The sequence below is a fragment of the Apium graveolens genome, chromosome 4 (genome assembly GCF_009905375.1).
Source record: "Apium graveolens cultivar Ventura chromosome 4, ASM990537v1, whole genome shotgun sequence".
In the NCBI taxonomy this organism is placed as follows: Eukaryota; Viridiplantae; Streptophyta; class Magnoliopsida; order Apiales; family Apiaceae; genus Apium; species Apium graveolens.
Window position 1 is genome coordinate 270,513,588 of NC_133650.1, and position 72,089 is coordinate 270,585,676.

Sequence of the window (72,089 nt, forward strand, 5' to 3'; positions counted from 1 at the left end):
GGGAATTCAAGTTCAAAGCGTACTCGATCATGAACCCATCGGGGATTTGTAAGACTAGACTTGCACCACTAGATTTTATTTTGGACGATCCGTCAAAACGAAAAACCCAACACTCCTTTAGAGTTAAGTCTTCCTTCCTAGAACGCCTCCTCCTTGAAGCAGTCTCCTCCTCCGACAAATCTGAATCTCTCTCAAAGTAAGGCCGAGGGAAGCCTCGTCCTTCGAGAATTGGGACCGAGCCACGGATATATTGGGGTGTCCGTCCTTATCCTTCTTTTTGACATGAGATCCCACTTTTTTCAATCTTAGGGTACAAGGGAATCCCGTAAGGAGGATTAGTAATCCCTAGGATCACGACAGTAGAAAACTCATACCCAGCGGGTTGAGAATTCAGCGGTGCTTGGCAATAGTTGGAATTGTGGATTCGACGCTTATAAAACTACAATAGGGGGATTCGTCCATACTAGAGGATCTTGGATTAGGGGATTCGCCTATTGAGTCTGAGTCTCAGTTGCACCCACATGAGCTCCTCCTCTGACGGTGGCATATGTCGAGTGTAAAGGGATCTCCACCATGGATGAGAGTGTCTGTGATGGAATTGAATCATCAGTTCCATTATTATTTATACTTCGTGTGCTCGTCATGGTTAATGTTGCTTTCCCATGTATGGCGTCAAATCTTGTCAAATAAAAATTAGGGTTTCGTTTCTATTTAATGCTAAAACTGTTGAGTTTCTAGCTTTAATGGTTACACTTGTGTTCAAGACTAAAGATACTCACAAAATGCCTACGTATCTCTGTGTTGTAAATAATCAAGCCACGTACTTTTATGTTGAGGGGTAGAGCCTTTTATATAGATATTGAGTATAGGGTGAGACTTCAGTTGGGAGGTTTGGTGGACAAGCCTCCAATTTAGATCAATTTCCATGTTGGACAATACTTTTGTTGAAGTAGACCTCGTCATCAAGTCAGATCGGCGGGCCTATCACGTACCTGATTTAGGGATATTGACGTCAAGCGTCTCGACCTACTCGGGTCATCAGGACCTAGGACCTATATTGAGCTGTGATCGTCACGACCTACTTTCGGTCGTGGTCTTCATGACCTAACTTAGATCGTGATCGCCACGACCTGGGTCGTAACGTTCACGGTCTTTGACCATTGACTTTCCGGTCAACTTCGGATATAATAAATTTATTATTAATTATATATTTACCGATTACCTTTCATCCATATCAAGTATAGTATAAATAAGAATTCTTAACTAAAAAGTAATATATTTGAAAATTAAACAATATCGTGGAATAATTGGTTTGATAATAATTTTTAAATTGCAATTTCATGTTTAGCTATAAACCAAAACATTGAAAATAAATATATTTTTTGCTAAATGCAAATAAATATTGTTAACACTTAAGAAATATAAATGGATTTATTTTATTTTTTTACATTTATGTTTTATTTTAATCTTTATAAAATTATATTTTGGAAAGAAAACAAAGTTGTTGCAGGTGTGTATGTATTTTTGTAAATTTATACTCCATTTTTTAATTGATTAATAATATGTTTATAGTAAATATTTGGATTTAAAATTGAGTTTTAGTTCGAAATTCTTCTTTACATTTGAAATAAACTTTTTATTTGCAAGTCATATGTGTGACTAGTCACTGGTGTTGGTGTAATATGTAGCACCAAGAAAAAAAAATAAAATTATGCAAAGTGAGAGAGCGCTCGTGTCCAATTCCACTAAATAAAATTTTCCTTTATTTAGGGTTGTGTTATTTACATAGCAGAAATTTAACTTTCAGGGTAAAAAGTTACTAAAGAGTAGTGTTGTAAAAATCGAAAATCGGAGAAGAACGGTCGAGTTACCGATTTAGGATTAATTGAAAATCGGGAATTAATCGAAAGGATTAATCGGAATAAAAATCGGATGTATTATAATATTAAATTATATTATTATCATAATTTAAGTTATTTATTAACAAATTTGTATTTATTATATCATAATTTATATACATATTCATATTTAAATTAATAGAGTATTTTAAATTTAATAAATAATTATATATCCAATAAAGAAAAATTCATAAAAAGTAATCGAATTTCAGAGATCGAATGAGTTAAATATTTTGTAGGAAATTAATCGGTTGAATGGGAGATTTATAGAGAATTTTTAGAAGAGCTAAAGAGACATAAATGCTCTCATTGTTTTCATTTGCTTTATATTATTGTGCTGACATGGGGGTAGTTTTATCTTTTCAATAATTTTTATTCCGTAACTAAAAGTTTTCCTTTTATTTTTAGTTAGACACAAAATTATGTGCATCTAGTCACTAGTGTATGTTATGATGATAGCAAGGCACTGTGTGTTCCAAACATTGAAGTACTCGGGTTTCACTTCTCTGCTGATGAGTAGTCATGTAACATGTTTAAGCTGCTGGAAACTCTCAATCCGTTCAATTTTAACAAAGAAAGATATTTCCACAGGCCTATTACTATTTCGTCATTCATCAACTGTATTCTTACCAAGCAGTAAACACTGACAAACCTGAAACCAAACAAGAGAAAGAACTACAAAGAAGAAACCTAAAGACTTCCATTCAATAAAATATTACGGTTCCTCAATACTAGTCACATGCTTGATAAACTCAAATTCTTTCCATGGCTTAATCAAAAGACTAAAACTTTGATTGGAGAACCACATTCACACTACTGGAAGAAAGAGTTGGAGGAAAGATGAGACATGGTTCTCATCTCCAAGACTTTCTTGTGTGAATTGGAGTGCTTATAGCTAACAAAAGTTGGACTTTTAGCTGGCCTGTATTCAGGCAGCAGTCTGCCTGACTTGTACCTCACCCCACATGCATTGCACAGTGTCTTTGGACCTAATGGCCCTGCTCTCCATTGTGGGGTCTTCTGTGATAAACAATGGGTGCATCTTCTTGCCTGCTGCTGCCCATTGTTGTCTCCTAAGATGCCCCAGATTTCCTCTTCTTTCTCCATCATCAAAGTATTCACATTATTGACCCCCTTTTCTTCCTCATTTTTCGGCTTCTGCAGCTGTTTTATTTTTCCGTTATCAAGTTCTTTCGTTTCCTCCTTTTTGGGCAAGATAAGTTCACTGTCAGCTAACCAATATGCTTGTTCAAGCAAAGGAGGGTCTGAGTTTGTCATTTGGAGATGATGGGACCAGCTTGTGAATTGGCTAGTGATTCTTCTGGATTTGTTACCAATTGGGCCTCTGGTCCTTTTGCTTCTTGCCTTGCTTGGTATCACAAACTTATGTAGGATCCTTGACTTGCTGCTTCCTTGGGGTTTCACCAATTGCAAAGGCTTTATATCTGCTGCTTCTGCTGTCTTAGGAATGATTGTACTGCCACTGTTGCTGCTGCTAGTTTTTTCAACAATTTGGGGTGTCACTGCTGCAAAGGGTAAGCAATTCCCAGCGCTGGAGAAACAATCTTCGACGTATATCGACAGCCACTCTAAATTTATGTCGCCTTCCTGCATTTTTAAGCAAAACAAGAAAATAAAAAAAAGGAATATCGTCTTAATCTTAATGACCCTTTATGTAATGTTTGGCTTGTTACGGCAACTGACTGCATAGTCTGCAATTCTGCATCGCAGAAACTTGCACTATAGAAACATAACATTCTTGAGTTTCTGCAGAAAAGCATAGCTTGATTTTTGAAGAGGTAAAAATTTAAAGAAATAAGAACCACAACAGAAGCAAAATACATATGAAGAGTGACACTGGGAAGTGGCAGCCCTATGCAATCAAGAAGAGATAGAGAAGTACTATTTATAAGCATACCATACTGTTGCTGGAAAGCATATCATCCAGGCTGCCAAGCTTAGAGCAAGGAGAAAACAGTTGCTTCGGTTCATATTCAGGCGATCGATCACCGGGAACTGAAATATTCTGACAAAGGTCCATATCCGCAATCAAAGGATACAACCTTCACTAACCTCTAAATTGAATATAGAGAGAGAGAGAGAGAGAGATTAGACTGATTTGTAGTTCTTATAATGACTTGTTCTGTCGGTAGATAAAAGCTATAAAACAAAATACCATCGATATTTATCAATGAAAGAAAAATCCCACATTCCCATACCCCTGTTTTTTTTTTATTTGTCACCTATCTTAATTCATCACAAGAACAAAACTGTTGATAATTTTATGCACACATACACAGCATAATCTGTGTTGATGATTCATTATTTCTTATTAAGGTAATTGAGCTCTCAATCATTCCACTAGAACAGTATATCATATGTTTTCAACTTTAAATTAAATACATATATACTTATATTCTTTTGCTCGGAGTAAAAGCAGTTGTTAAATTTTTGAATGCAGAAAGTAATTGATAGGCCCACTAGTCTAGTGGCCACTCTATTTCTGTATTACAGGCTTGCACTAAGTGCTATTCCTCACAAGTGAGGGAGAGAATAATGCCATGACCTTGTAAGAAGCACACAAACCAAGACATATTTTGTGTAGAAAAACATACAGTATAATTGCATTCCAAAAAATATCTAACGATATGGTGCCAGATTCTCGAATTTCCAGAACCATGATATTCTGAAATTGGTAATTACTTCTGCTATTCTGCATCAGGACAGTAAAGATTGAGCTCAACAGGAATCCATTTTTTTCAAAAGCAAATTAAAAAAACTATTCAAAAGGAGAGGAATCAATCAATATCTCTACTTAATGTACTGAAATAAATCAAATGAGAACCGGTTTTTAAATGACAGTAGAATTTAAGCTCAGTCTAAACCACCTTCATTTTTATATCAGCGGCAGAATCAAATTTACAATCTCATTTGTAAGAGTCTGCGTTTCTTTTATACACATTGACAGAATCTGAATATGTCTCTTCATAGACATCAAAACCATACTACTATTAATATAAAACCTTCTAAGTAGTTTGTACTACATACAAAGGATTTGCACTTGGGAACATATTATACGCACAACAGTAAAACTTTATTTCTGTAAGGGTCTTTCGGATTCAAAGTAAAAGAATTTCACTATGAAAGATATCCTTATGGAAATATCATTCTTCCTTCTAGCAAGTAGCAAGTGTGCATTTTTGTCAGTGCAAGATACAAATTTCCAATAATGTTAAACTTCATGTATGATTCCTATCACAAAAAGAATGATAGTCCCAGGCAGCTGGCAATACATAATTGGGAGTTGGGACCTCTACTATATGGATTTAAGGACAGGAAACCAAGAATTGTTCAAGCACATAACATGGTTTAGTCAATAATGTATCTAACAACAAAGAAAGAAAACAATGTAACTAAATTTTGTGCATAACATATTGAAGAGCAATAATACTCTCAGATTTATGGTAACAGATAGATGAGCCCCAACTACCAAATATAGCATTTATTGTATGAATAAGTTGTTGATACCTCATAGAAGGTGAGCAAAACATATGGAGTAAATCTCAGTACCTTGGATTTGTTCTTATATATCTGCATATCTACTATCAGGTTTCCAGGTCCCAAAACAGATCGATTTAACAATCAATATTTAGAATGATCAAGAAAGCAAGAAATTGAACAGAGCATATGAACTGACGAATTTAATATATAGATATGTATATAATTACCAACTAATGGATCTCAGGGTGACGCAGTTAGCTACAAAACCTGAAAGGCTAGCAATAGTATCAAGATCGACTCCATAAGATTAAAGTTGTGATACATAATTTTACCACCACCATTCAAAGAGCACATTAGCATTATGGAAAACCCAATAGATGAAGAAATATGCAAAATCGTGATTAGTATTAACACAAATTCATCATTTATTTCATCATCTCTTCATTATAATTAGAGTTCTAGGGTCGAAGAATATAATCTTATATGGACACTTTCAATCTTCGGATATATTACACCATTATGAAATCCATAAAATTATATACTCCAATAAGACTACAGGGCTAATACATAATTTTCCATGGTTAAATTATCCAGCAATATCGGTAATTTAAGCTTGATGCTCTGTACTGAAATAAGTACACATAATGTCCATAAAAGGCCACAGACTAGACAATAACTGTCAACTGCCTAGAAATAATTTTAGCAAATCAGTGGTGAAACTAAGGAAGAACTACTGATCTCCTTTAATAGCGTGCAGTCACTAGTACATGAGAGAATATCATTCGATTGAATCATTGGGGTTAGAACCGTGACTAACGGTTCACCTGAAAACAAACTAAATTATATTTATTAACATAACAAGACAACTAAAACCAACATAGTACTAATAAGTGAGATTGTACTCAAAAAAATATAAATGATTCTAGCTATTTCAATCACAGGTTCAAGTTCTTCAATTGGTTGGAGCATTTTCCGTCAAACAAGTTGTGTCCCTATGAAATTTAAGACATAAAAATAAGAATATATCAAGATTAAAAGATTAGAAAACATCCTTAAACAACTTAGCAGAATAACAATCTAGATCGAGCATAATTCAATCACCAACTACTCTATCTAATCACAAGAAATTCTAAGTAAATATCAAGCTAATTTCACTCTGGAAGACTCCCTAGAACAGACACTTGTAAGCTATTGACACTAGGTTACAAACCCGCTTTATATTATTCACTTCAGGGATCAAACTGCCATGCTTCTCAATCATCCATATTCCAAACGTACTCCAATATCATTGTTTTACATCTTTTCGTTCCTAGTTAAAGATCACTAGATAATAAAGAAAAAATATGAGGAAAGGAAACTAGTATTTAAAGACTTTCGAAAAGTGCTTTAAGTATAGAAACATATGACGTTGTGCATATAATGTACGTCAATGGTTCCCATTAGTTTGTAGACAATAAAACACCACTAAACCACCCTAAGCTTCTAATCTATAGATGATAAGGGCCTAATGTCTATAAAATGGAGTCAATTGGAACATCTCAATTTTAGACACATTCAACTATGAGAAAACTATATCGCTTGATAAACAATAAAGCCAAATATATCCCTTACACACACAATGCTTTGGTGCTATATGTCATGTAAAGAGTGGCTTGAATTTATGATTTTAAATTTTAAAATAAGTTTAAACCACTGATGGCAAAAGTTTAGTTTTCAGGCGGACAGTTATTTGGTTTAATAGTTTTGGTCTTTGTAATAAAGTAACTTATCTCGATAGCAACTGCCTAATTATTTCAGGTGCTCCTGTGATTGCAAGCAGTCATTTGATAAAGAACCAGACAGCAGACAGGTCTAGAATAAAAGAAGTCATTGACATCACATGTAATTTATATGTAGTACAACTCGAGCCAGCATACTTATCAAAGTCATTACATGTCTACACAAACCTACAAAGTATATCCCACTTCAAAGTTGGAAGAATATAATTATATGTTAAAAAAATATATATGCAAAAGAACTGGAGTATTATATCGAGGTAAATATATCTATGGTTAAATAAGTTTGTGGGAAACCTAATAGCCAGCAACACATATTTCCTGCGACCGAAAATAATCAAAACCTTACAGTTCAATATAATAATTAAGTATATATAAACTGAACAACTTTTTATGCCAGACCATTTCCATACATTTCATAAAAGCGATTTCTCTATTTACTATTTAAAATGAAAATCACAGAGCAGCTAAAACAATGGAGCCTCTATCTTTATTGCTGCCTGATACGAAAATTCTCAAGGGATTATCCTTCACGAGGGTCTTACTTAGATGCTGTTTCTATATTAAAAAAACTTCGATAAACAAAGTAATAAAAGGAATAATATGGCAACCTTACCGGGAGGCTCACAAGTCACAAGTGTAAGTTAATGTCAAACAGAACTGTTTCTATGATCCGCGATGCAATTATAATGGTAAAAAAATCGTCTATTAAATATCTAAAAACAACAGCTGTAATTTTTTAGGATCAATTACAAGATCATCAAAGATTAAAAGCCGGTAAATTTAACAAATAGAGAACGTGTTGTACATGTATTACTTGATAACAGAGTGAAAGCCTGATATGAAAATGGAAATTTAGCCACACACATAAAATTGGAGATATCTAGTAAATAAATATTATCATGCACAAAGATGGATTAATGAACACACAGCTCGTACAGTGAACACGTACCAGAAGATTCAGAACATTCTGGAAAGTTACTTGAAGATGTTCCAAAAAAGAGGGAAGGCGATAGAGCCTGAAATTAAATATCACCATAATTGGGAAAGTGAAAAGCTCATTAGAATCATTTAATTTACTTATGCTTAAGAATTCCAGGGAACTAAAAAGATCAGTCTTCGAACAAACATAATATCTAAAAGAATTACCGAGTTCTTTAAATAAGTGTAAAAGGTAAAGCCACTTGAATATATACAAAAAAAAGAAGTTAATATTAGTACAACTTTATATACATGTCAAACCATTAGAAATTAGACATCAAATCCTTAAACCAAATTATACAATTAGCTCTTTTAAAACATGGAACAGCATGTAATAAAAGTAAGATGCTCAGATGATACTAAGTCTTAAAGTTACTCTATATGTAATACGAAAATGTACACATGACCCTGTGTTGATTTGTTAACATGATGATGGCTATGCTAGGTATTCTTGCCACTCTTCTGGCGTTTCCTTTCTTATTTTCAGCATCTGTATCGCACTGTATGTCAAGGGAATGGCAATTATGTCGTAGTCTTTCGGCGCCTGAAAAAACAAAAGAAGGCAGGATGATTATACTTATTGCTAATCAACTCATTACATTATTATACTTTATATATATATATGACGGCTTAAACCCCAAATCTTCTGCTTGCAACTTACAGTATAAAAACTGGAAAACCTAGATGTCCATGTTTATAAATGACAGCAGTGACTTTATTTTCTAGACATGGAATCTATACCACACCTAGTTCTTCAATATATCTATAAATGTCAAGCAGATGAATGTCCCAAAAGATGGTTGAAATATATTTATTTACTACTGTAGAAAAACAAAAAAAACCACGACAATTTGTTCTCGGGTACCAAATTTATGTTTTATCTTGACTTCACTTTAATCTTATTTATAAGAATATAACTTATTTCATACTATAGTTGAACATGTCATATCGCTATTCGCTGGGCTAGTCCCTCAAGATATTTCTCTTCACCTGTAGAATTTAACGTTCGTTTTTAATTTGAAGAAGAAAAGGGAGTTTCTTATATCATATTTCGAATAGATTTATGCAGTCTCGAAAGCAAAACAGACTGCATGATACCAGCCCATAATAATCAGTAATCTGTGTAAAGTTGCTATCAGAATTTTCTATAGTACCCACTAGTTTTTGTACTGATATAAAAAATTTAGTATGATCGTTGATAAAAATAAATTAGTATTAAGTAGATAACATAGGTCTCCCATATGAGTAACATGTGTACATCTGCAAGGTGAAAAAGAGACTACAATTTGACCAAAATTGCTAAATTTATTGTCAGTTTGTCACCCTTAATTATAAACATGGAAAGGGTTCAACTAGTGTCCTACATCTATAACCTTCTTATGTACTGCCACACTGTGGCATCACTCAAATCTAAATTCATCGCAGCAAATACTCTCTGTTGGTCAACCTGGATGTCCTACTTCTTTAAGGTTTCAAAAATTTAATACAGGCAGATAAATAAAGTTTTGATGATTTTACTGTTAAGGAAAACTAATTATCACCTTGGGAATCTTATTCAGTTTCATGTTTGCTTCCTCTAAAATCTTTTGACCTTTTCTATTGTTGCAACGGGAACATGCAGTAACCTGTCAGCCAAAAGACATGGGTGATAAGACTTTATAAAAATGATAATGATGAAATGGTAATGAAGAATTCAGTATCATATGTCACATTAATGACTAATTTTTTTAGAATCTACAAACACAATATTGTGCAAAAATATTGCAAGTGCCTTTTTCTGTTAAAAGATCAGTTTTGTCCATCCACAAAAACTTAAAAGTGGGCAGTTTCCTATTATTTTAGAAGGTTGATGGAAGGATAAACTAGATGACCAGCATTATAGACATATTAATTTATTCATCAAGATAGCTATTAAAAGCTTAAAAATATGGAACAAAACACGTTTTATGGATAGATACTACATTGACATACCAGGTTTTCCCAAGTCCATTCCCCACCTCTCGCAGTTGGAACTACATGGTCGATTGTCAGGTTTTCACTCGAAGAACAGTACCTGTTTCAAAGAGGTGTCACATGAAATAAGAGAGTATAATGATCTATAATGCTATATAATATAATAGAACCTGCACGAGCAAAGAATTTGTCAGACCAAGCTACATTACTACAGCTGACCAGCTCTTATAGAAGGAATAGTGTCCCTATCTGATAGAAAGAATTGCAGTTTATAATTACTTTATATTAGCCAGTTCATAGTAATCTCAAATAATGAGGTTTCGTTATATCTCTCTCCAAAAATTTCCACTATCATCTGCCTCTTAATCACTCTATAAGTTGCCTGATTCCCCTTAAAATCTATCTATTTGTAATCTCTATATACTATACTTCTTTTTGTTTTCACCTAATTCGGGATACCAAAATCTTTCATATAAAAGTAACCAAAAAATTAAAACAAGACACTTAAATATGTTAAAAGAACAGGCAGTAGAGGAAAATTTTAAAAAACTAATTTATAGTGGCTCCTGAAAAGAGATATTAGTATATGATCCTAGAGCAACAGATCTTTGCAAAATTTATTATCAACTTATTTGAACACAGGAAACTATACCTTTCTATCAAGGAAATAGAAAGAAAGAAGAGATAAATATATCAAGGAAATAATACGGTCATAGTCCGCCTTACAAACAGGAAGAGTATGTGATGATAAGCACGCGTCGCTGCAAGATTTATCCTCTCAACTAAATGGAAAACAGGAAAACGTACAAGTTTGTTCAACAAGTAAAATATGAGAAGCGGAGTTTCTTGAAGAGAAACTAGTGCAAAATATGGCAATCGGTTGGGTACAGGAAATTCTTCTGCACATCCAAGAAGGTTTGTAAGTAATTTGGTAATTCGAGAAGCTTCTTACAGATTCTAGACAACTGAGAATTTCTATAGTGTCATATGTAATGATTGTCGAATTAACCACATAAGTTCTGAAATTTTCTATAAGTTGAATAGAAAAGAGACAAACAAAGACAGCACATGATAAAGTTGCCATGTTCACAATAATTAAAAATGATAGTATGTGAAGACTACTTACTGACAAGTAAAACTGTCCCGAGCAAGGATATTTTTACGACTGAGGGTACTTCTTATTCTTCTTCTCTTGACAGCTTGCAACAGATGTGGTACCTGGAAGAAGAAACCAACCAGTATCATTTAAAATATTATTCTTCATTACAGATGCCATGAGGATTAGAAAAAATCAGAAAATTTGACATATAGAAATCGAGTGAACAAAAGCAGTTAAAGTAGTGGTGGTTGTGTAGTGTTATAGCAGTGAATACCCTTAAAACTGCAGGTATAAAGAAGGATCCGCTAGGAGAATTGACGGTCCGGTCATAATATTCCAGAACATCAGCCTGTAAAACACAAAACCTTTACTTCAACTAAAAATATTAGCGTATTCTCCCAAGTATATGCAACAGAACAGGAAAGAAAAGCAGTCCAGATTTAAATATTGAATATCACAAAGATTATAACCGAGGACAAATCCCTATCAAGCAATCAATATTACTACGAGTTCTCTATTGTACAAGATTATTAATGATCAATTCAGTGTAAAGTGTAAATTAGGACAATAATTTGCTCAAAATAAAACATATAGACAGTAATCGTAGAAATCAAGTAATATCATAAAAACCAACAAGTGGAGTATCTGTAACTTGACACATTTACTAATAGCAAAGGTAATTGAAGTTAATACACAGATAACAAATTGAACCTTGTCCATAAACTCCAAACAGATGGCACGTTTCCAGCAGACAACATTTATAGGCCTGAAACAACAAACATTATAAACATAGCAAATATAAATCAAAAAATGAGAGGATAAGAAATACACAATCACTACAAACCTGTAAGAGACATCCAAGACCAAACCTCGAAAACAAGACAATTCGTCTCGAACATAATCCCGATCATCGAAAAACAGATCATAACCAACATTACAGTAGCTGTCATCACCACTATTAACATCTTCTTCCTTGAGCTTAAAATCATCATTTGATGAGGATATAGACGATGAAAACGAAGAAAGTAACCTAGAAGTAGTTGCATTAAACTTAAATTTACACAAATGAAATTGATATCTGGGTTCGAATCCGATCAACAATCCGTGGCCATCGAAGAGTGGCTTTACTCCACATTGTGCTTTAATCAACAGTGCCATTGATCAGTAAATTAGCAGTTAAAAATCTGGTATAATGTTATACTATATAATTATATGTATGTATGTTAATTACGTTTTTGTAAGTATAAGTCATGTGTGTAATGTCATGGTTGTTCGGCAGAAATGTTGAATTCAATTTGTATTATCCAAAAATCTGTTGCCACATATTTTTGTTGCATATATCCTCTACTTCATATGCCACTGGTTTAGTGCCAATATGTTGTCATTGTTTCATCTTTCTTTAGTTTTAGTCCTTGAAGTTTAGCATGTTATTTGACATCTCCATATAAATTAAAAAACTCTCTTAACGAAAACAACATCAACCAATAAATTAATCAATAAACCGTTGAATACATGTTCTCAACAAATATGTTATCAAGTAAATTAATCAATACACATCAAAAATAATAAACTATTCACCAAAGTAATACAAACACCTAATTAACAAAAAATAAAAATAACAAGAAACAAAAAATGAACAAAATATTATTCATTGAAAATTGAATGTTCAGACTAATAGTAGGTAACCCAAAATCAATACCCCCTCCTTACCACAATACGTTTCCCATTTTGACTTTTGTCACTGTTCACGTTAAATGATTGACTATTTATTTACGGTTAATCTATAAGATCAAACATAGTCATGAGTAATCTTGTTATATTCATGCTTACGAGTATTTTAATACAGTGAAATTTTATATTCAATACTAATACGAAATTGAAGATATTAACAATTAAAAACATGCATTGGCAAACGTGTCCGATACAAATGGGAAAAGTATTTAAGGACAGAGGGAGTATAAAATAATTACTCCCTCAGTCCCGGTCAATTGTTATCGTTTCTGAGATAGTGTCCGACACGCATTTTAAGATAAATAAAAAGTATAGTTCTATAACCTTTTAAAAAAAAAATCTGAATAAAAGTTTAAACATGTACTCCCTCCGTCCCTCCCGGTTGTTATCGTTTCTGATAGAGTGTCTGACACGTATTTTAAGATAAATATAAAGTATAGTTTTATAATTTATTTTAAAAATTTTCTTTTTCTGAATAAAAATAGAATGTTTAAACTTTTATTCAGAAAAAGAATTTTTTTTAAAAAAATTATAGAGTTATATTTTTTATTTATCTTAAAATGCGTGTCGGATACCCTATCAGAAACGATAACAGCTGGGAGGGCCGGACCGAGTACGAAATATCGTGACAACATAAATATCAAAATATTAATTCAAGGACTCCTGACACGATCATGGGAATCAATTTTGTACTTCCCAAAATGGAAATGCTTTATTATGCTTTATTTATTGGGACTGGCTTGGGCCTACTGACCTAGATGAGAGGATAGAAAAATAGAAATTTCGTTATCTTCACTTTGTAGATCCATGGCAGAAGCAAGCGCCACACAACCTCCTCCACCATCTCCCCTCAAGCTCCAAGACCGAGTCGCAATCGTTACCGGCGGCTCCCGAGGAATCGGGCGAGCCATCTCACTCCACCTCGCCTCACTCGGTGCCAAACTCATCATCAATTACACTTCCAACTCAACTCAAGCAAATCTCCTCACGACTCAAATCAACTCATCCTCCTCATCTCCACGCGCCGTCGCAGTCCAAGCCGACATCTCCGACCCGCTCCAAGTCATCCACCTCTTCGACACGGCCGAGTCATCCTTCAACTCGCCTATCCACATCCTAGTCAACTCAGCTGGCGTCCTCGACTCCACTTACTCTTCTGTACTCAACACTAGCTTAGATGACTTCGACCACACGTTTCGTGTCAATACACGTGGCGCGTTCCTCTGTTGCAAAGAGGCCGCCAAACGGTTGAGTTTTGGCGGGAGAATTGTGTGTATGACGTCATCGATGGTTGGTGGATTGAAGCCGGGGTTCGGGGCGTATGCGGCGTCGAAAGCGGCGGTGGAGGCGATGGTGAAAATCATGGCGAAGGAGATGAAAGGGAAGGGGATCACGGTGAATTGTGTGGCTCCGGGGCCGATTGCGACGGAGATGTTTTATGCAGGGAAGACGAAGGAAATGGTGGAGAGAACTATCGCGGAGTGTCCGTTGGGACGGTTAGGGGAAGTGGAGGATGTGGCTCCGGTGGTCGGGTTTTTGGTTAGTGAGGAAGGAGGGTGGGTTAATGGTCAAGTTGTTAGAGTTAATGGTGGTTATGTTTGAGCTTCTTTGTATGTTTTGTGCTAATGGTGGTTTTGTTTGAGCTTATTGGCATGTTTTGTGCTAATGGTGGTTATATTTGAGCTTCTTTGTATGTTTGTGCAATTGAATAAATAATTGAAATGATGAATCTGCTATTTTGCGCAGATTCCAGTTACTTAAATAAAAATTAAGCATATTAAGAAAAGTTTAGCACGTCTGAGTAGGGGTGTTCATGGGTTTGTCAACCCGATTAAACCGACCCAACTCAACCCTCTTTTAGGCCGATTAAACCGTTTTAAAAAAACCCGATCCATGGTTGGGTTAAAAAAATTTCAAACTGCATTAAATGGGTTGGGTACGGGTTCAAGTTTTTTTCGGCCAACCCAACCCAACCCGATTTAACTTAAGTCTCGTTCGATAATTTAAATATAATTTATATATTATATGCAATTGTACATTATACAATATAATTATTTTCATTTATAGTTATATTTTGTGTATGTGTATATGATTTACGACATGATATACATTACTAAAATTTCAATTTAATCAGATTTAAAGAATAATGCTATAATCGTAAGTTCTACTATTCGAAATTATCAATTATATATGGCATTGAAACTTTTTTTTTTATATAATCATTCAATCCGTTCAAACCAACCCAACCCGACCCAAACCGATGTACGACGGGTAGGGTTGGTTTACGATTTTATATTTTACGGGTTGGGTCGAAAATTTTCAAACCGATTTAATTGGATTGGATCGTAAAAACGCCTCCAACCCGGCCAACCCGACCCATGAACACCCCTACGTCTGAGAGCTATTTCATCGTTAAGCTATATATATCTTATTGTCTATTTGTGTTACAATCTGTGATCAAGAAGCTTAGAGAATTGTATTGAAATGATCTGATGAAGATTATTTACAAATGCTCAAGGTTAAGCTATATATACATGTATGTATAGATTAGCACACTATCTATCTACAAGACAAGAGTTAGTTATAACAGAATATGACAACTAAGGTGGTTCACGTTGCACACATATATGTACCAATAATTTGAGATTGGAGAGGCAGGCTAAGCCATAGTTCCTGGCTATCTAAAGTTTGATCTTTTACTAAAGATCATCTTCAAATAGAGAAGGTAAATTTTGAATTGAAATTTACACTATACAATATTCTATCGAACATAAGGAGTAAAGATAATCGAGACAATTATGAGGAGTAAGAATAGCCCTATTACTTGTAGATCAACTCTTCAACTTTTTACAATCCGCATAAGCCATTTGGGTAAAATGGGGTTTAAATTTTTAAGTAATAGATTGATGAGAAGAGGTCAAATCTACATTGTAAAACTACAAATTTTATCATCAACAAACTCTTATTTATCTTCGCGTGAAGACAGCCCCGTCTGATCTGGTTGACATTGTACGTTGAGCTGGTAATGGAGTTCCTTTTGGCAATTTTTCTGTTTGGTGACTTGGGCAAGGAGATACTTTTGAATGTTGAGACCTTGCATCACGTTGAGACCTTGCATGAGAATGTTTATATAATGTGGCCTCAGACAGCGAGAGGGGGTCAGATGCTTCATCGCTGCTGTCAATCGAAGATGACCGTGAAAGAGAGCGTTTCATATGTGGGATCTTATCTAAAATATACACCACTTCTGACATTTGTGGGCGATATTTGGGTTCAATATGAGCACATTGTAATGCAAGATTTGCAGCCACATAAGCTCCTCTCCGGGAATACTGACCCTCTAACTTCGAGTCCATGATTCGAAATAGCTTGCGCTTGTCGGGTAGCTGTGGCCTTACCCAGTCTACCAGTTTCTGCTCTGGACCAGCTCTACTTCTATCGACAGCAAAACGTCCTGTTAGGAGTTCCAGCAACACTATTCCGAAACTATAGACGTCACACCTTGTAGTGAGCCGACCTGTTTAACAAAATAAATAAAAGCATTGGAAAAGATTAAGAAATACTGACATGAGGATCAATTCCTAACTAGAGAAAGCAATGGAGTTGGGCAAGCTTGGGCTTATAACAAAATGAGATTACCAGGATGTAATATAAGAAAATGATATTTACATGAACATTTCTATGCTTAATGAAAAGGGTAAGAAAAGTCCCAATCATAACACCAAGAAGATAAATGCATTAGTGTGTGGTAATATAGTATACTGTATATTGCAAAAGTTCTACGAGGTCTCAATTTTACATTAAACTATCTTTCATTATATTTTATGTTATGACAAGCGACGATGAACGTTTAAAATAGTACAATTGAGCATAGACAATGACTCTAGGCAAATTTTCAAAATTTTGAACTATTGAATTAGAAAAGTTTTTAATTGCAATATTAATACATTTAGCCCCCAAAGTAGGGACTTTGATGAAATCTTAGGGATGGATTCTAATGAATTAAGATAATACACCTATAACTAAATTTGTGGACTCTGATCCCAAAGAACTTAAGATTCTGTAGCTGAAGTCTAAGCGTGAACTTCATAGAATTTGATGAGATCACGATCTATCCCTTCACAAAGGATACTAACCAAAGATGGATGTTATCTTCTGCAAGTATAACTATTACGGGGTTGTCCAGTGATGTGCTATATCTTGTGCTATAGCTAAAATATAGAACAAAAAGTAAAAAATCTCAATCCAATGGTGTGCTAAATTTTGTGCTAAAATAGCACAATGCTATAGTTTGTGCTAAATTTAGCACAAAATATAGCATTGTTCTATAATTGCCAACTCATCAAAAAGTTAAAAAAAGAGGAGAAATGGATGAAATAGGAAATTAAAAGTGTGAGGTACTTGGAAGGTAGGTAAATTTGTAATCAAAAGTGTAGTATATTTTGGAAGTTATTTAAATTTAAAACAAGATTTAGAACAAACCATTGGAGACATGGTGCTATTTTAGCACCAAAATGTACTTTTTTCATGTTAAATTATAGCAATAGCTACACTTATATTTAGCACACCATTGGCTTTGCTCTTATGGGGCTGTGACTTAGTTAAAATGCAAGCAAAAAAGTAGACCTGTGGCACAATATTATGGGGCTGCATAACCTTTACGCGGTTATTTGCTAATTGCTATTAATGACATGACTTAGTTATAATGCAAACAGAAAAGTAGACCTGTGGCACAATACTCTGGGGCTGCATAACCTTCTGTACCGAAGACTCGGGTGGTTACATGAGTCATATCACCTGTTGGACCAGCTTTCACCAATCCAAAATCTGAAAGCTTTGCATTAAATTCCTGCATTAGTTACATATTATTAATCTGATTAATAGGATTATTATCCAACAGAACAGAACATCACATCACATCTTTTATAGGACCTTCAATGAATATTGATTTCACTTCTGAGGTGAAATAGGACTATATAAAGTAAGCCAGATTAATATTTGAAGGGAAATATAGGATGCAAGAGACCACTAAAAACGAAAGTAATATTGTACTTAGCATACCGAATCTAGCAAAATATTGGAAGCCTTAAAATCACGGAAAATAATCTGAGGGTCAGATTGATGCAGGAAACAAAGACCACGAGCACTCTCAATTGCAACTTTTAATCTTATATCCCATGACAGAGGTCTTCCACTCCCTGAAAATTAGACAGATTTAAACTTAACAAAACATTCATACATGTGTAGCTTAAAAATATGTCTCTCTTCTGGTAGATATGTGGTACCGTATTTACTTATTCATCAAATGCTATCTGCTAGTACTAAAGTTAGAGAACTATGTAATATACCACTTGTAACTTAATGTTTAATCAATTATATTTCTAGCTCGGTAACATGTAATTTGTATCCCATCACCCTAATGCTTGCTCGTTTGTACCTCTAACACCTTTTATGTCTAAATTATTCACAAATCTGATATGTCTGTTGTACATTTACCTTTATCCCTTTCATAGAATGTGTAAAATTTCACAAATAATGTCTTCCTTGGCATGCACCCCCATGTCAGAGAATTGCCCTTGATGAATTTAGACTGGAAAGGTGCCATAATCACAAAATAACAAATATTACGGTGCTAGAAATAATTGATTAAGCCATCTGGAGCAACAGATATCTTCGTTTTACAAGTATTTTTGTATAGCTTAAAACAAGTCTATCTTCCGGTGAATGTATTTTGGTCGGGGTGTCTACACTGATCATAACATTTGTATGCCAAACACCTTAATATATGCTTATTTGTTCCTTCTTAATCCCTTTTCTGTATAAATCAATTGTAATCCTCACACTGTTGATTGACAAACACAAGTATCTTTTAGGTGCACACAAAAAACATCCTATAATTCTTTTTGATGAATTTCAGACAGAAGAGGTGACATATGTACAGATTAGCAAACATTAATTTGTTAATGATGAAAATAAATTTTAAAGTGCTAGAGGTAAATAATTTGGTGAATTAGTTAACTTACTTGCAAATAGATGATTCTCTAAGGATCCTTTAGACATGTATTCATAGACCAGCAATCGGTGATCACCGTCCAAGCAAAAGCCAATGAGCTTGACCAAATTTTCATGATTGAGTTGGCCAAGATAATTTATCTCACTCTGCAAAAATCTAGTCATTAGTTAATGATACACAAAAGTGAGAATAGAAGAAATTAATTTAGGCAAAAACCCACCAACCACTCTTTATGACCTTGGAACCCTTCAGGCTTGAGCTTCTTTACAGCAACTACCATTCCTGTTCCAGGCTTGGCAGCAGTAAGTGCTTCCTCGTCTAACCACCCCATGTACACATCACCGAAACCACCTTCTCCAAGAAGACAGTCACTTCGAAAGTTTCTAGTGGCATTACTGAGTTCAGTATATGTAAAGGATTTCAAATGCGGAGAAGATAATATTTCACTCTCAGGCCTTGGAATAGGCAAAACTCGGGTTTTATCATTCTTGTTGGAAGCCGCTAAAGGTTTAGATGGCGTAGGCAAAGGATGACTAGTACATTCAGAATTTTCTACCGTCCCTGGAAACCAAAAACTGATTCAGTGTATACAACGTGCAAACTCTGGCTAGTTATACCACAAACAATCAAATGTCTAATTATCTATGTATATGTAGTAGTACATGGCTATTCTTCATTCCAGATTATTAAAATCTGACCCCCTAAATAAGTTCTGCTGTTCGTGATTAGAGAACTCTCCCTCCATCTACCAAGAATGTGTTTCTTTTAACGAGATCATTCAAAGATACTAATAAATTAGCACACACGCAGTTCCATCTTGACCATTTGGTCAGAATCTCCAGCCTCATCAACAAGGTCATGTCCTTCATTGTTAGATTAAATGCAATATCCATAATCAGATTGTACCACTTTTAATGATGTCATCCAACACAAACAAAACTCTATAAACATAGTGATTTGCTTAAAAACAGATACAAGACATTAACGAAAAATAGTGATAAATTTCTATTTGATCACTAGCATATATATAGAGAGAAACACAGACATAGGTATAATATTACCAGGAGGGTGAGATGGCTGCGCGGTAACGGTTGGAACATCATCAATGGCTATATCATGAGGCCTTTGGATGCAGTTTCCCATCGTATAACGAAAACCAGCTCTTTTCTTATTAGATTCTCTCTTCTCTCCACTCTTTGATGGAGAGAAGAGATAAAAAACAGAACTCATCACATCCAAATCAATGCATGTATATATCTTTTATTAAAATAGTGTACAAAGTTTTCATCATTATATATATTAATATTAATAGATTAATTGATGATTATGAACATACAATTTAGATATTTGCACCCTGATTCTAGTAATTATCTCCAATGAATATAGCATCAATTGTGGAGTTAAGTTACTAAATATATCCTAAATCCTTCTAGGCCATTAATTATACTCCTAATCTTTAACCCTCCATTTGTAGATACACCTAGATCTCCCGGAGTCCAGGGTAGAATTGCACACTCATCACAGACACAAATTTTCATTCGATTTAAGCATTTCTCCATATCTGTAACATAATCATATAGACTCGTACCTTTGTTAAAATAAGGCGAGTATCTCTTAAAATATTTTACAACATTTTCCTTCTCATGTTGATTTCTTTCCTGTTATATATTATATATATTAGAGGTGTTCTAGAAGTCATATTGTTTGGTAAAGATATCTTTTAGTGATTAATCAGAGTGATTAATCGGATCAATTTATCAGAGTATTAATCAAAAATAATTTATTAATTAAATAATAAAATAATTCTATTTAAATTTCATTAACCTTTCATAAATATTACAAAAATAATATCACTTTTTATTAGTTCATACTTGATATTTAAGTGTTTTATACCTTTTTTAGATAGTTGATTTATGCATAATAATTAATACTAACTATTTAGTAGTTCGAAAGTTACTGACTAATATCAGTGTTCTAAAAATCGGTCTAGGCGGCCGCCTAGGCGGCCGCCTAGGCGGCGCCTAGGCACTAGGCGGTGGTAAAACGCCCCGACTCGGACCTAGGCGGTGATTTAGGCGTTTTTTCAAAAAATCGGGTCAAAATCGGGATTAGGCGGGCTAGGCGGTCAAAAATCGGTCCTAGGCAGTCTAGGCGGAAAATAATTAAAAAAAATATTTTTTTTACCTTTTAATAATTTAATTCATTAATTTCATAATTTCACACAATATCATGTCAATTTCTAATATAAAGTATTGGTAATAAGTAACAAGTAATCAAATATATTTACTTCCTCACTTAAAATATAAAATTAACATATTATAATTAATTTAAAAGTGTGAATTAAAATATAGTTAATATTGTAAACTCAATAATTAGTATATAACGCATGTCAAATGTGTAGATATTGTTTAATATCATTCTAATTTCTTTTTTCAAACAAATATTTGACATATTGATCATTATATAATTATAAAAATTAAAAATAATATTTATATTCTTCCGATTAATGTTCCGATTAATCGGTCCGATTAATCTCCGACTTGCCGATTAATCTCTCGAAGGTACCTCACCGCCCTGGCATGCCTAGCGATTTCTGGAACACTGACTAATATATATAAATAAGATATAACTTCGTAATTTGCTAAAATTAATTATATAGAAAATCAAGCAAAGGAGATTGTGATGGATGAATAAGAGTAATTTAATTGAAGAAACTTGTTCAATTATTAAATATTAGGATTTAGGGGGATATGATAGTCAATATAAGTCAATACACTATTATTAAATATTAATTATTATTTTGAATTTTTGACCGGAACTGACCGATTTTTAACTGAATTAGCCGACTTTTGATATATTTTTTAAAAGAATGCACCTTGACCCGATTTTCGATTAATCGAGACGAAATCCTTCTGAATCCCGATTAATCTATTAATTGTCCGATTTTTAGAACATTAGATTTTTTTAAAACATACATTTTTTTTTTGCAAAAATACGATCTTTTTTTTTAATTTTAATGTGTAAAAATACGATTTTACAATTATTTTTGCAAAAATAAGATTTTGCAACCGACAGCATTCAACCAGATACAAGCTCAAATATAACCCGATACAATCTCAATTGCAACTAAATTTTTTTTTGAACTTTTTCAGTTAAGTTGCATATATAGTTGCTTTTGGTTATAAACCGTATTTTTACAATTTTTTAAAAAAAATCGTAAAATTACAAAAAAAATTAGATAAAATAATATTTTTGATAATTTCTATACATAATATTATTTTCTTCAATCAACAAACTATGATTATAGTTAGACCCCGTTGTTTCACCAAGCACGCCTAAAGATACTATATAATATGTTGGATTATAATATGCACAAAAATTGTGGCATATTTTTTTTATTTTCATAACCATGCCTAGCATTATTCAAAATTTTGATCCAAAATACCTATCGAACATGCAGTTTTGTTTGCAGTATTCAGTAATGCGCAATTTTGTCTGAACATGCAGTTTCGTTTGCGATATCCGGGTGATGCACAATTTGATTTGTCGCATTAACGGTGATACACATCGAAAAAATACATATTATCCCCTAATACGCATCTATATATTACTTATCACTGATACACATCGAAAAAATGCATATTATCCCCTAATAGGCATGACAGAAATGCGCATCACCTCATTTTTGCAATACAACAAACAAGTTGCACGATTTAACTTATCTGGTGGGTAGACTAGGACAAAAAGTGATATTTTAGTGATTATCTCTAAAAATTATAAGAAATTCGATAAAAATATTTGTTTGGCTGGATCATCATTTTTTATATAACAAATTTAAAAATTAACTTTGTGTATTAGAGCATCTCTAACTATATATTACACCTAACTAAAAATCATTAATACATATTATAAATAAAAAATATAGAGATTATATAAAAAAAATCATTCTCCAACGGTACATTCCATTTATTTATAAATATAGCTAACATCTTAATATTTGCTATATTTGTTGAACCATTACAGACCTGTAAGAAATCTGTAAAAAGATTTCTAATCATTTGTTGCAATATTGAAGTAATATATTTTATTTATAAAAACATAAAATTTTAATAACATACTATTTTTAAAATATAACTAACCAATATCATCGAAGTACAATATCCTACCGTTCAACAAATTTTATATATTATCTTACAGGTCCAATTTAGTCAACTAATTATAGTTAACACCATTGGAGATGCTTCTAGGTTATAAATAAATTATTTTACATATTTTTGGTGAGTGCTAATTAATGATCTTCTATAACCCACCCTAGTTATATCTATGATGGATTAATTATCAAGTAGCTCAATTACTGCAACCAAAAGGAGTCACTAATTTTAAAATTTGTAATTTTAAAATTTGTATCAAAATATCACTCTATCGTTAGTCGAAATTATTAAAAGTATTATATATTGAGTTTCACACATTTTTTATGAATAATATTACATTCAAATGAAAGATTTTGAATTATAGTATTTTAGATAATATTTTTAGATTTTTAAAAATTTATTTACTATTTATTTTTGTTTACATCAAATAAAACGATCAAAAAATTAAAAATAAATAGTTGATAAAATTTTAAAAATCTAACAATATTATCTAAAATTCAGAGCCTTTCATTTGGATGTATTATCATTCATAAAAAATGTGTGAAACTCAATATATAATATTTTTAAAAATTTCGACTAACGATAAAGTGATATTTTTGATATAAATTTTTAAATGAGTGACTTATTTGAGTTTGTAATAGTGACTTATTTGAAACATTTGGATCCAATAAGTGACCTATTTGATAATTAATTCTATGTAAGATTCTATTTCTAGTACTACATATTTTAAAATTTCAAATTAAGTCAAAAAAACTAATAAATTAATGGGCCTGTTTGGCTGCAACTTACAAGTTACTTAATAAGCTGTTCGGAAATTTGTATTTGGATTTCATTTAAAATCTATGACATCCAAATATTAGTATAAATATGAGAATTTGAAATGACAACTCGAATCATGTCATTTGAAATTTCTCCTTTAAAATGAAATGCAAGTTTTCAAATGCTTTCCTAAGAAAATTAAATCAAGTTACTTATAAATTAAAAATGCATATATTCTTAACTTATAAATTAATTAATCTTAGATATAATACTTTTATGATTGTTTCTGGCTTTAAGGCAAGACAGAGAACCAATGAGCTCTAGTTCATTTGTTCACAAGATAAAAGGACTCAAAAAGTGTAGTAATGTCAGGCATTCCGCGTGACCTACCAAATTGGCCTCCCCCATAAAAAAAATTCAACTGTTTAATTTTAGCCCGTGATAGGACCTGGTTGAACTTAACTTTTATTACTTAGCCACCAAATAAAGATCTCATCCAACCCACTTCACCCTTCAACTAGTGGAGCTGTTTATCGGATATGCAAGCATATCACCTTATTTGTCTTGTGCGCTGCATTTTCTTCATTTGAAAATTACACCACCATGTAGTCCACACTGTTTAAATTTGATGCACCAAGGTCTTAATTTACTCCTAATATTGTAACCCTTACCGTGCCCTCAAGTACCTTTTGCCATTAGACATGAGATCATATGATTTGAATCGGCTATTATTCTTCCATCAGAGACCTACGTTCACAAAGATATACTTGGAACTCTCACAGAAACGCAGTGCCATCTCCCCAACAGCTGCACTGCGACTATAACCTTGACACCTGATTCTGCAGCCGACTGCTGAGCTCCTCAACCTATGTTTCTTCAGCTTTGGCATTTTTTCCAAGCTGTCATACGTTCATCGACAATGTTTGACAAGTGAGTTAGGTCATTAATACAAAATATATAGTTGGTGACCTAAACTTGCTGACAATGTTGAGTTACCTGTTTGGCAATCAGAACTACAAGGACACTTCCTATTGTTTCAGTAGCAAAGTATCAACGCCACTGATAAACACAACTACCTGAAAACAATAAAAGATTTTAACATACAGATGAATTCGCTTTCAAATTATTGCCAACTAAACAATCATACTAAATTACTAATTATTCACTAATTAAATAATAAATTCAGTGGATATTCACATTGAAATTTTAAAAAGTGATACACAATGTCAAAAATCAATTGTACGATGTCATACAGTGGAAACTGGCATACAATAGCAAATTTTATCAAGCTAAAGGAAAGATAACATTACCCATAGTAGGAGTGTAATTTTCGAAACTTCACATCCAAATCACACTTCAGCGCAAAACCTCTGTCCATACATCAGAATCCTTCGGTAAAGACTTAAGTAAACTATTGCATTATCTGCAGACTTTAGGTTAAGGTTTTAATAAGATATAATCATTAAAATATTAAAAATATTAGAAAACGAACAATCTTATTACTTATCAGTACTAGATCACCCAAAGTAATGTATTCTAGATTTTATAGTAGAAAACTAAGCAATTAACTTGATATTGAGGGAGGAAATCATGTCAAAAGAGTATGTGATCCAAACACACACAATAGAAGAAAAATGGATTGCAACAGACCTGAGAAATGATACTCAAGTCTTTCATATTTGAAAGGAAAGTAATAGTGTTATACGTATTGGATGAACAGCTGACAGATTCAGAAATTACCATCTTGGTGCCTTTGAGGGAATTTAGGGACATAATCCAATTAAATCTTGCCAGAAGATGCCGGCCCATCAAAATCCAAGGTTTCACTGCTTAATGCTTATCAACCCAGATCATTTCATGACTTCGAATTACCAGTAATCTTTACATGAGCAGCCACCATCCTCAAAATGATGGAATCTGTATGAATCTCGAACTATAATAGAACGATTTGTGACCTTCGACACACACTTAATCCAATTATGGCAATCATTACAGACCCGAAGATTCTTCATTACCCGTAAGGGGATAGTATCAGACAAGCTCAAAAGTCCAAAAGTAATAGCAAGCTTCTCACTGTGAATGTATGTTGTTGGGTCCTTCTGTCCCTGCTCTGTATCATTCCAAAGGCTAATACGGTCTTGTACATAACCAACTGCATTAGCTCGTTTGTTTAGATCGTCTAAATGTTCATATATTTTATCTGCTAATGGATGGAGTCTATCACCAACAAAAAATGCATGAACCAAGTTCTTGACCTCAATCCAGCTACGACCAGGCTCCTTCTTTACTCCTCTATTTTTCATCAACTGTCTTGTATGGTCCCTATAATCCCATTTCCCGGAAACTGCATACATATTTGAAAGAAGCACATAGGTTGCAGAGTCTTCAGGTTCTAATTCTAAAAGATGACGAGCAGCAAATTCCCCGATTTCAATATTCTTATGAGCCGTACAAGCACTTAGCAGAGTCCTCCAAGCCATTGCATCTGGTTCAATAGGCATTTCCTCTATAAATTTCCTTGCACGTCCTAGAAAACCAGATCTCCCCAAAATATCTACAACACAAACATAATGTTCTGGTTTCGGCTCTAGGTTATGTTCTTCGCTCATAGCTTTAAAGTAATTAAGCCCCTCGTCTACCAAACCCACATGACTACAAGCTGATAACACACTCACATAGGTAACATAGTTTGGCATAAACCCAAGCCGTTTCATCTCCTCAAAGAGTTCTAATGCTTCAGTACCACGTCCATGTTGAGAATATCCTGTAATCATTGCATTCCATGAAATCTCATTTTTCTCAGGCAGATCTAAGAATTCTCTTTTGGCATCATCAAGGCTACCACACTTTGCGTACAAAGTAATCAGAACGTTTGATGCCTCAGTTTCAGCACTATAACCAGTTTTAATTATACGACTATGAATTTGCATCCCTTGTTTTATGTTTGCTGTGTTAGCAGCTGCACTAACTGCAGACCCATATGTGAACATATTAACTTCCAGCCCAGATTGATTCATTAGTGAAAAGACCTGCAATGCTTCTTCACAGTGTCCACTCTGTGAAAATCCTGATATCAATCCATTCCATGTGATGTTATCTTTCTCATCAATTTTGTCAAATGCCAAATATGCATCCTCTTTCCTGCCACACCTGGCATATAGACTAACAAGTGCATTGCCAATAGAAAGATCAAGCGAGTAGCCAGATACAATTGATTGAGCATGAATTTGTCTTCCTTGGTTAACAGCTTTTATTCCAGCACAAGCACTAATTGCACTTGAAAATCCTATGTTATCTGATTGAATGCCGTGGTCTAGCATTTCTTCAAAAAGCTTAAGCGCTTCAGCATACATATTATGCTGAGCAAATCCGGCGATCATAGCTGTCCAAGAAACAACATCTTTTTCACTGAGTCTTGTAAGAATTTTCAGGGCAGTATCTAGTCTTCCATGCTTGGCATACATATCTATAAGCACACTACAAACATAAACATTTGGCTGAAAACCAGTCTTTACTACTTGTGTGTGAATCTGCTCCCCTAGATCCAGGGCTCCTACATAAGTACAGGTCCTCAATATACTAGGGTATGTATATTGATTTGGACACAATCCCTCAATCTGCATCTGCGAGAACAAACTAAATGACTCAGCTAAATCACCCATCTGCCCGTAAGCGACAAGCATCACATTCCACAGAACAACATTTTCTGTCTGAGTCATAAGGAAGAATTCATGCGCTGTTTTGACATCTGAACATTTGACATAAAGGTCCAGCAGGGAACCTTCAATAATGATATCCGAAGACATTCCTGCTTTTATTGCATATGAGTGCAGTTGCATTCCCTTAGAAAGAGAACCAACTGATGCACAGGCACTCAAGAGGCTTGCAATTGTAACACAGTCGGGTTTTAAATGATCAAGCTGCATTGCCTTGTATAATTGGAGAGATCTTTCACTAAATCCGCGTTGTGCAAGCCCTGATATGAGTGAGTTGTATGAAACCCCATCCCTTCTTTGCATATTTCTGAAAATCTGCTCAGCCATCATCAAGTTTCCAGAACGAGAATACAAAGTGACAAAAGCATTACACACAAAAGTTTCTGATGAAAGGCCCCATTTACAGACAAGGGCATGAAGCTGTTCACCAAGCTTAAATAGCTGTATCTTAGTACAGGCACTTATAACACTGGAGAAAACGTAAGGAGTAGGGAAAATTCCCGACTTATGCATCTCGCAGAACAAGAGGATACCTTCTTTTTCTTGTCCACTTTGAGAGAAACCAGATATCATAGCCACCCAAGAGACATTATCCTTCAAATCCATACTTTTGAAAACATTTTTGGCAGTCTCTAAAAACCCATTCTTGGAATACAAGTCAATTAATGGATTACAAAGAATTGTACATGTACCTAGACCATATCGAATAGCTTTACTGTGAATTTGCTTAACATATTGAAAATCAACTTTACCCCGTAAGATACATGCAAATGTACTTTCATCTGGATTAACATTTTCCGCCAGCATTCTGGTAAAAGCACCCAAAACTTGAGGAGTCAGCTTCTTCCCAGATAGTGCTACCATTAACTTATTCCAAGATGACACACCTTTACACAGCAAATCATCAAAAACCTGAACTGCACCTTCAACATCATTAGCCGCTGCGTAGGCATCAATAAGCCTGCTAAATATATCATGATCCCCACCAAAACCAGATTTCAAAATTTTTCCATGAAGCTTCTTTAAATCTGGCAAAGACCCAGACTTTACATATCCATCTAAGAGCCAGAGATAAGTTTGATGATTTGCAACAATTTTGTTCTTTTTATTGAACTCGAAGGATTCACGTCCCTCAGAAATACAACCCATATTAACTATATTTGTCCCATTTTCTTCAACAAAAGAATCATCTTCAAAAATTGGGGAAGTTGCAGCGCTACCAAATGCAGCTTCACTTAATCTACCAATATTCCCACATAAATACTGCAAAAATTAACAATATCACTGGAGTTCAAGAAAAATCTGGAACCCTTTACTAAGACAAGGTAAGATAGATATTTTAAATAATGAATAAGATTTAATTCTCAAGCTTTTTAACCTAGCAAATAGCCATCTCCTCTTTGGTCATAAGAAGTCGAGGGTTCCAACAAAAATTAAAAAGATGAAATTTGTTTCCAGAAAAAGAACAGAAGATAAAAGATTAGAACTACCTTGTGAAACTGGGGAGTGGATTCACGAGGGAAGTAATGAAACAGAGCATTAGAGAATGACCCGCGAAGTAGATTTGAATTGGGAACCATAAATCCTTGAAGTTGAGTCACCATAGATAATTAATCACAACAAATGTAGGACCTTTACTACATTCTGCAAAACAATCATAAACTTTCAATAGAATTAAAACTCATAACACGGACTAATAAACACACATTCAAGTTTATCATCATGACCAATCTCTGTGGCATATGAGTAAATTAAACTAAAAGATAGACACAAGAATAAGCTAAAGTACTTCATTGCAGAAACATTCAATCTTCTTATCAAACAATCAAAACTGAACACTTAATTTGACAAGGAAAAAAACTCATCATCGACATTGGCAGACAGCAAATGCTAGAATTTCACGAACATGATCAAAACAACGATTTACCAATAGAGCACATACATCAGTAGTTCACAGTGTGTGTGCATAAATAACTCTACTAAAACATGCTCAAATGTTAAATAACCATGTTAACAATCATCAAAATCATGTCTTTTTAATTCTTCATTAATAAAGATGCTACAAAAACCCAGAACAGAAACAATCTCAAAAAACAAATCCAGTTCCCTAATCAAAATTTAAACCAATAGGATGACCAACAAATCAAAATAAACAAAAATGAAACCCCAAAAAAAAACCTAAAAATCATATTCAAGAATTTTATCATACCTACAATTTCCAGAAAAATAAACAGTAGATAATGAATAGCTTCAGCTTCCTACAAAAACCCATTCATAATTATATCTATATTTCTGCTCTAAAGAAGGCTATTAGTAAAATAAAAATGGAGGCCCAATATTTTTTAAAGCCTTTAAACGGCGTCGTTTTGCTCTGTTTCTTAATTTGTCTCCCTCTGTTTATTTCAATTGTGTCTATATATATAAGCCCTAATAATAGTATAATGATGAAATCTTATCCAATTAAAAAACATGGCAATTGCAAGAACTGGGGTTTATGTTGATGACTACTTGGAATGTAAGTTCATTTAATTTCATTTTCTTGAATAAAGTTTGGAACTTTATCATTTCTATTGAGTAACAGATTGAATATGTAATACATTTATAATTGTAAAATAGATGCAAGCACTTTACCAGCTGAGCTTCAGAGGCTTCTCAATACAGTCAGAGAACTTGATGACCGTTCCCAAGGTATCATATACTTTATACCCTATTAAGTAATTTTATTTTTAATTTTCTCAAATTTGCAAAATATTTTTTTAACTTGTAAGAAAGTTTTTATGCTTTTATGTATTAAATTTTAATTTTTAATTTTTATGATTGGTTATGATTTTGGAGCATGAATTGTGGTGTTAAAATTTTAGTGTAGTCCAAAAGTTTTAATAGATGAATATTGGATTTTTATAAATCTTGTTTCTAAAAAAAATGGGATTTAAAGTTTCTAATATAGCTAAATTTTGTTGTAATCTAATTTTGTGGAAAAAGCTATGATAAATCAGACTAGACAGCAAGTTAGTTACTGTCTGGGAATGGGAGTATCTTTTCAGAACTTGAAGAGAGCAAATTACGAAGATGATGAGGCAATACTGAAAAAGGAGATAGAAGTTAGCCAGGAAAGTGCTTTAAGCCTTTGCACCGAGAAGGTCTTATTGGCGCGGCAGGCTTATGACCTTGTAAGTTTCATTGTTTATAGGATTTTGTTATATCATTGCATTGCTTTAAGAGCTTTTGTGTTTTGTCAATAGGGAAAGTAGTTTTCGTATAAGCATTGCCATCACAAAATGCTTGATTTATTTTAATTTAAAAAATATCTGTCAAGCTTTTTGCAGTCAAAAAATGTCTTACCTTTGAACTTAGTTCCAGCAGAACTTTTATCTTGGGCTTAAAGTGATTCAGTTGGATGCTGTATGTTGTTATCTAAATTAATAACTTTCTTCTGCATTTGTTTCTGACCTGTATGTTGCTGCTTAATGATCTTCAGTTCGATAATATCTTCCTACTCTGCTACATCGATGATATCGGTGTTGTTTGTAATACGTGCAATAGTAACTAAACACTTTCCTGAAATAAATTGTTTGTGCCTGATTTTTTGTTTAATTTTCGTATTGACTTCTGCCTCTTGTTTGCATCCTTATCTTCTTTCAGATAGATAGCCATGTTAAACGTCTCGATGAGGATCTAAATAACTTCTCGGAAGATCTTAAACAAGGTAAAGTGGGGGCTTCCTAATTTGGACTACCTACTGACAGAAGTTTTGTATGAATCAATTTATGATTATGAAAGGCACAGTCAGTGGGTGCATCTGCAAAAAATTGTTAGCTGGATATTCATATAATTTGCAAAAAGAATGAAACTATACCACTATGTATACAATTTTAAGTTTTTAAAATTGCTAGTTGCTCATTAATTAAAATCCACTAAAATGTCATCCAAACAGCAGCAAGACAAATGCTACTGCAGTGCGGTAACTTTTAACTCTCTATTAATAATGAAGTTTTAATGTTAAAATGGTATTTCACCTTGAAAGGTTGAATAACATAGCTCCGTATGCTTCTTTTAATTTCTTTTACCAAAATGTGCAGAGGGAAAATTACCACCTGATGAGCCAATAAACCTTCCACCACTACCGTTAATCCCAAAAAATGAGAAACGGAAATTACCCTACGGAACACCTCAACAAAAGAAGGTTGATTCCAAAGACAGAGACTGGGAGCGTGACAGAGACTTTGAGCTCATGCCTCCTCCAGGTAGCCAGAAAAAAGATTATGCTCCTATTGAAATCGATCAACCTATTGATCCCAACGAACCAACATACTGCGTCTGTCATCAGGTTTTTGCCTTTCCACCATTATGGTTCTAGTACACTTATTTTAGGAATAACTTCAGCAAATTACGTACATTTTCTCTACATCTTTCAGGTATCATTTGGAGATATGATTGCTTGTGACAATGAGAATGTAAGCCCTTACTACCCTTCACTTGTTCTTAGGTTATAGTTCTATTTATTCTCCTAGGAATCCTTTTCTGCTGCTGCTACAAAGTTCATAAGATATAGGAATTTTTTAGTGTGTGCCTATGGGCACATACTAAGAGTTAGTGCTTGATGAGGTGTCCACAAAATATTGGTGGAGAGCTTATTAATAATGATGGAACCCCCTGAATGCACAAAAATCCCCACCAATAAAATTTTTACAACTCATCAATCACATTTTTTTAGCATGTGCCCATAGGCACACACCAGACAAACCGTAAAATATATACTAATAAAATTCATATTATTTTAGTTCGAGTAATTAGTACTGTACTAAATAAGATGGAATGATACTATGTCAAATGATGTAAGAATTTTAAGGAGATCTATGGTAATGCGTAGATAAAAAAAATGCTTGAACTGAATGAAATATCTGTATTCAAAATAATTATAACATCAAATAATTTTAAAGTAAGAACTTGGTGACCAAATTTATGGATTTGTAAATTCACTAAATTTCAGAATAAAAACATTGCGCTTGATAATATTAGAAGTAGAAAATGTGAAGGCATTAGGTGTATATTTTAATTTATAGTTCAAAGATTCGTCCTGAAATTTTCTTTTGTTGCAACACAACTCAACTAAACTCAATAGAAATCTCCTTCCTCAAAAATAGGTTAAAGGGAAGAAGTCTCCAAATAATGCAAAAGCTTGTAATTACAATCCAAAGGGGGGGGGGGAGATTTCCTAAAATACTATAAAACGTATCGCAAATTAAAATTAAAGATTTCAAAATAGTGAAATGATACATTTCTATTGAAAGCCTTGTGCAGATCATCCAGTTACTCCACCGAAAACAAAGTCGGCATTTTGTGTAGCAGTAGTTTTGATTAATATAAAAAAACCAAGTTTATAGAGCATTGTGCTCATTAGCCAACCACCTCTACTGATAGACTCTGGCCTTGATTCATATCTGGATATTGCACTACTACATATTAAGTCATTTATAGTGCAACTGAAATTGAGTTGTGAAATGAAAACAGTATAAAATTACTGGAGCAATAACATGGAAAAAGAAAAGATTCTTATTTGGTTAAAGTACTCGAATCATAGTCTTTCGTATATGGAACAATACAATCTGTGATGAGCAATGAGAATGAAAATATAAGGGATTGTTCCTAAACTTGTAAATTGATTTTTCACTTCAGGGATTGGAGTATAATACTGCTTCAATCTAGAGAAGTCTTATGTGTAAATGTTCGTTAGATAAAGCCCTAATTAAACCTCTCTCAAGTTTTCCGCTCCAAATTTTGGCCAACTTATTCTGATACATCTATTGTCAGCTTGTCGTTGTCGTATGCATTAACCACAAAACTGCTCAGAGGATCATTATTGTTGCCCGGTATTTGAACTGCAAATCTAGGAATATAAATATAAAAGAAAAAACAAAATCAACTCCAACTCTATCAGTACTGTCAAGAGTTTATGTGCTCCCTAACGTGCATTGTTAACCCTACTTAAGGAGTTAAATTCCATCTTTGTTATGCCAAGGCTGCAATTAACGTCTACAATATTACCTAGTAAACTTCACTTATGTTTAAATTTGAAGTTGTGGTTCTTTCTTTTATCCCCGGGGTTAGATAGTATGTTTTTACATATCTTTTCTGCAGTGCCAAGGAGGCGAATGGTTCCATTATCAATGTGTTGGACTCACACCAGAGACAAGGTTCAGAGGAAAGTGGTATTGTCCAACCTGCAGGCAACTACAGCGCTAGTTAAATCTTTTCTTATACTAGAGGAAAAGAGGTAAGATTTAATTTCTCTCTGCCATTATAGCGGGAGAGTGTAAAATTAATTGTTGTGTTTTCGAGTTTTGGACCGAAGAGGGTAAATTGAAGATTTTGGAAGGCTTGGAACGTCCATTTTACTCTGTTCTCAGTTTATAAATTTAAAACAAAAAACAAGGCTTTGGATGTAGCATCTTCATTACCAAGTATTCTATTACTATCTAATATTTTCCTTATAAATAACTTTCCGTGTCTCATTAATATATTTTGCAGTTGCAGTTGTAGCTGTAGTTGCAAAAACTGCAAATGTATCTATCTGACGCTTAAATGCCTAATGTTTTATAGTTTGTGTGTGTGTTTCTCACTATAATTTGCAATCGAGAGATTGTGTACATCTGAGCCTCTCCCAACTCCCTTAGAAATAAATGCATGGTCTGTGTTTAGTTCAGTTTACTGGTCTGAATTACGCACCTTCATCAGCTTGATCCAGAATCAGATATCTAAGAATATACTTATACTACAAATAATACTAATGTAGAATATTATTGTAATGAATTAAACAAACTCTCCAAGTAAATTAGAATTGCATGAAACACTTTGTATCCTTCCAATTTCCATCTTGCCATCTACATTCCACATTGACCCTTCGACTTCGAACTTTGTGGAGTACATGGAGCTATTCATACATACATGAAACATATAAAATTCAAACAAACTCTTTGATAAAATCTAAAATAGCAGCAGCCCTTCTCTGATCAATCATATCAATATTATGAAATCCAACATCATCAAACTTGGCTTCAACCCTAACTCCACTCATCACCAACATTTTCACAAATTCTTGTTGTCGATCAATCAAAGGATCGCCTCCAAATCCAATAACCAAACACCTCCCGATCGATTTAAGCTTCCCTTTGTCACACTCCTGTAAAGGATTACAAAATCTATGATCTCGATTCGTCCCTGCTGGCAATGCAAGTTCCCACAACAGATCAATTACTGGCAACGGAAAATATTGATCAGTTGCCAGTTTTAGTTCAGATTTTGTTCTTTTTTTACCTCCAATGAATGGTTGATTCATGATCAGTCCTGCTATCTTCAGTGGCTCCATTTTCGTTTCTAGAATACGTAACACTGCATTATATGCAATATTTGCACCGCAACTTGCCCCGTATAGGTAAAATCTTGAATAATCTGCAAAATCTCTTAGCCATTGATCACCTCTAGGATCCAATGCTTGCTTCTTCACCCAATTTATCGTTTCCACAGCATCATTGTATTGCGCTGGAAGCCGGTGTTCGGGTGCTAGTCGAAATTCAAGGCCAATGACAATGGCAGGAATTCCCTGAGCCATTTTGTTACATGTCTCGTGACAAAAAGGATTTGCAACACTTAGGTCGATCCAACCTCCTGCATGGAGGAAAAGTATGATGGGAAGTTTCTTGTGGTTGGAAGGTGGCTCCGTAGGCCGGAAAATGCGCATCCAAGTCTTGTTGTCTGCATTGAGAGTGACATCCTTAGAGACAACAGTTTGGCCAGGTGAAATTTGGTCTTCTTTGGTGGTGGCAGGAAGTTTAGGAATGTTAAGGTAGCGTGTGAGAGAACCGTCATCATTGAGGGTGACATTCAGGTGTTCATAAGGATCAAATTTAGACATTGTTATAAAGATTCGAAATCCAGTTACATGTACAAGATGAGCAAAAGCCTAAACATGCAGAAGGAGATGGTTTCAAATTTTATGAGAATGTTGAATAAAGTTTAGATGTACGTGTGACTATCCGTGACCATAGATGCGCAATCAATTTGAGGCCATCAACTTTCATGTAAATTAGGTGTGCAAGAGGAGTTCTAGTTTTAACAAGCCTGTTTTAGACTCAGTCTACCCGTGATCTGTCCCAACCAAGTCTGTTCCGTTTAAAGATTAAAAGATATTGTAATTCTGTGTGTGATTTTTAACATTAAAAAAAATTATTAGTTTTATTACTAGCTTTAATTGTCACCTAAACTTTTCCTGGAAAAAGGTTCATTAACGCCTAATTCATGTCTGACTTAAATATATAGTAAGGTACATTGCAAAGTCGTGGCTCTAGCAGCCACCTTTTCGATCTTTGAAGGAGACGTGGATGTTGATATTGCAGAGGCTCCAGCAGTTCGTCATGAATGACCATATTATTGCTCTGGAATTAGATAAATGTATAATTTTTTACGAAGAAGAGTGAGTGAGACCTTTATTTTGGAAGCATTGTTTTAGAAATCAGAAAGTTTGTTACTAAATTTTTGTCATACTCTCTCTCATATCAAAATTAAAAAATAAAATAAAATTGGTACCGCATAATTTAGCAAGAATTGTAAAAAAAATGACAGTGTGCATAGACAAAGTTCCGGGTAGAGTGAGTTTATTTGTAAAAAATAGGGTTAAGCAAAATATTCGAAAAACCGAAATTGAGCCGAAAAACTGAAAAATGGAAAAATCAAATAGAAAAAGCTGAAATCAACAGAAATCGAGAAAAAAATCGTAACTGAACCGACGATGGAACGGTCTGGTTTCTGTTTCATCCTTATAACCGAATCAAAAAAATTGAAACATTTATATAATATTATATCATAGATAATTATACATAATAAATTATGAAAAAGGTTTTATATATCGGAGCTAACAGATAGTCTAAGCAGTGATAAGTTGCTTGCTGCTAACTTTTCTTTAGCCATTCATTATATATATAAATAGTGAATTTATATTAATTAAGTTCAAGATTAGTAACTTCTCAAAAAAAGAAGTTCAAGATTAGTAAGCATCATGTATAAACTGTTTCATCTTCACATCATCAATCAACTGAACTGTTCTTCGGTTGTTGAACTGTCGTTTTCAACTTTATGATTATATAAACATTTTTATTGAAAATTTAAATTTTCCTTTTTTCTTATTCAATAAAATTTTTAAGATTACTATAATTGAATTGTACAATCTATACTCTTTATTAATAAGCAAAATCATCTATAATTTGGTGCTAAAATACCAAATTTGGTACTTACCTAACATAAGTTAACTTTTATTCTCAATAAACTTTGTTTTTAACACAAATTGACTTCTATTCTTTGTAAATTTTATTTTCTTTTTAGTTATTATTCATCCAATCGTTTATTTACTTTATAAAATAAAAATACTTTTTAAACGATTTGTAAATTATATTAAAAATTTATTAAGTTACGTTAAATTAAGTAAAATAACTTATATTTATTTTTAATTTTAGAAAAACTATAAACTAATAAGTAAATTACTAACACGAATTGACTTATATTCTCTGTAAAATTGATTTATTTATAAATTATATTAAAAATTTATTAAGTTATGTTAAATAAGTAAAATAACATGTATTTACTTTTATTTTGAAAAACTACTAACTAAAAAATAAACTATTAATACGAATTGACTTCTATTCTCTGTAAATTTTATTTAATATTGATATTAATATATTAATTTTAATTCGTGTTTTGCACGGATTATGAATAATTCTTTACAAATATTAATTCGATATTTTTAGTTTCGGGCCCATGTGTCGCACGAATTATCAACTATCTATACTAATAAGAAAACCATGTTTAGGTCATAAATCTTGGTACTCACTAGAAAATTATACAACTAATTTTATGTAATAAAATCTCAACTGACAAAAATTAATTTATGCTCTCTCTAAATTTTATTTCTCTTCAATTTTTATTTGTTGTTGAACATCTAAGCGTCGTTTTACTTTAAAATAATCCTACTAGTAAGTTAACATGTCAGATTTATATAAGTAAATAATTAGGTGCATGCATAACTAGAACTATACGATGAAATTTAAGAGTTACACTTAATTTTGATTTTTTTAACTACATATTATTTAGATTTGTATTTTGCATGGATTTTTAGTTTCACCTTTATGCAAATAATAATATGATATTATAATTTTAATTTCGGGCCCGTGCTTCGCACGGGTTACCAACTAGTATTTTTTAGTTAGCTAAAAAGGGAAAAACTAAAATCGATAACGGTTAATCAAACCAAAAAGATAATTCTGTATTGTACGATTACGATAATAACAAGTCCAATGCTAAATAAAAAATGGATATAATCATTGGTATAATTTGACACAAAAAAATATTTTTGGTGTTAAAATAGCTTTTGCACTCCGCTACTAGTTCTGTTATACAACTAAGAAATTTAATATTTAGCTAAAAATTTATCAAATCATTCACTTTATTTTAAAGTGACATCTTTGCACTTCATCATTAGTTATTTGATAATGTGGCAAGAATGTCTATAGCCATCTTTGGTCATATATAAGAATAAGTATAATGCATAGCTATATTTTATCTTATAGCTATAATATTGGACTAAAATTATAAAACTCAACTTCAAATGTATAGCTATATATTTACGGATAAATACATAAATGAATATTTGTTCTTATATTTGAGAACAAAAATGGCTATAACCATCGTTTGCACATCATCAGATAACTAAGAGCAAGTCCAATGCATAACTATATTTAACCTTGTAGCTATAATATAGGACTAAAATCAAAAAACTCAACTTCAATGCATAGATATATATTGATGGATAAATGCATAAATGGATACTTGGTCTTATATTTAAGACCAAGAATTGCTATCGCCATCCTTGCTACATCATCAAATAACTAATAATGGAATGGAAAGAGGTCCACTTTAAAATAAAGTGAATAAGTTGGATAAAATGTTAGCTAAATACGAAATTATTTGATTGTAAAATACAACTAGCATTGGAGTGCAAGTGCTATTTTAGCACCAAAAACTACTTTTTGGTGCCATATTATAGAAATGGCTATATCAATTGTTAGATATATTTGATAATGTCATGGTTAATATGATTTATGTTTAGTTTTCAGATCTTACTTAAACAGGATAAATCAGTACTTACTGGAAGTGAGGACTTAAGGATATCAGTACTTATATTATCAGGAGATAATCATCAGAAGATGGATATCAGAACTTAAGTACTGAAGGACGTTCAGATAAGGACATCAGCTGATTAAAGGAAAGAAGATCGAGATAAACATAAGAAGAGATATGCATGAAGAAGGAATTGAAGATGGATATCAGAACTTAAGTACTGAAGGACGTTCAGATAAGGACATCAGCTGATTAAAGGAAAGAAGATCGAGATAAACATAAGAAGAGATATGCATGAAAAAGGAATTCTATGAAGAATAGAATACTTGGAAGAAAAGATATCTGATTGATATATTTTAGGAAGCAGAATTATATTTCATATCAATTAGCGATTATCTTATAACTGTGTAGTATATAAACACAGACATAGGGTTTACACTATAAGTGTTATCATATTCGAGAAGATTATTCATTGTAACCCTAACAGCTCTCGTGATATTTGTTCATCACTGAGAGGTAACAGTTCCATACTGTAACAGAATTTATTGTTTCAATAAAGTTTGTTTTCTGTTACTTGAGTTATTAAAGTTCAATTTGATTGTACTTTACACTGTATTCACCCCCTCTACAGTGTGTGTGTGACCTAACAAGTGGTATCAGAGCCTATCTGTTAACGCACAAACAGTTTAAGATCCAAACACAATCATGTCTGACACAGAAACTCCAACTAAGCCCACCAAAAATGAAGAACCTCCAAAGACACAAATTCAAAGTCGGTATGAGACCAATAGAGTTCCCATACTGAGACCATCTGAATATGCCATATGGAAGGTGTAATAACCCCAAAATTTTGAACTTTTTGTAACCTTTATGAATAGTGTTTTTGCTGATATTGCTGAATAAGAAAACTGTTCATGCCACACTATGTAGGGTTTCTTTTATGGATATTCTGAGATTTTATTGGTACTCTATATGATATATAAGTGTATGTAAAGATCGTCAGAATCCAATTCCGAACACTTTGATTTTTCCCGAAAATCCACTAGATACGGAAATAATTGAGTATAAGGTAACTGGATAAAAAAGATTTAAATTAAAGGATTATAAAAGAGGATCATAAAAGGATTATAATGTATTGAGAAAGGTTAAGGAAACCCAAGTAATAAGATCCCGGGTATGATCCCTCAAACGAGAAACGAGAACGAAAGTTAAACGAACCGTATAACAGATCAGCGGTCATTAGGCAAACAATTAGGAAGTTAATCAAGGAGGTTAGGGATGATGAGGTCATCCAACCAATAAGAAGAGGGCAAGTAAGGGATGATGACATCACAAAGTGACATAAGCATGACATAAGGGGAAGGAGGTGTGGTTGATTTAAAACCACACAAAGTTCAAGGTTAGAAAGGTAATTAACCAAAAACAAAACAAAAACAACCAAGCTAGCCAAAACAAATCAAAGCAAAACACAAAATCATTTCTTTCTTCAACATTGCTCTCGGCTTTTCTTCATGTCAAGAAGAAGAATTTTCAAATTCAAGTTCCAAGCTTCCTAAATTAGTAAGGTAATTATCTAGTACTCCTTATGCATAGATATGGCTATCCTATAAGTTTAAGCCTCCAATTCATTCTCAATCTCTTCCAAGAAATCAATGAAGAAGATAATGAATAGTGATTTCAAGATTTTTAACTTAATTTTTCTTGTTTTTCCTTTAAGATCCAAGCATCCCTAAGACATCTCAAGGCTTCCTAGCTACTCACATCACTTCAAGGAAGGTATAACATCTCCAAACCCTAGCTTTACTTTGTATATTAGTATAATTTTAATAGTTATGGTAAAAGAGTAGCTTGATGCTTGCATAATTAGAGTTTGGGTTGGAGTTCTGGTAAATTGGATGTTGAAATCGTATTGATTGGTTAAAAGACTTAAGTATAGTTTAAATTCAAGTTAAGAATAAGTTTAAATTGTTAATGTTGAGTTGACTGGGGCTGTTATGATGTAGTGTGGATGGAGGTTGGTTGTATGAATGAATTGGGATTGATTGGTGGTTGAATTGGAATGGTATAAAATTGGGAAATCACGTAAACATAGCCGTCGTAATGTACGATTTACTTTAGACTGCTTTTGTTCATAACATTAGGACCCGAGAACTCCCTGCTAGGTTTTGACCATTGCCATTTTTAGATAGTTCATGTTACGAGCTTCGTTTTGATATGTGGTTCGTTTGATTCCGATGTACGGTTTAGGAGAAACGGCCATTTTAAGTAACGACATTTCACGAACGAATCATTACCCCTCGCCTTACTTTGAAACATATGTTAAAGACCTAAAAGGGCTAATTGGAGTATGAAACATTTATGTAAAGTGTGTTAGGGAGTTGGTAAGACACTCACGAAAGAATCTCCTTAAAACTCTTAATGGTTAATTTATTAAAAATGGTGGAGTCGAGGGTACTCGAGTGACTTAAGAGAATCAGTAAGCGCAAAGCGAGCGTTAGAGTCTAATTTGGTTAAAGTATAGATTTACAAGTGACTTTGGTTTAATTCCAACTCACATGTTGTTTATAGGTTACCAGACTCGTCCCGAGCCATTTGTAACCCCCAGTCGCTCAGGCAAGTTTTCTACCCGTATAAACTGTTGTTGTGATGTATATGTGTATATGCATGATCTTGTGATAAATGCATATTTGTTATTAGCAAATTCTTGCGATATATTGGAGCATGTGATATGGTATATATGCATGCCTATTTCGTATTCTTGATTTATATATCTGTTGGTTCAAATGCTTATTAGTTGCATAATACCTATGCTAGAGATAAGCAGTAGTTGCGTATACCCTTAGTATAGGGGACCCAAGGGCGAACATTTTCTAAACCGGGAGTCGATGCTCCCGAGTATATTATATATATATATTTATATATATATGGATATAGTTTTCAAAACTATTGATCGAATAAGGTTTATTCGATAACTTTATTTTATTTAATGAATATTATTTGAATATTCATTCGAGGACTTATGACTCTGTTTATTCTATTTAATGATTATTAATTGGATATTCATTTGAGGATGTATGACTCCGTTTATTTTATTTAATGAATATTATTTATAATATTCATTCGAGGTATTATGACTCTGCTTATTATTTAATAATATTCTTTATTTTATTAAAGAATAATGTTTTGACAATTAAACTTATTTTTGATTATTCAAATAAAGATCGTACTTTCGTATAAGTATATCTTTGGTTAATTATTATTCATTTCAAGTATAAGTTTTAAAACTTCTACTTCGATTATTTTTATAAGGATTATCTTTATGAGAATATTATTTAAATAATAATATTCAGATATTTCTAATATATCGAGACTGATTTATTTTAATAAATCAGCAGTACTCCAAACATTCTTAAAAATATTTTCGAGTCTTCAAAATGATTTCTAAAAGTTAGGGCGGATCCCAAAAATCATTCTTTTATATTTAAGATCCTCCTTTTGAAGGGGATTTAAATACTCGCTCAAAACCTGAGGGATCCGGCTCTGTGGTATATTTTATATTCGCAACAAGGTTGCTGTTTTGATAAAAGAATTTGATTACTTGCCCAACGTTCGGGAAGTAAGTCCATCTAATTGAGTTGGCATAAGCGACAGGCCGGGGTACGGTCTATCAAAGTGTAAGTGGCTGGGTGGCAGTCCATCAACGCGTAAGAGGCCGGGTGGCGGTCCAGCACAAGGTCCTTATATGGCCAGGGTGATGACCGGTGGGGGATTCATCCATCTACTAGTAGAAAATGTTACTTATTGGTATCTTTGCCTGATCAGCAAGATATCAGGTTTATGCCAAGGTTTTCTCCTTTCCAAAATTCATTGGATATTGCAACTCTGTTTATAATTTTCATAACAGCGGTTTTCAAGGAGTGTATGAAATGTATATATATATAGGTGTATATATATCGGGACTTAATGAAGTATATCGTAACTTCATTATTTATAATGATATTTCAAGGATTGAATCTATTCAAGTCTTATCTTGTAGTCTCATCTGGGTGATGAACTTTTGAAACTGATTAGAACTTGAACGGTGGTAGTTCAAGTAGTATTCGGATATAAGTATATTAGAGTATCTTGTAACTTCATCTTTTAAACTTATATCTAGTAAATGATTATCTTGTGCATGTCAAAGATTTTCGGAAAAACGTTGAGACAAGGTTAGATATATGAGATCACCTTGCAACGATATCTTATACAGTTATAAACGGGAACTCTGTGTATATTATACATGTCAGAGGATTTCAAAGATTTTGAAAAGTATATATGTACATATATACTGAATATTTTGCGACTTGGTCGCGGTAAGATATCAAACTTGGTTCATTTCTTCTTGACCAAGACTTTCATGAGTACTATGAGAATGCTCATATATTGTAAATCACTATACATATTATTTTGGTGGGCTTGTTGCTCACCCTTGCTTTCTTTTTTCATCACACAACAACAGATAGAAAAGATGAACAGGACCAAGCTCCCAATTCGCGAGCGGATAGGAAACGTTCCGCAGTTTTCTATAGGCGTTGATGTCGCTGTAGCTGAGGTAGGAACTACCAATAGGCTAGGCTTTCAACTTTTGATGTACCAGTCTTATGTATCTTTATCAATTGTAATAATGGCAAAGAAATGTAAATCTATTCAGAAACCCTTTTAAGGTGTAATGGCATATAATTTTGGAATAAAATGACTCGTGTTATTTTTGAATATTCATCTCTGAGACTATAACTTGTGGTGTGTGTGTTTATTGTGGGGTCACAGTACAGAGTAGTTGATTGTTTATTAAGATTGGGTGTTATTAAGGGAAATGGAACTCGTGACAACCCGGATTCCCGACCCCGGATTTGGGGGTGTTACAGAAGGTGAGGATGACCATGTTTCTGGAAGCTATAGATCCAGAATATCTTGATAGAATCAAGGAAGGACCTCACAAACCAACCAAGCTCGCAGTTGTAGTTGCAGGTGAAGCAGCAAAGACTGTACCAAAGGAGAAGAGTGATTACACTGCTGAAGATATCGCATCAATTGCTAAGGATGCTAAGGTACGACACTTACTGCATAGTGCCATTGATAATGTAATGTCAAACAGGGTAATTAACTGTAAGACTGCAAAGGAGATATGTGATGCTTTGGAAATAAGGTGTCAGGGAACTGATACAATTAAGAAGAACAGGAAGACAATACTCACTCAAGAGTACGAACACTTTGACTCAAAGGCTAATGAGTCATTGACTGATTTATATGATAGATTTGTCAAACTCTTGAATGATTTATCACTGGTTAATAAGGAGTATGATCTTGAAGATTCAAACCTTAAATTCCTGTTATCTCTTCCTGAATGCCGGGATTTGAAGGCAACAACAATAAGAGACAACTACAATCTTGATGAAATAACTTTTGATTAAATTTATTGAATGCTCAAGACTCATGAACTTGAGATGGAACAAAGAAGCAAGAGGAAAAGAGGAAAGTCAAGGACAGTTGCTCTTAAGGATGAAGAAGAATCCCCCAAGGCAGCTACCTCAAGGAAAGACAAGGGTAAAGCTCTTTTCACAAAGTCTGATACTGAGTCATCAAGTTCTGAAAGTGATGATGACTAAGAATCTGAAAGCTTGCCTGAGACTGATGCTGATAAGGAGATGATGAAGCTGTGTGACTCTTATGGTGAAAGGGATCACAAAGATTGTATACATGAAGTTCAGGAAGGGAAAGAAGTTTTCCAGGAAAGGCACAAGTTCTGATAAGAAGAATTTCAGAAGATCTGAGGGCAGAGGAGGAAAGTCTGACAGAGGAGAATATACCAATGTCAAATGCTATAACTGTGGTGAGAAAGGCCACATATCTCCTGATTACAAGAAAGTGAAGAGTGACAAAGGCAAGGCTCTTGTCACAAAGAAGAAAAGCTGGACAGATACCTCAGACTCTGAAAGTGAGGAGAATTATGCTTTGATGGTAAATGCTGATAAAGCAAGTGCTGAAAGCAGTTTTGAAGCTGCTGAATCAAAGGTACCTCAGACTACTTATGCTTTTCATACTGATGATATTAATGAGTTGAGAAGATATCATAAAACCATGTTTGTTAGTTATAGAGATCAAACCTTAACATGTGAAAGATTAACTTCTGAAAATCTTGCTTTTAAGAAAAGAAATGATTTCTTAGAAAAAGAGTTAGTTATGTTCCATTAAACTCAGAAAGATAGGGATGATGCTTTTTATGTTAGGGATGAAGTGCTAAAAATGAATGAATCTCTAAAAACTGAGTTAGAAAAGGAAAGAGAGGTTATCAGGACTTGGACTAACTCTGGCAGAACAACTCAAAATTTGCTAAGTAGTGAAAACTGGAAAGAGAGCTTAGGTTATGGAGAGGATAGGAATGATAAAGGAACTGTAGAAATTAAGCCTGTTGTTAAGCAAAAGCCAAAGTTAAAACCTGTTAAGTTTGTAACTGTAAAGTCTGATAATGAGAAATCAGAAGTTAAAAAGGGATTAACTTCTGACAAACTAAAACAGGAAAAGACAGTTGAAGTAAACATAGGCTTAATGACTAAGAAGCAGCTTAAGCATAAGCTGAAAGATGTTAAGAACACAAACAAGGTAAAATCACCTAGGAAAAATAGGAATGAAAAGGAATGTATGAATAAAAGCAATGATTATAAGCCTGTTCCCGATGCTCCTAGGAAAATGTGTCATAACTGTGGAAGTTCTAACCATCTGGCTTCTTTTTGCAGGAAGAATAAGAAAATAAACTCCTTACCTTCAAGGTCAGGAGTTAAGAGTCAGTCTATTAGATATAAGCCACAAAATCCTTATTTTCATTGTGGCAGTTTATGGCATTCCATTTATACTTGTAAGGAATATCATAGTTTGTACTATGATTATTATCAAATAAAACCTTCTTTAAAGAAAGTTTCCATTGTTCCTTCTAGTGTAAATTCTGATTCAAAGTCTGATAGTGTAAATTATGATAAGAAAAATGTTAACATAAACTCTGATGCTAAATCCGCTGCAAATGTTAACAAACTTGATAAGGCCAAAGGATCCAAGCAAGTCTGGGTCCTTAAAACTAATCATTAGTGGTCTTTATGATTGCAGGGCAACAGGAAAAACATCCTAGTTCTGGACAGTGGATGTTCAGGATATATGACTGGAAATAAAGCCCTGCTATCAGACTTTATGGAGAAAGCTGGCCCAAGTGTTTCTTATGGAGATGGCAACATTGGAAAAACATTGGGATATGGCAATATCAATCTTGGGAATGTCATCATTAAAGAAGTAGCTCTGGTCTCAGGACTTAAACACAATCTTCTGAGTATAAGTCAAATCTGTGACAGAGGTTATCATGTTAATTTCTTTGAAGAACACTGTGAAGTTGTGAGTAAATCTACAGGCAAAGTTGTTCTGAAAGGATACAGGCGTGGTAACATTTATGAAGCTAAGCTTTCAACAAGTACTGATGGTTCTGCAATCTGTCTGATCAGTATAGCATTAATTGAAGAAAGCTGGAATTGGCACAAGAAACTCTCTCATTTAAATTTCAACAATATAAATGAGTTGGTCAAGAAAGATCTTGTGAGAGGACTGCCAAAGTCAGTATTTGCTCCTGATGGCCTTTGTGATTCTTGTTAGAAGGCCAAACAAAGATAATCTTCATTCAAGAGCAAAACTGAATCATCAATTCTTGAGCCTTATCACCTACTACATGTTGATCTATTTGGTCCAGTGAATGTCATGTCTATTGCAAAGAAGAAATATGCCTTGGTCATAGTAGATGAGTTCACCAGATACACATGGGTGTATTTCTTGCACACAAAAAGTGAAACTGCATCTATCTTGATTGATCATGTCAAACAACTGGATAAATTGGTCAAAGATTATGTGAAGACAATAAGGAGTGATAATGGCACTGAGTTCAAGAATTTGATAATGGAAGAGTTCTGCAAAAACCATGGAATCAAGCAGGAATTCTCTGCTCCTGGAACTCCATAACAAAATGGAGTTGTTGAAAGGAAGAATAAAACTCTCATTGAAGCTGCACGTACAATGCTTGAAGAAGCAAAGCTTCCAACCTATTTCCGGGCTGAAGCTGTGCAGACTGCTTGTTTTACTCAAAATACAACACTCATTAACAAGCAAGGAAAGACACCAAATGAGATGGTGAAGAAAAAGAAGCCAAATCTGAAGTATTTTCATGTATTTGGATGCAAGTATTTTGTTCTTAAGACTCATCCTGAACAGCTATCCAAATTTAATCTAAAAGCTGATGAAGGAATCTTTGTTGGATATCCACTTTCCATAAAAGCCTTCAGAGTCTATAACTTGAGAACAAGAGTGGTCATGGAGTCTATCAATGTCTCTTTTGATGACAAGAAGATTACTGGACTTGAAGATGTTATTGATCATGATCAGCCGAGATTTGAAAATGAAGACTCAAATTCTGATACTGATAATCCTGACAATCTAAGTCCTGATACTGCAAACTCTGATGGATTAAACTCTGACGTTATTGAAACTGTGGTGACTACGCCAAAGGAAGATGCACCTATGCAGGGGGAACATACTCAAGATCTTACCACATCTCAAGAAGCATCAGAACATACATCTGGCTCTTCAAGTTCTGATTCGTCAAGTTCTGATAAGCCAAGTTCTGATAGTTCTGAAAATCTAAATTCTGAAGAATCCAACTCAGAGAGCATAGTTTCAGGGGGAGCATCAGAAAATGAAAATGAAGACAACATAAATCATGGGGGAGCATCCAGTTTTAGAGAAAACCTTCCATCTGCAAGGAAGTGGACTAAATCACATACACCTGATTTGATAATTGGAAATCCTGATGCAGGTGTCAGAACTAAAACAGGTACTTCAAATGAATGTCTTTACAATTCTTTTCTTTCTCAGACTGAGCCAAAGAAAGTGGAAGAAGCTCTTCAAGATGCTGATTGGGTGCAAGCAATGCAGGAAGAGTTAAATGAATTTGAAAGAAACAAAGTCTGGACCCTAGTGCCAAGACCAAAGAATAGATCTGTTGTTGGTAGAAAGTGGGTATTCAGAAACAAAACTGACAGTGATGGCATAATTACAAGGAATAAGGCAAGGCTGGTTGCAAAAGGATATTCTCAACAGGAGGAAATTGATTATGATGAAACATTTGCACCAGTTGCTAGGTTAGAAGCCATAAGGATATTTTTGGCTTATGCTGCTCACAAAAAGTTTACTGTCTTTCAAATGGATGTGAAAAGTGCTTTTCTCAATGGAGAATTGGAGGAAGAAGTATATGTTGAACAACCTCCAGGCTTTGTAGATTCCAAATATCCAGATTATGTCTACAGGCTTGATAAAGCACTTTATGGTCTTAAGCAAGCTCCTAGAGCATGGTATGAGACTTTAGCTCAGTTTCTTCTGGAAAGTGGATTTAACAGAGGAACTATAGACAAAACACTGTTCTACCTCAACCATGGAAAGGACTTACTTCCGGTCCAAATTTATGTTGATGATATCATTTTTGGGTCTACAAATGACAGACTTTGCAAAAAGTTTGCCAAACTGATGCAGTCAAGGTATCAGATGAGTATGATGAGGGAACTTAGCTATTTTCTGGGCCTTCAAGTCAAGCTTAATGAAGAAGGCACTTTTATTTGTCAAACTAAGTACACCAGAAACTTGCTGAAGAAATTTGGAATGCAAGATTGTTCAAGTGCATCCACTCCCATGGCCACTGCAACAAAACTGGACAAGGATACTGGTAAATCAGTAGATATTACTGATTACAGAGGTATGATTGGCTCTCTACTCTATCTAACTGCTAGTAGACCTAATATCATGTATGCTACCTGTCTTTGTGCAAGATTTCAAGCAGATCCAAGAGAACCTCACTTAACAGCTGTGAAAAGAATTTTCAAGTATCTTAAGGGAACAGCTGATCTGGGATTGTGGTATCCCAGAGAATCAGATTTTAAACTAATAGGTTACTCAGATGCAGATTTTGCAGGTTGCAAAATTGACAGGAAAAGTACAAGTGGAAGCTGCCAATTTCTTGGAGGCAGATTGATTTCTTGGTTTAGCAAGAAACAAAAGTCAATTTCCACATCAACTGCAGAAGCAGAGTACATTGCTGCAGGAAGCTGTTGTGCACAGATTCTTTGGATGAAATATCAGTTACTGGATTATGGGTTAACATATTTTAAAATCCCTATTTACTGTGATAATCAAAGTGCTATTGCTATGACAGGTAATCCAGTTCAACACTCAATGACAAAGCACATCAGCATCAGGTACCACTTCATAAGGGAACATGTGGATGAAGGTACAGTGGAATTGCACTTTGTTCCAACAGATCAACAACTAGCAGATATCTTCACCAAACCATTGTGTGAAGCTACTTTTACAAGATTGGTAAATGAACTTGGAATGGTTTCAGGTTCTTTTTCTAAATCTGCTTAGTTTTGTTCTGATGCATCAGACTTTATGATCAGTATTTACAGAAATTGCTCTCTTTGTGTATTTTGTGCTTAATTGAAAATTTGCTTAAGTACTGATTGTTGTCTGATGTAAATTTCTAAACTCTGATAGTGATATGTCTGTTATTGTAACTATTCAATCCTATGAGGATACCTGTGCTAGATGCTAACCTAGTAGTCTTTCATAAACTAGGAATCCCATGTTAAAAGTAATTATTTATGTGGAAATCCATTGACACAAGTAAATTCTGATATTGAGCTTAGTTGAGTGTACTTTGTCTATCTTATTCCTAAGTCACAAACTAGAATATTGCTTCTCATCTGTTAAGTTCTGATGCTAGTAAATCTGTTGAATGTACAAAGTGCTGATTAACCTCTCTTATCAAAAGCAAAAGAAAAGAATCAAGGATTAAAATCAGGTACTCCTTTGAGATCTAGAGTAAAAATGTGGAAGGGACGACCCAAGTGCATTGCTGGTATTAAGTAAATATGCATCAGAAAAGCAAAATATTTTCTTGGTGACTTTTCACACTCTATGATTACTGGAGAAATACTCTGATAATAGCATAAATTCTGATAAGCAGTCGTGACTCACTTACACTGAGAAGCCACTGTACAATTGAATTTAAAAAGATGCACAAAATTAGCACAAAATAGTTGAGGCGGACTCAAGCATGAACTCATTCAATAGTAGATTTCAGAATAATGACAGGTTTTTAGTAAAGTTTTAGTTATGCCTTATTTCTAAGATATACTGAAGTGAATCAGACTTTACTCTTTGTCTGATATTTAGCTTAATGCACACACTAACCACTCCATATGAATGATGAAAATTACTATGGTGATCTATGTTATTTTAGATGAACAGTTTCTGTGTCACATTGAACAAATTCTGAGGACAAGTTCTGATTGCACGTTCTGATGATTAAGTTCTGAAGAATCTATATCAGAATTTGTGTGAGGACTTACTAAGATAGGCATTCATTTTTCGAGTTAAGAAATCATGTTCTGATAACTGTTAAGTTCTGATATAAGTCTAAGTTCTGATATTAAAATATGATCCTTTACTTGACTTATTTGTGGATAAAATCTAAAAACAGTCTCCTTTTAAATCAGAATATGTTTGGGTAGAATATTAACAGTCAATATCATTAGGGATAGTGGTTCATGTACATGTACAGTAATGTTTACTTGTTACTTGTGCGCATTAAACCCTGACTTACACTTCCAATGACTGTTTTTCGTCTTCCCAGTCTAGGGAGACGAGGTAGAATTAATCCTACCTGTCAGCATTCAATTTTCTTGCATCTCTTGACATTCTTTTGCCTATATAAACAACCACTTCACATCAGCCTTCACATCAACTCTTTTATCATAAACTCATCTTCATACTCTTTATATCAAAAACACCATGGTCAATTACAATATGTTTTTGAACTATGAAACATTCAACATGGAGCTGAGCTGTGAAGCCTGGCAGTAGGAATGGCACGTCACTGCCATTCCTGATGAGATATGGGACTCAGTTCCCCAGGAGGTACTCACCCACCTCCTGTTCTTCTACATGGATTACCATCGCCATCTGGAGCGATAGGAGAAGGAAAGGCTGGAAACTCTCCGCCAGCAAGAGCGAATCATCAGACTCGCTATTCTGTTTGTCGAGAGTAGGAAGAATAAATGATTTAGTTTCTTCTTCCTATTTTTCTTCATCGTCAGCCTTGCCCTGCTTCTTGAGCTAGGACTAAGGCTGTTGATATTAGGTTTAGCAGCTTAGGACAATCTTGTAAAAGTTCTGATGTAATTTAAATTTCATGAATGTATTCTCTTAATATATTAATGAAATTTCTTTTTGTAAGTTCTTGTCTCTAAGATGTTTTGTAATGCATTGATAAATCCTGATAAATATTCATATTCTGATGACCATTTCAATTTTAATTTAAATTAAGTTCTGATTTTACATTATCAGTACTTGTTCCCTTGATTTATTTTGGTCATTCTCACTCGTTTTTTCTTAGAATATTGGTGTTGCAGTGAAAAATAATTGAATAAGTGGAAACAATTTCAATTTTGAATTAAAACTGATTTACCTTGATTAATGGAATTACTGGGTAAGTGGAACGGTTTTTCCTTGAAAAACTGCAAGTGGATAAGTAATGATCACTGTTTTCCCGTGCCCATTAACTATTCATTATTACTGCATGTCTGACAGTGTCCAACGGTTACATTTTTTTTTCAAAGTATAAGTAAGCCAGAGAGAGGATTTTTTAATCTTTTATTCACTTTTATACTTTATCTCTCTATTTGCTTTTACTCTCTTTCTTCTCCTGACGTTGGTTTTTCATATAGGCATTCTATCAAACACCTAACAGGCACTCTTAAATCTCGATTATTTTCATGGCACCTAAGGAATTGATCATTGATGGCGCTAAATTTGTTCCTAATAACTATGCTGCGATTCTTGATAATGCTGAAGCTCCATCTGAGTTGCATTTTGTGCAAGATCTTCTTGCACACAGTGAAATCGGGTATGCATTGACCCAGCCTTCAACCTTTTCGAGCCAACAAGTTCTGACATTTTGGAGGACTGGAAACTTTGATAATGTTGATCAAAATGGTACTCCTAGTATTGTTTTCGAAGTGGATGATTCTACATATGGGGTAACTCCTGGTACAATTCGCAAGGCCCTACATCTACCAGAAGGATGTACTTTTTCAACCCCGGAGGAATCAACATTTAAAGAGTTCATGGCTAGTTTGGGGTATGAGCAGAGTTTGGCAAAGCTTGGGCAGTTGAAACGGGCTCATATCAGAAAGGAATGGAGCTTCTTCTTTGACTACATCACTAAAGCTTTTGTAACACCCCCAAATCCGGGGTCGGGGATCCGGGTTGTCACGAGTTCCATTTCCCTTAATAACACCCAATCTTAATAATTAATCAACTACTCTGTACTGTGACCCCACAATAAACACACACACCACAAGTTATAGTCTCAGAGATGATCATCTAAAAATAATCACAAGTCGTTTTATTCCACAATTACATGCCAATACACCTTAAACAGGTTTCTGAATAAATTTACATTTCTCTGCCATTATTACAACTCATAATATACATAAGTATGGTACATCATTAGTTGAAAACTTAGCCTATTGGTAATTTCTACCTCAGGTACAACGGCCTCAACGCTTCCAGAAAGCTGCGGAACGTTTCCTATCCGCTTGCGAATTGGGAGCTTGGTCCTGTTCATCTTATCTATCTGATGTTGTGTGATGAAAGAAGAAAGCAAGGGTGAGCAGCAAGCCCACCAAAATAATATGTATAATGATTAACAATATATGAGCCTTCTCATAGTACTCATGAAAGTCTTGGTCAAAAGAAATGAACCAAGTTGATATCTTAATGCGATGAAGTCGCAAAATATTCAGTATATATATATACATATATACTTTTCAAAATATTGGAAGTCCTCTTCCATGCATAATACACACAGAGTTCCAGTGTATAACTGTATAAAAATACCGTTGCAAGGTGATCTCATATATCTAACCTTGTCTCAACGTTTTTCTGAAAATCTTTGTCATGCATAAGATAATCATTTACTAGATATAAGTTTAAAAAAATGAAGTTACAAGATACTCCAATATACTTATATCCAAATACTACTTGAACTACCACCGTTCAAGTTATAATCAGTTTCAAAGTTCATCACCCAGATGAGACTACAAGATAAGACTTGAATAGATTCAATCTTTGAAATATCATTATAAATAATGAAGTTACGAGATACTTCATTAAGTCCTGATATATATATCCATATATATATATATCTCATACATTTCCTAAAAATCTCTGTCATGTAAAGTATGAACAGAGTTGTAATATCCAATGAATTTTGGAAAGGAAAAGAATTTTGGCATAAACCCGATATCTTGCTGATCAGGCAAAGATACCAATAAGTAACCTTTTCTACTAGTAGATGGATGAATCCCCCACCGGTCATCACCCTGGCCACATAAGGACCTTGTGCTGGACCGCCACCCGGCCTCTTACGCGTTGATGGACTGCCACCCAGCCACTTACACTTTGATAGACCGTACCCCGGCCTGTCGCTTATGCCGACTCAATTAGATGGGCTTACTTCCCGAACGTTGGGGAAGTAATCAATTCATTTGTTTTCTCAAAACAGCAACCACGTTGCGAATGTAAAATGCACCATAGAGCTGGATCCCCTAGGTTTTGAGCGAGTATTTAAATCCCCTTTGAAAGGAAGATCTTAAATATAAAAAAAATGAGTTTTGGGGTCCACTCTAACTTTAAAAATCATTTTGAAGACTCGAAAACATTTTTAAGAATGTTTGGAGTACTGCTGATTTATTAAAATAAATCAGTCCCGATATATTAGAAAATATCTGAATATTATTATTTAAATAATATTTCCATAAAGAATAATCTTTATAAAAATAATTGAAGTAGAAGTTTTAAAACTCTTATTTGAATGAAAATTAAATAATCAAAGATATACGTATACAAAAGTACTATCTTTATTTGAATAATCGAAAATAAGTTTGATTATCGAAACATTATTCTTTAATAAAATAAAGAATATATCTCAGCAAATAATCGGAGTCATAGATCCTCAAATGAATATTCAAATAATATTCAATAAATAAATTAAGCTGAGTCATAAGCCCTCGAATGAATATTCGAAATAATATTCAATAATAAAATAAAATTATCGAATAAACCTTATTCGATTAATAGTTTTGAAAACTATAACCATATATATATATATATATAAAATCTACTCGGGATCCTCGACTCCCGGTTTTAGAAAATGTTTTCACCTTTGGGTCCCTATACTAAGGGTATATGCAATTTACCGCTATTCTCTAGCATAGGTATTATCAACTGAATCAACAGATATATATGGCAAGGATACGAAACAAGCATGCATATATACCATATCACATGCTACAATATATCGCAAGAATTTGCTAATAACAAATATGCATTTATCACAAGATCATGCATATACATATGTATACATCACAACAACAGTATAACGGGTAGAAAACTTGCCTGAGCGACTGGGGGTTACGAATGGCTCGGGACGAGTCTGGTAACCTATAAACAACAAGTAAGTTGGAATTAAACCAAAGTCACTTATAAATCTATACTTTAACCAACTTAGACTCTAACGCTCGTTTTGCGCTCACTGATTCTCTTAAGTCACTCGAGTACCCTCGGCTCCACCATTTTTTATAGTTTAACCATTACAAGTTTTAAGGCGATTGCTTCGCGAGTGTCTTACCAACTGACTAACAATCTTACCATAATTGTTTCATACACTAATTAACCCTTTTTGGTCTTTAACCTATGTTTCAAAGTAAGGCGAGGGGAAAAGTTTTGTTCGCGAAATGCCGTTACTTAAAATGGTCGTTTCTCCTAAACCGTACATCGGACTCAAACGAACTACATATCAAAACGAAGCTCGTAACATGAACTATCTAAACATGGAAATGGTAATAATCTAGCAGGGAGTTCTCGGGTCCAAATGTTATGAACAAAAGCAGTCTAAAGTAAATCGGACATTACGACGGCTATGTTTACGCGATTACCAATGTTTAAACTACTCCAATTAACCACCAACCAACTCATAACCATCAATACAACAAAACTTCACCTAAACCATAACACATCAGTCCATAATCTCCAAGGTTTTCAACTCAAACAACCACAATCAAGACCTATGAACTATAATCAAGCTTCAATTACCAAAACACTTCCAAATCAAACCAAACTACTAATAATCACAATCCATGCTTTTCATTTCACAAAACCAACCATTAAACTTACTAAAAAATAAAGTAAAGGCTAGGATTTGAAGTTTATACCTTCCTTGGGAGGTGTTAAGTTGCTAGGAAGCCTTAGGGAGCCTCCTACAAGCTTGATCTTTCCAAAGAAATCAAGAACACAAAGTTAGGCTTTGAAGTTTCTAAAAGTCCGATTTAAAGAACTGTAAAAATGAGGGTCTTACCATGATTATTTGGACGAGACTTGTGAACAATAGTTGTAGGCCATCTCAATACCTTTCCAATGAGCTATAGAACACAATATTTGAGTGAGAAATGAAGGAGATACAACAGTTTTAGTGTGCTGGTTCTGTTTTGGCCGAGAGCAATGGAAATGGGGGAGGAAATGCTTTTGCTTTCTTGTGTTGGTGGAATAATGTGGTGGATAATGATGAGTTGTCTTGATATTTTGCTAGGTTAATAATAAATAAAGGAGTTAGTGGAAGATGATCTCACCATTTGCCATGTGTTGGTGATTTGTGGTGAGATGAGATCATCCCTAGTTAACTATATAATTAACTAGCCATTCCTTCCTAACTATCACTTGGTTTCTTGTTTGATCAACCATCCACTTGCCTTGCCACTTGCAAAGGTATTTACAAAAGTCGTTATTCATTTCTTTGTCCGGTTATCACTCAATCTCGTTGATCGTTTGGTTAAATACCTTAATGGTTTTATTGATAAAATCTTCTTGGTATTTTTAATACCTAAATTAATTCTCCTTTATAATCCTTGAATTTAAAATCCTTCATCTTAATATTAATTCCTTAAATCCCTTAATGTCTGGTGGAAATCTCGGGGAAAAATAAAAGTGCTCGTTTTCAAAATCCGACAGCTTTTACATACACTTATTTTCTTTATGGAATACTAATACGATCTTAGAATTTCCATAACAGTACTCCTATATATCGTGGTCTGATAATTTTTCTTAATCAGCATTGTCAGCAAAAGTTACTATTAATCCAGGTTTCAAAAATCTCCAAAAATTGGGGTTATTACAGCTTTTGGTAATAAATGTTCAAACTTTGATGCTATTCCTATAATGAGTCAGCACATCGAGTATGCTATCATTAACCGAACTCATTTTGATTTTGCAACTGCTGTGATAGGTTTTATTGGGGATAGGATGACAGAAGATAGGAATGTTGTCTACTTTGCCAGATTTTGTCAGCTTATTTTTAACCATTGTTGTGCTGATAACCCCTAACCTACCACTGACTTAACTCTATCTTTCAAAATTGCAAAACGAGCCTTTAATGATTTGGTAAATGCCGATCTTAAGAAAAAGGTGGTTAGACCTGTACAGATTCCTCAGTCTGTAAAACAAATCTTGGTAAATGCTGATCCTGAAACCTATAGATCTGTTTATAATGATATCCAACCAACCACCACCTCTCAAACACCACAACAACCATCAGAACATACCACTCATACTACTCAACCTACCCTCTGATAATATCTCAAATCATATCTCTCCACTTCACATACAGTTCGACCTTCATCCTCAACACCTACTGTGAAGCCTTCATCTTCCAAGGCTAAGAGGACAAAGACTGTTTCTCAAACACCTCAGAAGAGAAGGACGATTGTTTTGAGAGATGAATCTAATAGTGAGGAACAGGTTTCTACTTCAGAACCTGTTAATAAAGAAGCTGAGAAAGTTTCTTCTCAGAAGGATTCTGCATTTGGGGGATCTAGGCTTCTCAAAAGGCTTAGAAGAATGACTGTTGATAAAACTCCCAAGGAATCCATATCTTCAAAGAGATACAAGAAACAGAGGGCAAAAAGGCCAGTTTCAGATGATGAGGAAGCAGCAGCTAAGGAAGGAGATCAGGAATCTCTGATCTCACAAGAACCAGAATCTGCTAAGGCCACTGCTTCTCCATTAACTTCAACTAAGGAAGCTGTTACTGAAAAGGCCAACACACCTTCTATGTCTCCTAAGACTGTATCTCCTGTTAATTCAGGCACAAGTGCTGATATTGATATCCAGAACTTGGTTGTGCCGGAAGTACTTTACTTAGAAGCTCCAACAGCAACTAATCCATCAATAACACCTGTTACTGATGCTGCTCAAACTCCAGAATTATCTACTACACCTTCTCTGCATCTAGATGCTAATGATTAGAATATAGGTGAGCATCAGGATATGGCTGTTGATCAGAACTTGGAACCAGATCAGCAATTCGAGGATGATCCTGAAGCCTCCATTGCTACTCATACTGTTGTTTTATCAGAAGATACTGATTCTGTAAGTTCTGATGCTGCAAATGCTGGAGATACTGTTGATGCTGCTCTAAATGAAGATGCTGATGAAGCAGGTCCTTCAGGACATGCTCCTCAATAAACTGTTCTTAAATCTGAACTTGTTAAGAAGTTTGTTACAAGAGCAGCACCAGTGCCTTGGAGTGAAACTCCTGCAGGACAGGAGTGGACTAAGGAATGGAACTCAGTTACCTGTGCTCCATCTGCAAAGCATCTTGCTGAGCACTTGACTAAAGATGATGAGATGTTAATTACTGATGATTTCAAAACACAGCTTAGAGCCACTTTATTGAGTACTAAACATCTACAAGGTCTTTATTCAACTACTCATGCAGAGTTACATAAGATTCAGGAAGAATTCATTAAGCAAGATCAAGTTCAGAAGATTGACAAGAAAAAATTCTTCCAACCTACCTTTGACAGAGTTGCTTATATTGAGAAGACTCAAGAGAAACAACAAGCTCAAATTGATGATATTCTGAAAAATCAAGCTTCTCAGCAATCTCAACTTAATGAAATCCAAGCCTCAGTGGAATTGCTTGTCTCTCTTCTCTTACCTGTTGATGCCAAAAAGGGGGAGAAAGTAATTAAGTCCAAATGCAAAACTGATAAGACACTGAAGGGGAAGGATGATGAAAAGGATGATCATGGAAACCCTGGAATGGGTAGAGGTCATAGGTAGAGGTTTCTCATCAAGAAAAGCTGAAATCACAAGTCACAGGACAAGTTCTGATACTGGAAAAAGAATTAGTTCTGCTACTGGTAAAAGGATAAGTTCTGATGAACTTTTAGATCTTGATGAAAAAATGTCAAGACAGTTATTTCTTCAGGAAAATCCAGGAATGGATTTGGAGAGTTTAATGGAAGAAGAAGCCAGACTTAAATCAGAAAAAGTCACATCTAAATCTGAAGCTTCTGGTAAAAAGACACTTCCAAAACTTAAAGGCATTATGATAAAAGAAAGGACAAATACTGAAGCAACATTGGCTAAATCACAACCGCAGATAGATCCAAGATCCAAGGGTAAAGAAAAAGTTGGTGAACCTATCAAGGTTTATGTGCTTCCTGAGAATGAAGAAATCACTGATGAAAAGGATGATCTTGCTCTGACTTCAAGAAAAGTTTTTAAGACAACCTCTGACATGGCTCAAGTTGTTCAGAGTCAAGAGACAATAAGTTCTGATATTCCGAAGAAGCAAGTAACCTCTGACATAGCTCAAGTTAACTTGATATCAGAAGATAAATCAAAGACACTCCTACCAGGATTCACTAAAGCAAAACAAACTCAACCTTTGAAGACTGCTGCAAGTGGTTTTGAAGCAAGAGTAGTTACTGGAAAGGAAGTAAGAGATAAAACTGGATTGGGAAGTGCTGATGAAAGAAGAATATAGAACACTACCAATGATCCAACTTCCTTGAGTGAACCAGGTATTGGAGCAACTCCTGAGAGATTGAATCAACTGGAATATGTACAAATGGTTTACCATACCTACTTGAAAGAACACATCTTTTTGTACTTCATGACAGATGGTAGGGTTTATCATATAAGGCAAAATACCATTCCATTGAAGTATTTTGAAGAACTGGAGCATGTACTATTCTTACTTCAAGTGAATGACAAATTAACAGAAAGTGCTGTAAACTATTTGAAGGATCAGATTCAGAGACAGAAAAGGCTTTATTCTGTTAAGTCTGACAGCACATATCTTCCAAAGTACAGAGATCACAAGGGTGATATAGTTGAAATGAAGCCCAACACTGCTAAGATTGTAACTACCTTTCTGGGTTACAGGGCTGTGGAATTCAATCTTGAGTCTGATAAAGCATATTTGATCAGACTGGATCAGGATATAAGAAAAGCTAAGATTAATGATCTCAGGGCTGCAATCTTTCAAATTGGTGAAGATACTGCAGAGCTTAAAGATGCTAAAAGGAGGATGATTGATGAACTCAGATATGCTGAGAAATGTTTGTTGAAGAACTATCTCAGAACAACTCCTGACATCAGAGAGATCAGAAGATGAAGCCAAGTCAAGATCTATAACTACTTAAATTCTGATATTTGTACAGACTGAAGTTGTTATCAGAAGTTAAAGATTGGTAAAGCTTTAAGGACTGTAAGTTGTAGTTATCTAGTCTAATTCTCATGCATTTGTACTTAATGTTTTTGACATCATCAAATATCTGTTAAACTTGTATATTATGCTAATTTACAAGTTGGGGGAGATTGTTAGATATATTTGATAATGTCATGGTTAATATGATTTATGTTTAGTTTTCAGATCTTACTTAAACAGGATAAATCAGTACTTACTGGAAGTCAGGACTTAAGGATATCGGTACTTATATTATCAGAAGATAATCATCAGAAGATGGATATCGGAACTTAAGTACTGAAGGACGTTCATATAAGGACAACAGCTGATTAAAGGAAAGAAGATCGAGACAAACATAAGAAGAGATATGCATGAAGAAGGAATTCTAGAAAGAATAGAATACTTGGAAGAAAAGATATCTGATTGATATATTTTAGGAAGCAGAATTATATTCCATATCAATTAGCGATTATCTTGTAACTGTGTAGTATATAAACACAGACATAGGGTTTACACTATAAGTGTTATCATATTCGAGAAGATTATTCATTGTAACCCTAGCAGCTCTCGTGATATTTGTTCATCACTGAGAGGTAACAGTTCCATATTGTAACAAAGTTTATTGTTTCAATAAAGTTTGTTTTCTGTTACTTGAGTTATTAAAGTTCGATTTGATTGTACTTTACACTGTATTCACCCCCTCTACAGTGTGTGTGTGACCTAACACCAATATTGGACTTGCTCTAATAATGGAGTGTAAAGAGGTGTACTTTCAAATAAAGTGAATGAGTTGGACAAATTTTAGGTAAATATGAAATTATTTAGTTGTAAAATACAACTAGCGTTGTGGTGCAAGTGCTATTTTCGCACAAAAAATTACTTTTTGGTGCCATATTAGAGCAAGTCCGATGCATAGGTATATTTGGTCTTATAGCTATAATATATGACTAAAATCATAAAACTCAACTCCAATGCATAGCTATACATTGATGGATAAATGTATAAATTGATACTTGGTGTTATAATAATGATTGTCAAATCTTACTAAGGAAGACTCGCAATACGTACTAAGGAAGATTCGCGATACTTATCAATAAAGACTTAATTTAATATTAGAAGCTTGTCACGAAAATCAAGATTTTATTAACCCGACTAAAAAAACTTACCTATTAAGTTTTCTTAGTATAGTTGATAAAGCTCTACTATAAAGAGAAGTTTTGTCTAGTCATTTGTACTCGAACAATTACAGAAGAAGTAATAATACTTTTGAGATCTCTCTCTTTCCTTCTCCATTTCTTACTCTATAGTTTATAGTTTATTTATAACACGTTATCAGCACGAGTCTCTGCCAACTGAAGCTTGATTCTCAAAAGAGGTACGACTTATTCTGACTCACGAGTCTCTATCAACTAAAACTATTTCATAAAAGAGGTACGACTTATTCTGACTCACGAGTCTCTATCAACTAAAACTATTTCATAAAAGAGGTACGATTTATTTTACTCATTTTATTCTAATTATTGTTACATATTTATTTATATTACTAATTGAAAACTATAAAAATGGCTATGCCGTCAAGTAATACTATAAAGATGGCTCTGCCGTCAAGTAATACTACTATAAAGATGGCACTGCCGTCAAGTAATAATCAAAAGTTTTCTGGCCGGCTATGCCGTGTAACTTTTGTATAAAGTTATTATTTCAACTTGCTTGTTTAAATATTATGTGACATATTATATCTTGTTTAAAATCTATTCAGAATGGCGAATCTTGCAAAATTAGAGTTTCTTGCCTTGGATGTATCTGGGGATAATTATTTATCTTGGGTAGTCGATGCTGAATTACACCTTAGTGCTAACGGGTTAAAAGACACCATAGAATTGGGAAAAACTCCAAGCGTTGAACAAAATGCCAAGGCTATCATTTTACCTAGGCATCACATTCATGAAAATTTAAAATCTGAATACTTAACCGTCAAAAACCCACTCACCCTTTGGAATAATCTCAAAGATAGATTTGATCACCAAAAACTTGTTCATCTACCTCATGCCCGGTATGACTGGCTTAACATAATGTTATAATATTTCAAATCTGTTTTTGAGTATAATTCTGCGTTATTCAAAATAAGCTCAAAACTGACCTTGTGTGGTGAGAATATTACTGATGCTGACATGATTGAAAAGACGATCTCAACCTTTCACCCCAACACTATGATTCTGACGCAACAATATCGGGAGCGTAACTTTCAAAAATATAGTGAGCTGATATCTCTCCTTCTTGTAGCTGAAAAGAACAACAAGTTTTTATTGAAAAATCATTAGATATGTCCCACATGCTCTGCCCAGTTACTTGAAGTACATAACACGCCATTCTGGAAGAATGGACGTGGGAAAGGGCATAGAGGAGGACGAGATTACGGACGAAATCGTGGACACAAAAATTTTCCTGGTCGGTTTCGTAATCAGTATAACTCTGGTCACCTGAAGTGGCAGCGTGATGGATACAAAAAATAACTCTGGCCACCAGAAGTGGTAGAATGAGATGCCAAATAAAAGGAAGGCACCACCATAAGGGGATACTAGAGATTTCTGCTTTAGATGTGGGGTTCATGGGCATTGGACTCATACTTGTCGTACACCCAAACATCTTGTAGAACTTTACGAGTCATCTAAAAGGCAGAATGGAAAAAGGATGGAAACAAATTTGGCTAGCTATAATTATGAACCGATGATTAAGACCACAAATGAACTAGAAACTGGTGTTAATATCTACTATGGCCTAGATGACTAGTTTTCATATGCACTTCTTTTATGTCATGTGCTGCATCTACTTGTTTCGACATCTACTTCCATGTACTTGTTTTATGTTCTTGTTCTATGTTATAGTTTTATGTACTTTGTTTATCTTAATAAAATCGTTTTCACTTATATATATACACACAACACAAATATGGGAGACATATGTATTGCTGACTACGCAACTACTCACACAATTCTACAAAACCTGAAGTATTTTTCTCAGTTAACTAAAACCAACTCATAAGTATGGACAATTTCGGGTACATCTAATATAATCAAAGGTTTTGGAAAGGCTAATTTTTCTCTACCGAATGAGACACAGGTTCATATTCCAAATGCCCTATACTCTAGCAAGTCAACTAGGAACCTCTTAAGTTTTAAGGATATTCATCTTAATGACTTTCACGTGGAAACTACTAGTGAGGGTGGAAAAGAATATCTTCTAATCACTTCAACTACCTCAGGCTATAAGAAAATCTTGTAAAAATTACCATCAATCTCTTCCGGGTTGTATACCACACAAATAAAGGTCATTGAGTCTTACAATGTCACTATTCCCAAAATCGTTGATCCAAAATCCCTTATTCAGTGGCATGATAGACTTGGTCATCCAGGACTTTCTATGAAGCATCATATTATAGGAAATTCTATGGGACATCCTCTTAGACACCATAAGATCATACCACAAGATGAACTTCCTTGTTCAGCTTGTTCTCTAGGAAAATTAATTGTTCGACCATCTCCTGTTAACTTCAAACTGAATCCCCCAAGTTCTTAGAACGGATTCAAGGTGACATTTGTTGTCCCATTCATCCATCTTCAGGCCCATTTAGATATTTCATGGTTTTAATTGATGCATCAACCAGATGGTCTCATGTATGTCTACTTTCTACCCGAAATTTAGCCTTTGCCAAACTGCTTGCCCAAATAATAAAATTACGAGCCCAATTCCCTGACCATCCTATTAAATCAATTTGTTTTGATAATGCTGCTGAATTTACATCCTCAACTTTCAATGATTATTGTATGACGGTAGGAATCTCAGTCGAACATCCAGTAGCGTACTTACATACCCAAAATGGTTTGGCAGAATGTTTGATTAAAAGACATCAACTTATCGCTAGTCCCTTACTTTTTAGAGCCAACTTACCTACATCTGTTTGGGGTCATGCTATATTACATGCTGCAAAACTAATAAGGATTAGGCCATCCTCCTATTATAAACAATCTCCCCATCAACTAGCACTTGGTCAAATTCCTGATGTCTCTCATTTTAGGATTTTTGGTTATGCCGTATATGTTCTCATTGCCCCACCTCAAAGGTCAAAGATGGGACCGCAAAGGAGGATGAGTATATATGTCGGTTTTGATTCACCATCTATTATAAGATATCTTGAACCGCTAACTTGGATGTTTTTACTACTCGCTATGCTGACTATCATTTTGATGAGTCAATATTTCCGATATTAGGGGGAGATAAATTATTGCTTAAGATAAACCCTGAATTGACATGGAATACATCAGGAGTATATTCTTTAGATCCGCGAACTAATCAATGCAAATCTGAAGTTCAAAGAATTATTCATATGCAAAATATTGCTAATCAAATGTCAGATGCTTTTAGTGATTATAGACATATTGTTAAATCACATATACCTGCCATTAATGCCCCAACAAGGGTTGAAATATCTATTTATAAATCAGTTCCCGAAGAATTGACTAGCAATTCAAAACCACGCCAGAAGCGCGGTAGACCAGTTGGTGCAAAAGATGTTGTACCACGAAAATGGAAAATGATTGGACATGCCTCTAAAGTGGCAAGTGTTCCAGACAATACCCCAGAAGTGGTATCCCATCCTGAAGAGGTTAAAACCCCTGAAGTGGCAGTGGCAAAACCACCAGAAGTGGTATTGCCTCTAGAAGAGGATATTGCCCCTGAAGTGGTACATGCTTTCGTAAAAGCAAAGGTACCTGAAAGTTATGAGATCTCATTGAGGTATGTACATAACGGAAAATTATTGGATCGTGCGAGTATTAAAATTGATGATGTATATGCTTTTTCTGTGGCATGTGATATTATTATGAACTCAGATCCAAAACCACAAAATGTAAAAGAATGTCGATAAAGAGATGATTGGCCAAAATGGAAAATTACAATCCAGAAAGAATTGCAATCCTTGCGCAAGAGAAATGTATTTGTACCTGCAGTCCGAACACCAGCTGGTGTGGTCCCCGTTGGGAACATATGGGTATTTGTATGAAAACAAAATGAGAGAAATGAAATTGCAAGATATAAAGCCCGGGTCGTAGCCCAGAGATTCTCTCAAAGGCCTGGATTTAATTACTAGGAAACTTACTCTCATGTGATGGATGGAGTTATTTTTCGTTTTCTTATGGGTATGGCTTATATGGAAAAATTGGAAACATGTCTGATGGACGTTGTGACAGCCTACCTATATGGATCACTTGAAAGTGATATCTATATGAAAATCCCTGAAGGATTAAAATTGGATGAGACTGAGACTCGTCATTTATACTCAGTTAAATTACAACAATCAATATATGGACTGAAACAATCTGGTCGTATATGGTACAACAGGCTTAGTGAATACCTATTGAATGATGGGTATATTAATGATAAAGTATGTCCATGTGTGTTTATTAAAATATCTCAAACTGGTTTCATTATTATTGCTGTATATGTGGATGATTTGAATATTATAGGTAATTCTGAAGATGTTACTAATGCTGCTAATTATTTGAAAAATGAGTTTGAGATGAAAGTTCTTGGAAAGACAAAGTTCTGTTTAGGTTTACAGGTGGAACACTTATCTTCAGGAATATTTGTTCATCAGCCAACCTACACAGAAAAAGTTCTTGATCGATTTTAGATGGACAAATCTCGTCCTCTGACTACACCAATGATGGTTCGGTCACTTGAAGTTGAAAAAGATCTATTTCATCCCAGAAAAGAAGATGAAGATCCACTTGGACCAGAATTTCCATATCTCAGTGTAATTGGCGCTCTTATGTACCTCGCAAACAACACACGACCTGATATTGCTTTTGTTGTGAATCTATTAGCAATATTCAGATCCAACTAAAAGATATTTGGATGGAATCAAGCATATATTGAGATATCTTCGCGGGATAATTGATCTTGGATTATTCTTTCCAAATAATTCGTAATCACAGCTGGTTGGATTGCAGATGCTGGATACTTGTCAGATCCTTATGTTGGATGATCACAGACATGTTACTTATTCATATATTACGGTACTGCTTTCTCTTGGAAATCTACAAAAAAGACCATGGCTGCAACTTCATCAAATCACGCAGAATTACTAGCAATCCATGAAGCAAGTAGGGAATGTGTCTGGCTATGATTCATAATCCAACATATTCGGCATTCATGTGGATTATCAAATGTCACATATGGCCCTACTATTTTGTTTGAAGATAATTCAACTTGCATTAAACAATTAAAGGAAGGATATATCAAGGAAGATCGAACATAACACATCTTACCAAAATTCTTCTACACTCACGAATTACAAGATAATGGAGATATTGAGGTACAACAAGTTCGGTCATGTGATAATCTGGAAGATATACTTACAAAGTCACTACCGACATCAACATTTAAAAAGCTACGAAATGACATCGGAATGCGAAAATTAAAGAACATATTACAGCAAGATGTCAATATGTGAGATATTTTATTCAGGGATAGACTGTACTCTTTTTCCTTCGTCAAGGTTTTCATCCCACCAGGTTTTTCTTTGCAAGGTTTTAACGAGGCAATCAATCTTTGAGATACTCACATTTGACAATCAAGGGGGAGTGTTATAATAATGATTGTCAAATCTTACTAAGGAAGACTCACAATACTTACTTAGGAAGACTCGCGATACTTATCAAGAAAGACTTAATTTAATATTAGAAGCTTGTCACGAAAATCAAGATTTTATTAACCCGACTAAGAAAACTTACCTATTAAGTTTTCTTAGTATAGTTGATAAAGCTCTACTATAAATAGAAGTTTTGCCTAGTCATTTGTACTTGAACAATCACATAAGAAGTAATAATACTTTTGAAATCTCTCTCTTTCCTTCTCCATTTCTTACTCTATAGTTTATAGTTTATTTATAACACTTGGTATTATATTTGAGATCAATAATGGCTATAGCCATCTTTCCCACATCATCAAATAATTAATAATGGAGTACAAAGAGGCCCACTTTAAAATAAAGTGAATGAGTTGGATAAAATGTTAGCTAAATACGTAATTATTTGATTGTAAAATATAACTAACATTGGAGTGCAAGTGTTATTTTAGCACCAAAAACCACTTTTTGTTACCATATTATAGTGTTAGATAATGAATTACACACAGAAGGGGGGGTGAATGTGTTTTTGTGTTTTTATGCTTTTCTTGAAGTGTTAATGGTTATGAACAAAGTAAATTAAATCTTGCAGTGAGATGTGTTTATACAGAGATTAAACATGCAATAACAGTGAACACAAATCTTTCAAAACTCACTTAATTTTATATTAAAATTAAGAATATTTTGCTATAAAATTTATAGGCTCTTTGTTGCTAAAGAGCTTAGCTTCTTCCTTGAGAGAATACAAAATTTTTCTGATCTAAATTGTTACATCTAACGAAGGACCAGTGTTATCTTTATATGATAGTTAACTACTGGTTTAAACAGTGTGTAATAAGAGATGCTATTCACTTTAGTAAACTGTCACTAATCATTCCATTTTAGGAAAAGTATATCTTCCATTTATGGCTTAGCATATCTTTGCATACTGTGTTAGCTTTGATCTTCCTCTATCAGTTAATCTTCACCCTTGATCTTGCACGCCTCAAGCTACCTTTTGTAGACTTGTCAATCCAACTGAGTGAATTGTTTATTGATTGTTAATCTTGGATATTGAACTGGATATATAGAGAACTTGACATCTCGATAAGTATTTCAGCTTTATCGAGATCTCTCATTACTCTATAGTTGCTTTGACTTGTAGAGGTCTCTGAGTTCTCTATAGGAGAATTTAGCTTGTCGAGATCTCTTCACTTCATGTCTTCACTTTGGCTTATAGATATCTCTGAGTTCTCTAGTGACTAATTGACATGTCGATAACTCAGAGTTCTCTACTGATATTTGACTTGTCGATATCTCAGAGTTCTCTAGTGATATTTGACTTGTCGATATCTCAGAGTTCTCTAGTGACATTTGACTTGTCGATATCTCAGAGTTCTCTAGTGATATTTGACTTGTCGATATCTTAGAGTTCTCTAGTGACATTTGACTTGTCGATAACTCTGAGTTCTCTAGTAAATAAATGACTTGTCGATATCTCTAATCTTCATGTCTTCAATTTGGCTTGTCGATATCTCTATAAATCATTCGGGAGTTCTCAAATGACTTCTCTATAACACTAAATCTGTGACTTGTAGAGATCTTGACATACAACACTTTTCCCAAAATAGATTTATTCAGCTCCAAGCTTCTTCATAATTCTTTTGAGGCATGATCTTCTTGATCTTCTTCCAGATAGAATTTTTAGGCTTCATACTGTTTAAAGAAAAAGACTCCAGTCTACTTTTTGATATTTTTACAGACTTTAATGTTACAATACAATATGCAAACTAAAATTACAATACAACTTACTTATGGCTGTCAATTTGACTTAGTCTTGTTATTTTTACATGCATGTCTTGCACAACAATCTCCCCCAATTTGTGAGAAGATTGCTTAACACAAATTCATGCCTATTAACAAGACTAACCCCAGGTTACAACGGAAAATAGGATTAGCACAAAAGAAAATTGACAAAATTACAACTTTTATACATTTGGAGATTTATAGAGTTTGAATAGTTACAAGCACCAGGTAAAGACTCTTTTTGTTTCTGCTTCTTCTCTAATGCATCTTTTAAGTAAACAAGAATTTCAAGTTCTTCTAAAATAGGTATCCCACTTAGAGCTTCTACAAGTATGAGTCTCTCTGTCTTTGGATAATTATCTAGTAAATCAATCCTAAATCTTGTGAATTGGCCAGCTTTAATGTTAAGAAACTTTCCATCCTTAGAGATTCTGCCCATTCCTTTTGCCTTGAGTTCTTTTGATCTTTTCATGTACATTTCAATCTCCTCATCATACTTCCTTATCCTCTCCTCATATTCAGCTTCATTCCTTGCTCTTCTTTCCTCCCTTACAATGTAACGTCTGGAAAATTTACGTCTGTACTATATCATAATTATAATAAATTATGTGTGATAATGTGTCATTTATATGGAATTATCTGTCAAACCCTAATTGCTATGTGTTACGTGCAATCTGTGTCGTCCCGGTATTTTTAAGATATTTTTCAGATATTTTATTTTGCATTCATAGCTTTCATTTCAAAATTTTTACGACTCGAATCATGATTTTATAGCCGATATTTCAAATAAAATATTGGGCCTTATTTTTCATCAAACGGCTTTTACCATTGCATTATTCTAAACATCTACGTATTTTATAAATTTTCTTGTTTTGCGAAAAATTACTTTTCTGGGCCCCATGGGGTGTTAAAAACCCCACAAAAATCACATTTTTATTTTTATAAAATCATAGGACTTTTATTTATACCATTTCTTTGTATTTTTGCATTATTCACAATTTTTGGGAAATTTTGGCATATATATATTGTATATATAAAATATTGATAAATTAAATTTTAATACTCAAAAATTATAAAATTAGGGGATTATTAATGTTAAAAAGTGTAGAATTAGGGCCTTAATTTTAATTAGGAGTGTTAATTTTACTACTATAAATAGCCTAATTATTAATTAATTAATTAAAAATCAAAAAATTAGAAAATTCTCTGCAGTCGGGTTAGGGTTTGCTATTCGGGTCAAGAATTCGAGCAGTGATTCCGATCAGTTTCCAGCATCGATTACAGTCATGTAAGTACTCAAAACAAAGCTCTTGAGTTGTTCTTTCAGTTTGTGTTATCAATTTCATGTTTAAATCAGTATATTTGTGATTTCGATTCTATGGTTCATAACTGCGATTTGGGGTTTTTAGTTCTAGGGGTTGTTGAATGATTTTGATGGCTGATATAGTTTCTCTGTGTTGTAAGCAATCGATTGGTACTAATTAATTGAACAAACGATACTTGAATCGATGAACTCGATTTCTAGGGTTTATGTTCGATTTTCAAATCATAACTCTGTAATTTCTGTGAATCTTTGGCTCTGGTAATGTTAGGGCTTTGATTGTAGGTGTTATTAGCTATAATTTGCACTATTAAACGTTCAATTTCATGTATGATTCTGTAAGTTCGATGTTTGGCCGGAGTTTGGCCGGTGTTCAATCGATTTTGGCCGGAGAAATTGTTGCTGGGATGATTTTGATGAACAGACTATTGGACTGAATTGTTGATATGATTTGCAATGAAAACCCCTCAAGAATCACCTCAAACGGTGAAGATTTGAGGCTTATCGGAATATGGCCGGAGTACGGGAAACTCGCCAGATTCTGGAAATTTTCCGGCCAGTTCATCCCGACCCGGATTGTTCCTGATAACCCGATTTCAACCCGATTTTTAAACCCGGTTTTGATCCGAAATTGTCAGAATACAATTTCTGACAAGTGTTTCTGGAAATTATTTTTACTTTTTATTTTTATTAATTTTAAAAATCAGTTTTATTTTATAAATTAATTAATTAAATATTTAATTAATTGATTTATATTGTAAATAATTTTAAAATATTTTCTAAAAATCAGATTTAATTATTTTCGCAATTATTTATTAATTATTAATTATTTAAAAATGATTAATTATTTTGAAAATTAATCAAATATTTTTCAATAAATCATAATAAATTCATTTTAGTTCCAAAAATTATAGAAAAATCATTCTAATTCTGATTTTTTCTTAAACAATTATTTAAAAATTATTTTAGGGTTTAAAAATTAATAATGATTATTTATATTGAATAATAAATTGAATTATTCGTGTTTAATTGATATTAAATAGACCGTTAGACCGATTCGAGCGAAACGAAAGCCCTTTGACTCAGAAAAATGAGTTCTTTTCATTAAAAATAATATTAAGACCTAATTTCTTCTAGAAATTATTTAAATTTGTTATTTTTTTGATTATCAGTTGAGTTGCGTGCCGAGACGAGTCCGAAAAATTCTGAAAAATAGGAAACGAGTCAGATAATGATTAGTTGAGCGATCAACGAGTCAATTTTGATTCTTAAAAATTATTTTAACTATTAAAAATGAATATGTGCTTATGTGCTTATGTGTATTATGTGGTTAATAGAGTCTTACTTGCTAATATGTAATATACGAGTCAGTCATAAGCGCATGGGTAGACAATAGGAATGATGTGAAGTCGATTCAAGACGCAATTGAAGTACGAAATGACTAAATCAGTCTATTTCTCTAACAGAAGCTAAACCAGCAAGGCAGGTTGAGTCGGTGATAAACAAATGTGACATAATTGCAGTGAGTCGCGTAGAAGGCAAGTTTTTCCCCATTCTTATTTCATAATAGTGATATTTCTTCAGATTCTTATCACGCTTGCACTCTTTTGATTCTTGTTTATATTTCATTTTGATTCTTGATTTCTCTTTTTCATTTGAATTCATTGTTCAGATTCCAATTGTTACTCACAAATATTGATATATTCTGGTGATTAGAATATATCAAAGCATACCGATTGTTCCGGTTGCTACTCCATGGACTGGATAGTGATACTTTTGGGGATTAAGTTTACTTAATCCTAAGGACCGGGACATAACCGGATCCTTGAGATGGGCCGTAGTGCCTGGGTGCCCGACGGGATCTATATAGTGGGATATTGATCTGCATTGTATCCTGGCTGATCAACAGGGTATAGATGCGAACTTGTGTCCAGTTTAGTTCATTTGTACTCGCCAGTAATGGCCTTCTTTCTACTCTCGTGGGTTTATATATTTGGAGATATACCTAGGTTACCGTTTCATTTAAACTGCTTAAACACTGTTTATATTTTATGGACTTGTTGAGCAATTTTTGGCTCACCCCTTTTTGTTATTATTCACGTTATTGTTTTCAGTTAAGAAGGAATATGAAACCCATCAGGACTCGAGTGGTAAAGAAGCGGGTCAAGCCTCGGGATCCTCTCATACCCAAGGTGTTGATCCCAATCCAGGAAGAAAGCTTTGAGTTGCCCGAACAGGTGGAGTGTAGATAGTTAGTGTGTGTGTTTGAATAAAAAGATGAAATTAGTTTAAAACTGGTTAGACAATGGTTTGTAATAAAGAGAGTTTGTAAGATTTTGAATTTGGTTTGTAATAAAGTAGTTAGTGGTTCTTGTTTTCATACTCCAACCTAAAAAGATCCTGGTTAGTGTTAAAGGGGTTTAGATTCATTTCTTTATTATTTGTTAATCAGACTGTACAAGTTTGATAATTAGCTAGTAACCCCCAGACTTATACCCCGGGTCTGGAGGTCGTTACATACAATTAACCATTTAGCCAAAACAGATATCCATGCTCTTGTAGCAGTATCATTATCCTTCAATAAACTTATCACTCTCTTGATTTCTGTGGAAGAGAGAGAGTCCATTAAGCTGCAGCCTAGAAATGTGAAGGACCCATCTTCATAGTAAAATAGTAAATTCTCACTTCCCTTAGAGTTACAACCCAGACTCTAACTATTTCCTCAGCTCGTTGTTGAAAATAATCTTCATCTGAGATACACCAATTTAAAGGTAGAAAATCATTTTGCTTGAAACAATTCCAGATGGCCCTTTTAGTGACTTCTACTTTTTTTGTAGGCTTG

At 34.0% G+C, this 72,089-nt stretch overlaps 7 protein-coding genes across 12 annotated transcripts; 2 read left to right on the forward strand and 5 right to left on the reverse strand.

Annotated features, from left to right (window-relative positions):
• Positions 1-2,574: 2,574 nt before the first annotated feature.
• LOC141720980 (GATA transcription factor 5-like) lies at positions 2,575-4,235 on the reverse strand. The gene is made up of 2 exons (XM_074523698.1): positions 3,817-4,235; positions 2,575-3,506 (listed from the first exon to the last, which is right to left on the reverse strand). Exons 1-2 carry the CDS (start codon positions 3,937-3,939, stop codon positions 2,712-2,714), a joined length of 918 nt encoding a protein of 305 aa, XP_074379799.1. The 5' UTR covers positions 3,940-4,235; the 3' UTR covers positions 2,575-2,711.
• A 4,101-nt stretch (positions 4,236-8,336) lies between these two features.
• On the reverse strand, positions 8,337-12,654 carry LOC141720981 (uncharacterized). Of its 2 annotated transcripts, none has more exons than XM_074523699.1 (7): positions 12,052-12,611; positions 11,919-11,973; positions 11,482-11,556; positions 11,235-11,326; positions 10,127-10,208; positions 9,697-9,780; positions 8,337-8,699 (listed from the first exon to the last, which is right to left on the reverse strand). In XM_074523699.1, the coding sequence occupies exons 1-7, from the start codon at positions 12,363-12,365 to the stop codon at positions 8,592-8,594; spliced, it is 810 nt and encodes a 269-aa protein (XP_074379800.1). In that variant the 5' UTR covers positions 12,366-12,611; the 3' UTR covers positions 8,337-8,591. The 2 variants fall into 2 exon arrangements, 1 of the variants encoding a protein (XP_074379800.1); XR_012574622.1 differs by lacking the exon at positions 8,337-8,699 and adding an exon at positions 10,916-11,007 and having other exon boundaries at positions 12,052-12,654.
• Positions 12,655-13,639: 985 nt separating this feature from the next.
• On the forward strand, positions 13,640-14,706 carry LOC141720982 (NADPH-dependent aldehyde reductase-like protein, chloroplastic). Its single transcript, XM_074523700.1, has one exon. It carries the CDS (start codon positions 13,746-13,748, stop codon positions 14,538-14,540), a length of 795 nt encoding a protein of 264 aa, XP_074379801.1. The 5' UTR covers positions 13,640-13,745; the 3' UTR covers positions 14,541-14,706.
• A 949-nt stretch (positions 14,707-15,655) lies between these two features.
• Positions 15,656-20,534, reverse strand: LOC141720985 (putative serine/threonine-protein kinase PBL18). Its single transcript, XM_074523705.1, has 6 exons — positions 20,013-20,534; positions 19,172-19,512; positions 18,962-19,097; positions 18,000-18,136; positions 17,664-17,787; positions 15,656-16,455 (listed from the first exon to the last, which is right to left on the reverse strand). The coding sequence occupies exons 1-6, from the start codon at positions 20,179-20,181 to the stop codon at positions 15,905-15,907; spliced, it is 1,458 nt and encodes a 485-aa protein (XP_074379806.1). The 5' UTR covers positions 20,182-20,534; the 3' UTR covers positions 15,656-15,904.
• A 3,569-nt stretch (positions 20,535-24,103) lies between these two features.
• LOC141720983 (pentatricopeptide repeat-containing protein At4g13650) lies at positions 24,104-29,907 on the reverse strand. 4 transcript variants are annotated; one of them, XM_074523704.1, is made up of 6 exons: positions 29,787-29,907; positions 29,068-29,221; positions 25,602-28,840; positions 25,172-25,231; positions 24,858-24,937; positions 24,104-24,760 (listed from the first exon to the last, which is right to left on the reverse strand). In XM_074523704.1, the coding sequence occupies exons 2-3, from the start codon at positions 29,179-29,181 to the stop codon at positions 25,730-25,732; spliced, it is 3,225 nt and encodes a 1,074-aa protein (XP_074379805.1). In that variant the 5' UTR covers positions 29,182-29,221; positions 29,787-29,907; the 3' UTR covers positions 24,104-24,760; positions 24,858-24,937; positions 25,172-25,231; positions 25,602-25,729. The 4 variants fall into 4 exon arrangements, with proteins under 4 accessions (XP_074379805.1, XP_074379804.1, XP_074379802.1 ...); XM_074523703.1 differs by having other exon boundaries at positions 25,172-25,284; XM_074523701.1 differs by having other exon boundaries at positions 25,172-25,291.
• Positions 29,908-29,938: 31 nt separating this feature from the next.
• On the forward strand, positions 29,939-34,057 carry LOC141720986 (PHD finger protein ING2-like). 2 transcript variants are annotated; one of them, XM_074523706.1, is made up of 7 exons: positions 29,939-30,092; positions 30,194-30,265; positions 30,560-30,747; positions 31,220-31,283; positions 31,657-31,904; positions 31,993-32,031; positions 33,716-34,057. In XM_074523706.1, exons 1-7 carry the CDS (start codon positions 30,047-30,049, stop codon positions 33,818-33,820), a joined length of 762 nt encoding a protein of 253 aa, XP_074379807.1. In that variant the 5' UTR covers positions 29,939-30,046; the 3' UTR covers positions 33,821-34,057. The 2 variants fall into 2 exon arrangements, with proteins under 2 accessions (XP_074379807.1, XP_074379809.1); XM_074523708.1 differs by having other exon boundaries at positions 30,027-30,092; positions 30,622-30,747.
• A 481-nt stretch (positions 34,058-34,538) lies between these two features.
• On the reverse strand, positions 34,539-35,489 carry LOC141719639 (putative carboxylesterase 9). Its single transcript, XM_074522014.1, has one exon. It carries the CDS (start codon positions 35,487-35,489, stop codon positions 34,539-34,541), a length of 951 nt encoding a protein of 316 aa, XP_074378115.1.
• Positions 35,490-72,089: the final 36,600 nt, after the last annotated feature.

Bases quoted from the DNA above. Each gene is read 5' to 3' on its own strand.
- LOC141720980 (XM_074523698.1), bottom strand. From the start codon at position 3,939: ATGGACCTTTGTCAGAATATTTCAGTTCCCGGTGATCGATCGCCTGAA. The intron at 3,507-3,816 runs GTATGCTTATAA...TTAAAAATGCAG, and splicing joins TGCTTTCCAGCAACAGTATG to GAAGGCGACATAAATTTAGA.
- LOC141720981 (XM_074523699.1), bottom strand. From the start codon at position 12,365: ATGGCACTGTTGATTAAAGCACAATGTGGAGTAAAGCCACTCTTCGAT. The intron at 11,557-11,918 runs GTTCAATTTGTT...TGTGTTTTACAG, and splicing joins GTTTGGAGTTTATGGACAAG to GCTGATGTTCTGGAATATTA. The intron at 11,327-11,481 runs GTATTCACTGCT...TTCTTCTTCCAG, and splicing joins TTATACCTGCAGTTTTAAGG to GTACCACATCTGTTGCAAGC.
- LOC141720982 (XM_074523700.1), top strand. From the start codon at position 13,746: ATGGCAGAAGCAAGCGCCACACAACCTCCTCCACCATCTCCCCTCAAG.
- LOC141720985 (XM_074523705.1), bottom strand. From the start codon at position 20,181: ATGAGTTCTGTTTTTTATCTCTTCTCTCCATCAAAGAGTGGAGAGAAG. The intron at 19,098-19,171 runs GTGGGTTTTTGC...AGATTTTTGCAG, and splicing joins AAGGTCATAAAGAGTGGTTG to AGTGAGATAAATTATCTTGG. The intron at 16,456-17,663 runs GTCTACTTTTCT...TTTGTTAAACAG, and splicing joins CCCAGAGTATTGTGCCACAG to GTCGGCTCACTACAAGGTGT.
- LOC141720983 (XM_074523704.1), bottom strand. From the start codon at position 29,181: ATGGTGACTCAACTTCAAGGATTTATGGTTCCCAATTCAAATCTACTT. The intron at 28,841-29,067 runs GTAGTTCTAATC...TAATTTTTGCAG, and splicing joins CCACTCCCCAGTTTCACAAG to TATTTATGTGGGAATATTGG.
- LOC141720986 (XM_074523706.1), top strand. From the start codon at position 30,047: ATGGCAATTGCAAGAACTGGGGTTTATGTTGATGACTACTTGGAAT. The intron at 30,748-31,219 runs GTAAGTTTCATT...ATCTTCTTTCAG, and splicing joins CGCGGCAGGCTTATGACCTT to ATAGATAGCCATGTTAAACG. The intron at 32,032-33,715 runs GTAAGCCCTTAC...TCTTTTCTGCAG, and splicing joins TTGCTTGTGACAATGAGAAT to TGCCAAGGAGGCGAATGGTT.
- LOC141719639 (XM_074522014.1), bottom strand. From the start codon at position 35,489: ATGTCTAAATTTGATCCTTATGAACACCTGAATGTCACCCTCAATGAT.